Consider the following 72089-nt stretch of genomic DNA (forward strand, 5'->3'; position numbering starts at 1 on the left):
CAGGTAATAAAAACTAGTCAAGTAAAATGAAATTGTTAGAGATGCTTTCAGTTCTAATTCTGAAAGAAAAGTGAGCTCTGACCGCATTGCACTGCCATTTATAATAAACCGTAGTTCGCCATACACCCACAGTGGCGCGTCGAGTTTCCTCTTCGATTCGGGTTCCCATTTGAGATTTGAACGTTACCACCCACCCTACCCCGAGAGGATGGGGGGGAATAACTTTTATTATGTTCTTTAAAAATATTGAACAGGTATTTTTTATTTCTCAATCCAATGATCATTTCTGGAGAATTGTGGAAAATATAATTTTTTGCGATTACAGCGCCATCTATCACGAATAAAAAAAAAGTTTCGGATAAAATTTACGTATTTTGTGGCGTAGAATTCGTATCTGCAATAAAATATGGAGGTTTCCATTTAAGATTTCAAAGTTGCCCCCAACCCCCACCCCCAGGGGGTGGGGTGGGAGATCGAGTTTGATATCATTGGATGTCCTCCTTCGAGACTAACAACTTTCATTAACCACTTTTTTTTATCCAATGCATAGTTCTCCAGATATTTCAATGTCTTCAGATAAATCGTGCACCCTGTATAACAAAGTAATTTATTTCTCAGAATACCAAACAGCTCAGAATACTAAACAGCTCATAGCTTCGTGCAATTTTCTTAGAGACCGCTAATTGAACCATTTACACATTTGAAATAATGTTTTGATATAGCGTCATACATTGTTTTTTAGAGACCACCAATTGAAAATTTTTAATACATTTTGTAAAGCGCAATTTTTCTTATGATTATCACATCGGAAAGCATTCTTCAACTTTTGCAGAGAAGGCATGTCATCATAAGCGTCCATGGTCTTGATGATCACGTTTCTTCTCGCATGGTCGTCTAGAAGGTATAATAGCCATTCCCGCTTCTCATGCCCCTTCACGTACACAAGTTGAGATGCATCGTCTTGAAAATTGAGAAGCCTGCCACATATATCATCCACAGCTGCAGTAATCAATTGTTTAGCTTCACAGTATTTGACGGTTCCATCTCCCCACCGTAACCCATGATGATTATCCGTTACCCAGCAGGCTCTCGATTTTTCCGATCTTGTGAGAAACTCCCATGGCATCGGACTCGTGAAAAGGTAGTGCGAAAGAACAGTCCCGTTCCTCAGTATCGCTGCTTCTTTTACGATAAATCGCTTTCGAACTATGAACCCCTGCAGGTCAACAAACGTCGGTACAGCCTTGATGAAACAACCATTCTTTGACATGTTCGGGAGAGAAATGTCGCTGAGTCCCAGGATGTGAGCAGCATGACGTGGCTCAGGAATGCGAGTAGCATGACATGGCTCAGGAATGCGAGTAGCATGACATGGCTCAGGAATGCGAGTAGCACGATATGACTCAGGAATGCTATAAAAAATACAATGTAAATGTTATATACATTTAAAATTCGGTCGGGAAAGTGCACACAAAGTACCAACCAAATTCACATTGATATTCACTTCCTACGTTCCATTTTGTATGGCCTCTCGAAACACTCGTCGTACTCAGGCATATAATAATTTGTTTGTGCAACGTTGATTTCGACATCAGGCATTTTGTATGGCTCCTCGAAACACTCGTCGCACTCAGGCATGTAATAATTTGTTTGTGTAGCGTTCACTTCGACATCAGACATTTTGATTTACTATGTATGTGGAAACTGCTGCCCTTGTCTTTTTACAGAGCGACTGTCGAACCTTGTCTTTACAGAGCGACTGATGCAACACTAAGCAGCAGCTTCTTTAACGCAGGCAAGTTTCCCTCCGAGTTTCCCCCGCCAATGCTACATCCCCATCCATCGTTTCCTTCAGCAAGCTTACTGGGGTGTTAGATAAAGAAAGATATGCACACCATATCATAGGGCACATCCTGTGAAGAACTTAGTGCTGTATCCTGTAAAGACATGACTATTTTTGGTCAGGATTCTTTTCTAGTGCATACTTTCTCATGTATTATTATTCTTTTCTCGTACATACTTTCTGATGTTAGTTCAGTTTGCGCACTATGTTGGTTAGCGGGCTGTATTCAACTACACGATCGTGCAGGATGAGACAATATGCGGTAGTATTCGTCGGTATATTCTCCTTACATTCAAATTCCATCCGCACATCCACAGTGGCACTCTTGACTAACTTATTTTGACGCGAACAATCGATAACCACGAAAGGACCTAGCCGCCGAAAGTCGGTAATTGCTAACCATACCTCAGCACTGTCGCATCCATAATACGATTTACGAAAACGTCTATACATATCGTAAAGTATGGCGCATTTATTTTTTGCGAAGTCTAAATTATGTTAATTATATTGATAAAAATATTTCTTTATTTGCTTATTATGGTTATTAGACGTTCGATAGACGTTCGATAGATGTTTGATAGACGTTCGATAGATGTTTGATAGACGTTCGTGAGACGTTCGAGAGACGTTGGAGAGATGTTCGAGAGACGTTCGATATGGCGCAGTAAACGAAGGGCCTGGGGTTTGAGTTTGACCTAATTTCGACTTATCTTTTCTTTGACGTATGCGTGACGTCACGATGCACACTCTAAGAACCATCACTAGACGGCTTATAGCAACAGGCGACGGTGGTCTAGGAGCTTTGGAGTATTGAATAGTAACCGCGAGGGCCCGGGTTTCGAGTCTAGCAGCAGCCCCGACAGTTTTTCTCTCGTGACGTCACGAGTCTAGTCCACATCTAGTCCATGGAAGCAAAAAATTCTAGGGAGAGGTTATTAATAAAGGGGGTATTAACGAGAACTATTTAATTAAAAAAAGCGGTTTTGCAAAAAATTTTTAGAAACTGGGTTAGAATCGGCCTTGCTTTTCTACTTGTACCAAACAATTCACAACAAATGTTCAAATTGTTACCCTTGAACAGCCTGGCAATGTACCAATCTGTTATAAACAGCTGAAACCGCATTCCGGAACGTTTCCGGCGGTATTAGTTCTATCTCTCGAGTTATTCTCCCTCTTAAATCATCTAAATCTTGAGGTGGCATAAACTTTACTTTTCAAGTAACCCCACAAAAAAAAGTCAAGTGGGGTCAAGTCCGGAGATCGAGGTAACCACTCAATATGACCCCTTCGCCCTATCCACCTGTCCTGAAAGACCTCATTCAAATATTGACGGACAATGACACCATAATGAGGTGGAGCTCCATCCTGTTGGAAATAAATTTCATCCATATTTCCACCAGCTATGTCTCGAATAGCTGGAACAATTTGTTCGCGAAGCATGACTGTGTATACTTGTGCTGTCAAATTGCCTTCAATGAAGAAAGGGCCAACTGGTCTACCATTAAGAATATCAGCCCATACGTTAACTTTTTGTGGATATTGGGTATGATTGTCTCTTTTCCAGTGAGGATTAACGTCACTCCAGTATCTACAATTGTGTCTATTTACATTTCCAGTCAGTTCAAATGTTGTCTCATCAGAGAAAACAATATTATTAAGTAATAGAGGATCGTCGACAATAATCTCTATCATAAGATCAAAAAATTCGATGCGTCTATCAAAATCGTCTTCGGACAACTCTTGGACCAAATGGAGTTTGTATGGATGCCATTTATTCAATTTCAGAATTTTACTGATAGATGCATGACCGATTTCGTGTTCTTGTGCAACGCGATTGATGGAAATGTGGGACTTTCAACGAAAGACTGTAAAACATCTAATGCCTTATCATTATTTGTTGCTGTTTTATGTCTACCAGATCTTGGACGGCTTTTAACGCTACCAATGTCCTCGAAACGTTCAATAGTACGGATTACAGTACTTTTGGAGATCCTATTATTTTCATTCCGAAAATTTTCATTAAATAATCGCGTTACTGTTTTATACTCTCTTTGTTGATCTCCCCATCCTCGCATCATTAACAGTGTTATTCGATCTCTTTGAAAAAGCTCCGCTATTCTTAATTAGAGCAAAGAAGAATTAATCAGGTAAGTGATAGGAAATTGATCTAAATAATTAAGTAGAGAAAAATATTAATTATTAAGTGTTGGTCTAACTATCGATTTGTTTATTTCAACCAGCACTAGCAAAAAGCTCGTTGAGTAACTGAAAATCTAATAGATCAATTAATAATATTTACGAAAAAATTCTGGGCTATTGGAAACAAAATGAAGATGTTTGGGACAATCAATTGAAGCGCAATGGCTTCTTTTGTTACAGAAACAATTTTTGGAGCTGTTCGTTTTCGTCCATGAGATGACTGCTGCTCGCTAAGAAGAAGACAGCACTGCATCAAAGATTCAAATCAGTGATCCGCATTGTTTGTTCAAGAGCTTGTATTACTATTGGTGCCTACGAGAGTGAGACAATAAAGATCGGCCCCTCCAACGTTTTCGGGCAGATTCTCGTTAACGCCTTCGGACATCACGCATTCGAGCAGCTTCTCGCGATCACCTTCGGGCAGTTTTCCACCATAGCCTACTAGCATAACCGCTTGAAGCCGTACAACTTTGCTATTGGACATTTTTCCAAAATGCATTCTTACTGAAAATATTAGGGGGAGCCGATACTTTTCGATTAATGTATTTTCTTTAAACCAATTGGTCTCATTATTTCGCACACAAAAGTATTAAGGTTATGATTACTGAAAACTAAATAATATTTTACAAGATATTTTACATATTGTGTCAAAAAATTGTTAATTTCAAACCTTTATAACTCAAAAAGTACTTAATGAAAAAATGTTTTATTATAGTGTTTTGGAAAGCTCTCGAGATAAGCTATAAGAATATGCAATAAAATGTTGGGTTCTATTTAAAAAAATAAGGTTGATCTTGAAATGACCTTGAAGGACATGGTCAAGGTCAAAGTCAAGGTCATCATTTTACTTCCCGCTTGAAACTATACAACTTTGCTATTGGACATTTTCTCCAAAATGCATTCTAACTGAAGATATTAGGGGGGTCCGATACTTTTCGATGACCCTGTACAACATTTTACATAGATTAATATGAATTAACAATATTGTGATATTCTGAATTAAGCTTTATGAGAAAGTTTTGAGTACACAGGTTTACAAGGTTTTGTTGTTGGGCAGCTGGGGGTCGTTTCCCAAGTAATTTTCTGCGTAGAATCCGAATCCGAGGTCAGAATTGGCCCGTCGCGTCAGGATTTTGAGATATTTGAGGTTATATAGTCGAAAAATGGCTTTTTGGGCTACTTTTGAGGTTATGTATAGGACGCACAAAACTTTTTAGCTCTTTTCTTCTAATTGCATCATTTAGTACCTATTAATAGGTTTGAGGTCGATCTGAGATCAGATTCGTAATCAGCGACCTCAAAAACCTATATATATAGTTTTTAGTCCAGATTTTCGGGTTTATAGTTCAAAGTTTACAGGTTTAAACGACCCCCAGCTGCCCAACAACAATCATGATCCCATTTTTTGTAGACTTGTGTTATTTGATATCAAAAGTGTGAACATATTGTTACGTCCTGAAGGAGGAACGCAACTTGACGCTTGCTTTCGCAAGCTCCGACGTACTTGCAAGTCTGCGGTATAGATCAAGGGTCGAAATGATCTCTTTATCTGGCGCGGAAGTACGTCGGTGGTCCTTTATTTAGGTCAGGGAACTGAATCCCTTTACCTGGGATAGGACCGTGAGCGGTGGTTGAGGAAAGGGAGGATTTTTATATTAAATAATTATTTGTGACGAGTGGTTGGGTATTACTTACAAATTGTGCATTTATTGATATAAGTATTAATTTTAAGTTGCAAAAATATCGATTATCAGATATAAACATTGTATAATTATATATAAATGTATATATGTGGTTGCGGTTCTAGAGGCTACATTTAATCATTCCGAGGGATATTCGGGTACGAGAAGATCAGGTGTCAGGGAAGCGCGTGGTGAGGGAGAAGATCGACGCGAGGATGCCTCTGAGGGAGAGAGAGAATAAATAGGAATGAGGCCACGGAGTAAGGCCGCATGGAAGCCACGCGTACCCCCTCGTAGAGGTGAGGTTGGAGGGGAAGGTGTCGGGGATGGGCTCCAAAATAAAGGAGAACCTATAGGAGATCGGTCTTCGGTGGGACTCAGGGATGTTGGGGAGTAAGATATAGAAGGAGTTCCGGGGGGAGAATCGGGAAGGAACAACAAATAAGAATGTGCAAATCTTGAAACTTCAGATTCGTTATGGCGAACAATGTAGTCCGGGCGATCTTGTAGTGCGAGTTCTAATGAAGCGACTTCAAAATCTTCGCGGTTTTCGTACTTTTCTGAGGTAGTTAGGTCCGTTTGAATTTGATAACATTGAGCCACTGCAATCGGATTCCACAATTAAGGAGACATGCCAAGGGGAATAGAGTAAGGGAGAAAAAGGAAAGAAAAACGAGAGAGAAGAAAAATAAGAGAAAAGAGCAGGTAGTGAGAAAAAAAACAATAAATGAGAAAACAACAAGAAGAAAGGCTTACTGTTCCCGTATGGTGGTTCCCTTTGGGTGAAGGATAATAGCCTGTTGTCGGCTTCGACTTTGGGTCCAGATATCGTGCGATGATGCCTTAGATTCTGGACAGAGTCCGTATTTTCGGGGTTGGTGTGAAGACTGGTTATCGTTGGTGATGATAATGAGTCAACTGAGCCAATTTATAGAGAACCGAATGAGTAAAAATGTAACTTGGTATATCCATTAGACACTAAGTGATCTACGAGAGGAGCTTCTTTCTTGGCTGCTGGCTCGGTGAGAAGTGGCTGAGACTTTTGACTTTTCTCAAAAAGTCAGCTCGGTTGAGGGAGTGGGGTCTAATTTTTTTTATGCCCAAATATGGTCATAGGACTGCGCTTCGAATGTTTTTAGAGGTTGAGTCAAGAGCGTAAGATAAACCTTTTTTTTTTAGGAGATAGGGAACATGAGGCAATAAGAGGATTTAGATAGTTTACAAAATGTGGCAGCTATCTTAAGAAGGAAATGTCGATATTTTTAAGTAGGATGTCGCGGTATTGTTAACGTAGACTGAGCGCGTGGGAACAAGATCGAAGTTGGTTTGGAGATTGGAATTTTCAAAGATTTTAGGGTCATCGCGTCGTGTGATAACATAATAATAATAAATTCAATTTTCCTTGTTTATAAAAAAGGTCTAGAATGTGCGAAGTCCGCAGGACGTAACAATATATTTCCTCTAGCAAATTATATGCAATTACAAAACTAAATTAAATTACAATTTTTATATCCAACGAACTAAATGTACTTTTCCAGTTATTTCTACATTCTAGCTATTGCTGAGATATGAATATCTCACTTTGTTTCAACTCGCAGTTTCACATAATATAGGCACTACCGTGCCTTTTGATCTGTATATATAGTATCGGATATGATGACACATCAAAGATAATTAAATTATCTTCTACTTCAAAAAAAATTGAAAGTGTACGTATAATTAATAACTTTTGTATCTAATATGATGATTGTTATGTTTAAAATTAATATTCTTGTTAATAATCTTTGTTATCTTGTTATGTGTTAAAATAATATTGGATATAAACTCTGAAACACACTTCCAATCGATTAATTTTTTTATAATGTTGCACGTGTTTGCGCTCGTCGTGTTTTGCCTGCGAACGATCTTAATACTGTAGGCCTACCAATATCCACGAACACTTCACGTACGGATACGTCGGATCGCACAATCAACAGACGCGCAGATAGAAAAGCGATGTAAATGTAAGGAAAAATAGATGAACGTATCACGATTGTATTGTTACCTTTCTGTTGTGCGAATAGAACTTTTTACAATTATTTTATTACTGAATATATGAACAATAACTTTTCTTTTATACAATATATACTTATAATATCTAGTTTATATAATACTAGATAATCCATGTACTCTATATTATTGAAAGAAAGTATATCAATAATGTTTTTATCAATTAATGGTTGAGGACGAGCTTTTTTGACAGCTAACGTAGTGCTCTAATGACCTGTTCATATCATAAGAAACTCTTAGCATTTTACATTATTGAAAGTAAGCAGATTTTATGCCTGCATTGCCTCTGCTTTCAATAATCTGTTTATCAAGTCATGATTGAAAGCAAGCTTCTCTGTCAACGTACTGCTCTAATAACTTCCCAGGTAGACAGACATGTTGGCAATAGCATGCATAAATTATTAAATATATAATAATAATATATAAATTAAATATATAATAATAATAATAATATATAAATTAAATATATATTTTATGATACAATTGAAGCGGGATAACATGTTTTTAATATGCTTGCTGTAAAAAATATTTATTTATTATTCCATACTTTGCAGCAAAATATCAATTTATTTGTATTGCTGATTAATTGCGTCGTCTTGCCGACACAATTGTTGCATGTGCCGCAATTTTTATAGCATCAGATTGCTTCTTTTATCTAAACTTTACAACTTTGTCGGCGCAGATATTCTTTGCCCCTCTTGTTATCGTTGCAAAGAGTACAGGTTTAGTGTAACGCCGCAAGAAGTGCCGGCTTATCCTTCTAATCACTTTACATTCTTAGCGCGGCTTATCTTGTAGTGGAACGAAAGCAACACAGATGATAATTTTTGTTTGACAACAAGCAATTTCAGTCGCAACAATTTTCGTCTTAGCTATTTCTCTTTATTGACCTTCTTGCAAGTGGATAATGTATGAACATTAATATAGGCGAAGTCGAGTCAAACGAAATGTTGTCAAGGCTCATGGACAGCACCTATTTCTAACTGGATTGCCCTCAAGTAATCAACGAATCAATGGGCGGGGGCTGTTATCCGATATGGCTAATCTGAAATAACAGCCATAAATGTTAGCTGTATCGATCATGCGGAGTGTTAATGGCAGTGGTACAGACGGGTGGCCACAGCTAAGAAATATCCGGAATTATTAGTCACAATTTCCACCATCGAAACAAAAGGACGCCGCTTCCCATCACTGCAGTGTCATCGTCGTCGTCGTCCTCGGCGTCGTTCGTGTACCCCGCGCAAATGAGAGTCATCGGTAAGGCCTTACAGTGTAAAAACGGAACGCCGCGTAAAAAGCGCTAATGTTAAGGGCAACGGAGAGAGGTAGGATCCTGTTGCAACCAGAACCTTATGAAACTGATATATCATCATGACATTCCGTCCGAGGGAACGTAAATTTCTACGCTTCTTTATGCTTGGCCGTACGTTTAAAAATCCACTTTGGCCTGACAAACGCAATAATAGAAGTATCCGCGCGCGAGATATTCAATCTTGTTAGGAGGCGTACTTGTACAGTACTCGGCGTACGAGCCAGTACTCGGCACACAAGCGTATCCTTGCGGTCTGCGCTGCGGCTCGCATATTCACTTATAATGTGCGTTTAATTATGCCGCGCGGGACTCGCGAAATACATTTAATGTAGGGAATCAATCTTGCTCGCGCCGCATTCATCTCAATTCCATGCCTGCGCCACATTTTGTCCTCGATTTCAATCAGCGGGACAATTCAAATGAGTCGCTCTAGGCCTAGTCCCACGCGGAACTTAGGATCGATTACAGAATTTAGCACCGCTAAATGGTCGATGTAACTTCCACAAGGAAATCTATCGCAAGCTTTAAATAAAAGTGAGAGATCAGATATATTCGTACATCGGCATCAATCGTCCAATGATCTACTGCCTCGGAATAACAAGGGAACGTGTTCTCTTATCGCACAATATTTCATCGCACGATATTTTCGGCGTAAGCATGTCCTTATTATTTTCGGTCGTGATTTCGTTGGAAAAGTCATCGGTCGCTTGGTACACACGCATGTACATGAGCACAGCAGCAAGCGTGTGCTTGTATATACGTGCAAGACTATCGGAGAAACGTGTTGTACTTGCGAAATCGATCTGTCCAGTTTTCGCTAACGTCTCGTTATGTATATGTGTATTCGCATGAGTCTCGTTTCATGTAACAGCAATAATGTGAAGAAGGTGAAAGGGAAGATGAAACAAAGTACAGCCAGGTAAGGTAGAAGCGAGGAATTCTATCTGTCAGTGGGCCACTTTCGGAACTATAATACTTCGCTTTCCTTTCCGACTTATCGCCCTTATACGTTATCTTTAGCCAAGATTGCAAGCAAAGCACGCAATATAATATTGGCGGTAAAATGAAAACGGTTTATATATTTGTAGATCGCGATATCACCGTGAAAGGACTTTCAAAAATATTACGCAACGTCGACTCGTGTCTCGAAAAATTGCACCGCGTCTGTCATCACAGCGATAAATAAGTTTATTGACCGCTTCATAATTAGCCGCTCTTCATGAAGGCATTTCAGCATGGGTGTGGATCTCTATGGGCGTAGAACGCCTTGGATTTTTTCAAATCGGATTACTAGGAGCAGATTCAATAATATATACAGGGTGTCCCATTTAACCTGACAAATCGTAATATCTGGAAAACTACATGTCGGATCAAAAAAGTGGGTAATGAAATTTGTTCATCTCGAAGGAGGACATCCAATGATATCAAACTCGACCTCCCACCCCACTCCCGGAGGGTAGGGGTGGGGGGCAACTTTGAAATCTTAAATGGAAACCCCCATTTTTATGGGGGTTCCCATTTTTATTCGGATTCTACGCCACAAAATACGTAAGTTTCGTCCGAAACTTATTTTTTTATTCGTGATAGATGGCGCTGTAATCGCAAAAAATTAGATTTTCTGCAATTCTCCAGAAATGATCATTGGATTGAGAAATAAAAAATACCTGTTCAATATTTTTAAAGAACATAATAACAGTTATTCCCCCCATCCCCTCGGGGTAGGGTGGTAACGTTCAAATCTCAAATGAGAACCCACATTTTTCATTGCAGAATTAGATTTTACGTGAAGTATTTATGGAAACAATTTTTTTCATTCGTGATAGATAGCGTTGAATTTTTCCGAGAAACTACTTTTAGCGTTACCCAGGAACAACGACGAGGACGTAGTAGCTTTCTGTTCCCTACGGGGTGCTTGTTTTAAGTGAGTCCCCTCGCCTCTCACCATCGGGGTGATTTTGCATAATTAATTTGTTAGTGGCATCTCTCCATCGTCCGCGCCCATAGAACTTAAGAGACAATCATTATTAGACACTTACCTTTCTAATCAGGAGAGGTGCTTAATCAATTTTTGAAGAGTGTTCCATGCCACTATCATTCTCTTTTGACTTTGCATCATAGATTATGTAACTGTGCAAGAAAAAATTTAAATGATTTTCATTTATGGCGAATGTAGGAGAAATTTTGACGATGCTGTCAATTTGTATGCTGAGCGTTTTCCTGAAAGAGTACGATCACGTTCTTCTTTCGTTAGAGTTGTTACACAGTTTTGTACTAATGGAAGTGTACAACTGAAGAAAAGAATGCGTAGAGCTACTGTTTGTGAAGAAAATAATCAAATACCAGTACTAGCTGCAGTGCTCATAATCCACATGCGAGCGTTCGAAAAATTTCGCACCAATCAGGAATTCCTCGTATGAGTGTTTGGAGAATTATGAAGTTCCATAAATTTCATCCGTATCATGTGTCCTTGCATCAGGAATTAACTGGCGATGACTTTCAAAACAGACTAACGTTTTGTCAATGGGCAGTCGAGAGAATACAAATGAACCCGAACTTTTTTGCTCGTGTGCTATTCTCTGATGAATCAACTTTTACAAACCATGGTCAAGTTAACCGCCATAACATGCATTATTGGAGTGTAGAAAACCCACACCGGATTCGTGAAGTAAATCATCAGCGTCCTTGGTCGGTTAATGTTTGGTGTGGAATAATTGGTGATCAACTTATCGGACCATATTTTATTGACGGCAATTTGAATGGTAACGAATACCGAAACATTCTTGAAGTAGAACTACCAAAGTTGCTCGAAGACTTAAACTTACAAGTGCGACAAAACATGTGGTTTCAACATGATGGTTGTCCAGCACATTATTCGTTAGTAGCACGTGAGGTATTAGATCGGGATTACAATAATTGCTGGATCGGTAAAGGAGGACCGGTGAACTGGCCAGCCAGATCGCCAGATCTTACCTCCCCAGATTTTTTCTTGTAGGGTTACTTAAAAGATGCTGTTTATAAGGAAACACCTACTACTCGCGAAAACATGATGCAAAGAATAAGGGATGCTTGCACCGCAATTACACCAGACATACTTATGAAATGCGTACAAGCATTTGAAGCACGAATCAACAAGTGCATTGAAGTTCAAGGTCATCATTTTGAGCATTTAATTTAATTAAACGTGTCATGCCCCGAGTGAGCCTGACGAATTCACCATAATTAATATACATTAATTATATAGGCGAAAGTGCCATGCGAAGCCGCACTTCCGCCTGCGCCGCACGTGTTGCAAGGTAAGCAGTACACCACCCAACGGAAGTCCAAATAAGGCAGTAGGCAAAGATGCACCGTCTGCATGGACGAAGGTCGCAAATGGCGTGATGTTTCCGCAAAATTTTTAAGATTCCTTCGGCGACGAGTCTATAAATCGACTGCCGTCTCCGAAGGAAGTCAGAGCCTGCCAGACCATCCGGCCGAACGAACCTAACATATATATACCTCTAAGACTACACTTGTAACGCGCTAGCATGGGGTTAAGTCAATAAAGACTCCTTTCTTAAAATAAAACCTAAGTTTTTATTAGAGCAACTCCTCCACCATCACTGTCTCATATCGATCCCACGACAATTCTGGTGGCTGCGGTGGGATTGTTTTAAAAAGAGTGACAGCAAGCCTGCATCTGAAACAAAAAACGAGAATTATTCGTGAAAAATATTTCACGGAAAACAGTGGTAAAGTCAAGGAGGAGAGTGAGTGAATAAAAGGCTCGAAACACACTGAAGGGCGTCACCAACGAGTGCAGCAGTCAGTCAGGACAGCCGTCAGAAAAATCGTATTACGACGACTACCAAAGTGGAGCCAAGGCCGACGGAAAACTTCCGATCCCTAGAGAAGCACCAAGCAGTATCGTCCCCGGAAAAGCTCACCAAGGAGAGGAAAACCCAAGCTGTCAACGCGAATATCAATTACTGAAGAACCGACCAGAGGCAACAACCAGCTGAGCAACGGAGATAGCGACATCGGACCCAAGAGCGATAGCGAGACTGCGACACCGAGGTACCGACCTACCGCAACAGTATCACCGTCCAGACGCCAGCTAGTTAAGCCGTTCGCAGCACAGCACCATGCAACATGCAGTATGCGCTAATGTATGTTAGAAACGAATTGCGATCATAGTATCGCGAAAAATATCGCGAATGTCAGAGGGACGTCTCGAGTCATACGCACATTTAAAAAACAAATCGTGGTTGCATAGTGAATCCGCTTTATACTCTATCAGGCGACTCACGCAGATTCCTACGGTTAAGCTATTGCACCTTGCTGAGTCAGCCGTACAAGATATCGCGGAACACGTTCAGAAAAATCTCGAACATTGTTACTCTTCTGAGGAAGAATTTGATTTACTCAACCGAGCAAATACAGCTACACAAATTGACAAAGCGGAAATTGCGCCCGATACTTCCCTCATAACTATCGACAAGTGCGAGCGAGCGAAAGCGTCCGTAATAAAACATAAGAGAGCGAGGCAAATAATAAGTCGAACACCTAGTAATCCCTCCCTTAGAGGAGACTTCTCGTTATCATCGTACGATAGCGATATTTTCGATCCAAATCAAATATTTAGTGAGGACAAAATGTCTGTCACACTACCACCGGGTACGTCCGCGGAAGTCCTAGGAAACCGGGAAATACAATACGCGATTGACAAGGAGATCGCCCATCTGCGTAGAACTTTGACTACGACACCAATCAACAGGATGCAACCGCCTCGCGAAAAAATCACGCCGCGATTTGAAAACATTCAGTCGAATCAGGACCGACCACTAACAGAAAGTTTAGGAATAGATGCGGATCGACTGTTTGCCTTACTCAAAATAATTATAGAAGGGATAGAGGATATAAAAAACACGTCCGCCACGACAGCGCAACTACTCGCGCAAAGAAACGTCGGAGCAGCTCTCACCGACGCCGCGCCAGTAGAGCCATTCATATACGAACGAGATTCTCCTAACAGACAACAAGAGATAGATAGCGTCGGCCTAGGGAAGGGAGATAGATAGCGTAACCTAGGGAATCACGCCGGGCTGCGCGAAGCTAAGGACTATATCCCCCTTTTCGACGGGTCGAACGAAGAGAAACTAATGGAATTTCTCACTGCGTGTGACTACGCTTTTGAAATTATACACCCTGCAGATTAAACTGCACTAGTACGGGCGATAATTTGCATAAAACTAAAGGGAATCGCTAGTTGAAATAAAAAATCGAGATCCGCGCAACTAGGCCTCGTTAAAACATACATTAGAAGATGTTACGCGAGAAAAGTCTAATACATGATTACAACGCGAGTTCAATTACGCACGACAGCAACCGGGGGAACAAGCGCGTGTCTTCGGTAAACGAATAGAAAAATTAGCGACCGAATTATTTACGGGAACCACCGAAGACAACGAATATTCAGAACACGAAAAAGGCACGATACACCGGTATACTAAACAACAGGCGCTTATAAATTATCAGCTGGGGTTAAACGAGAAGCTTCAAACAATAGTACGCTCTCGTGCCCCCGCGACGTTAGCCGACGCAATAACCGAAGCCGTCGAAGAAGAACGCGTAAAAGGGGCAGGAAATATCCACAGCCGCCCAAATGATATCGCGACCACGCGATACCATCGATACACAGCTAGTATGCCCGCGCGGGAACCGCCCGCCTTGAAGTGTTTAAAGTGCGGAAAGCCGGGACACTGTTACGTCCCGGTCGGCCGCGGCTGCGATACCAGGCTGCAGGTGCTCGGGCCTGGACGCGGGACTAGATCGCAATTTTTGGGTCGAATGAATCGTGTGATTCTCCTCAGGGATATGCGCAATCTGGCGGGCTTGACACGAGATTCCACGGAGTATGAAGCAATTGGCACTTACCCGTTCCTTCAGTCCAATGTAATAATTTGGCACACCTGTGTCATGGAGTTGCGCACGTGCTCACGTAGCTGGTCGAGAGTCGGAGGTTTTCCGTCACAGATACGGTTGGTGTGAGGCGGGGTAGATGCTCCGCAGTAGTGGTGGAGGATCTCTGCACGTAGTCGGCGGTAGAAGGCAGGCCTCGGGTCTCTTGGCGAGAATCCGCGTCGAATGTTCGATAAGCGCGGGATGGTATCACAATCAATTTCACTAACGCGGTATGGCTCGTGAGCGTTAACTTTCGGGTGCTCTGGCACGGGCGGCTGAGGAGATTCGAGAGAGCAAGGGGGCTCAGATGAGCGAGGAGGCTCCTCGTCGGGAGCGGAGTTGTCGGGTTCGATACCTAGGTAAGGGTGGTAAGCTTGTCCGTGTTTTAGCTGGTATTCCAATTTCTTGATGAATTTCTTACGACCTCCCCTGCGTACAGGGCGCATTTGGAATCATTCCCGTGACTCTGTCTAGCGGTATCTGCGAGATCGATTCAGAAATCCCTATGCTGTCAGGCGGTGCGATCAAACCGCAACCTATGCGCCTTCGAGCGACTTAGACGGTGCGATCGAGCTGCAACCTGTGTGTCTACGGGTGGGCGGTGCGATCAAGCCGCAACCTGTACGCCTACGGGTGGGCGGTGCGATCAAGCCACAACCTGTACGCCCCCTATTCTAATGATGCGAATGCTTCAGAGAATCCGCAGCCAGTTTATCAACGACGCGATTCAAATGCGTTAGCAGTCCGGGGTGGGAGGAGATGGGAGAGTGAATTTAAACTTGAATTAACTAACAAGGATATATTTTAACTAAAACGAATACACTAAATTTCCGAGGGAATAGAGTTGTTCTGTTGTAATTGTATTGTCACGATAAGACCCTTGTGGTGGTTCGTTGAAAGTGTAAGAAAATATTCTGAGTTCGAATGTGATGAAATATTCTAAGTTCAACACACGAAAATATTCTAAGTTCAAATATGAGAAAATATTCTAAGTTCGAATATACGAAAATATTCTAAGTTCGAATACACGAAAATATTCTAAGTTCAAATACACGAAAATATTCTAAGTTAGATTTCGGACTTACTACTAGACCCTACAAGGGATGGAGGAGGCACTGCACCAGATCACTGCATGACTGAGACTAAGGCTCGGACGCTCTGCGGTCCTTGAGCTGCGGTTTTCCCGAGTCGCCGAATTTTCCTCTGGAGTGGGGAGGTAGTAGGGGTTTGGAAATTGGGACTTAGGAAATTTCCATGCTGAGGGACTTAGGAAAATTCTGGATTGGGGGACTTAGGAAAATTCTGGATTGAGGGACTTTGAAAAATTCTAGGTTGAGGGACTTAGAAAATTTATAGATCGAAGGACTTAGAAAAATTTATGGGTAGTTCCAAGAGGGAAGAAAAGGAGAGAGGAAAAAAATTTTTGTGTGGTGCTTCCTCTTACAATTGGTGGTGCGGATGTGACACCTCCCCCCTTATTAGAAAATATCGGTCGTTATTGGACCGACGTTTTCTAGAGATATATATATATATACGTACTTATTCTATTTATCGCATTAGCGTCTGGTTTGGCGTATTTCGCTCAGATAGTTGTTCAGTTCGCTGTAGCTTTTTGTTGGGGCACTTGCAACTCGCACTTCACTTTCACCGTTAGCGTCTTGCGCGTTGTTGGCTGCCTCGGTTTTTGGGTGTACTAACACTTCTAGGGCTGTTTCTTCTTCCCTGGACTGCTCGTTCTGCTGGGTCTTCCCGCGTCCTCCGAGGTGAATCAGCAGGTGGGTAAGTGAGCTCCAGATAGCGCCTAGTAGGTGGAGGCTCCATCCGTATATCGAGTGGAGTGCGTAACCTCTTATAATGAAGTCGACTACCAACTTGGCTAGTCGGATCAGGAGTATGATACTCAGGATGCCTGCGCTTGCTGAGCCGAATGTGATGAAGCCTTTCCATAGGCGTGCTCCTGCGCTTTCGGCGATTTTTTCCAGTGATTCTTCGTCCAACATATTATACAGGGAGATGGTTCCAACTGGTACTTTTCTTCCCATGGCTCCTTGTGCTAAGGTGCTGATGATTGTAGGTTTCTCCACTGAGAACATTATGTGGTTCCTGAGTCTGTCTAAATCCTCGGCAGAGTATATTCCGCTGGTCGCCAGGTTGGAGGGGTTTATGTACTTCCAAGTGGGCTTGGTGAGAAGTCGAATTACGGGAGGTGCGATTGATTCTACTGGCCATGGCATTATTTTGTAGCCAAGCCAAGCCTTCTTGATGTTGTACATCGGGGGTAGCAGCTCGTTGCATTCCCCCGGCGTGCCTAATTTGATGAGAATGCGTGAGCGCGGCGTCAGGAAGTATGAGGCGTTGTTGTAGGTTACCGGGAATTCATTGTAGCAACGCTCTGCTTGACGGATTTTGCACATGACTGGCAAGGGAACTGTCAGGGATGTCCCTCACCGATTTGATTCTCCTTGAAATATGTTATAAAACAAACAAATCAAAGAGACACATATTTTTTTATATCGGCCCAATCTCATGTTTAAGGGATGAAACAACCCTTTGAAAAAAAAACGGTCTTTTTCTTTAAGATCAAATATTGTCGAAACTATAAGACATACAAAAAAATTGTTTCAACAACATTTTAATGGTTTGAAGAGTACTTTGAGGTTATGCAAAGAAAAATTTTTTTTATTAAATATTTTTTTATTTAACCACCACCTCCACCCCCCCTTTTTGCAAAATTAAAAATTTTTTTCACCAAAGTAAAGGTTATTTTTTTCCAAATTCAACCATGTATAATAAAGTAACGTTACGAGAAATCATTTTCGAGAATTAATTATTATCGCCTCCGTATATACGCTTATCTATATACGTGACGATAGGCCTATCGTATATACGTGACGATATGCCTATCAGTTCGTCACGTTCGTGGAAACAAAATGTGCACCGCCTAGTATATAAGGCGACCGTGTATCTAACGTGAACGTATAATATTCACAGTCAGTACAGTCTTTATACTCTGTTCTTCTATTATACACTATCTTTATACTCTATCTTCTATTATATTCACATCAGTGGAACTTGCTAAACCACGAGAATACGAGATCTTTCATGTGAGAGGTACGTAAATATTCTACGAGCTACTATCTTTTACATATTTTTCTCGACATAAATATGTTCCTTAATGTCTGGTGTATCGATGAAAAAAAGAAGAATTAAAATCGGTTAATATTTTGTATTGTTTTAGGTAAATGTTGAATATAAAATAGCTTTTACCCAATTGTCGGAAGCACGTAAGAATTTTGAAGTGGTTGAAGTTAGGAGTAAATAGTTTTTATTACAACAGACAGCAAAGTTTAACATCCTTGGAAATGATTATTAATCCGCGTAACGTTGTTAGACTTTTATTGATGTCAATAAATTCAATGTATTTAATAGAAACGCCAGTAACTGAAGCAGAAATAGAATTAAAAGAAAACATACAAAAAGTATTACTGGATAGCATTTTTCATTATAATAGGTTGGAAGTAACGGAAGAAATATATCTCGATTATGAAGAACCTTATAAATTACACAGTCCGGAAATAATTGAAGAAGCAGAATAATTGACGAAGAAGCATGGGGTGAAGATAATTTGAATTCTCAACCTCAATGTTCAAATGTTGACGAAGATTTTGACAATTCTTATAAAAGACGGGCTGTTGAGTATTGGCGGAAGAGAGATAATGAAGAAAATAATAACGATAGAACAAGGAATCGTTCTCTAAAATCAGTGCAACATGCATTTAAAAGAGTTTCATCTCTACGTCAGTTAAGACGGTGAGAAGAACAATTGCAATCAGGTGGAAATCGTGTAGAAAAATTATCTTACATCTCCAAATTTACACATGGTAAATTTACTGCTGCTGTTGAATCAGGGTTCATGGTTCATGATATTGATATAAAAAGATGGGCTTTGCAAGCTCAGGAAGAAATAGGAAATTTACATCCTATATTTAAAGCATCTCCCAGTTGGGTAGCAAGAAAGTCAAAAAGTCCCACCGAATTGTTTCAAGAAAAGTTACGAAGTTTGTCACTAGAAGAACATTGGAAGATTCTGTTGATTTGCAAAAAACAACTGATGATTTCTTGAAAGCAGTAAAGCCTCTTATTGAACAGTTTGGATCTGAAAATATTTATAATTCAGATCAAAGTGGTTTCCAATTGGAAATTCATTCTGGAAGATCATTGTCTAACGAAGGAGAAAAGAAAACAGAACGAGTCGTGCAGTCTATATCATCAACGACACATTCATACACGATACAACCAATAATATCGTGTGATGGCAAATTGTTGTCACCTTTATTTATTGTGTTAAAAGAAATTCATGGTAGATTTGGACCAAGAGTAGAAGAAAACTTGTTTAAACCAATAAATGTTATTGCAAAAACATCGAAATCTGGCAAAATGACATCAGGTATAGATATCCTTTTATAACTATTTCATATTTTATTTAACAATCTAAAAGGCGTCATGAAAAAGCTATTAAATTAACATTTACATTTCTTGCAGATCATTTTAAAATGTGGTTAGAAGAAGCTTATTTTCCAAACATTGGTTCTAATAGCGTTCTTCTTATCGATTCATGGACTGGACATTGCCCTAATATCATTTCGGATTTAACACCTTCGGGAAAACGTATTACTACTATGATAATACCAAAAGGCACTACAGGAAAAATACAACCATTAGATGTGTATGGATTTAGAATTTGGAAAAATTTTGCTAAAAGATTTTCAGATATTGTTTTACTATTGGAAAGCGATATAAATTTGCATGAACGAAATAATATAATAAAGTTGCAATCACTGATACATAATCAGTTGTCATCCCCACGATATCACAACTTGTTTAAATATTCGTGGTTTAAAAGCGGTTATACAGACGAAAGACTAGAAGAGTTTAAAAACCCTGTACAGTTTAGTTTTGACGAAACTTCAACTACATGTGACATCGAAGATTGTAACAATATAGCAGTAATAAGATGTTCGTGGTGTAAAAAGTCACTATGTTTGAAACACTTTTTCCACGAATATCATTATTGTAATGAGTATAATGAGAGCGAATAACTCTAAATATAAATTTATTATGTTCTTTTAATTATTAAATACGTTTATGAATTATTGTGTAAACTACGAAATATAAAAGCATAAATATGTAAAAATATGTACGAAAATATTCGAAAATATATACAAAAACATCAGTCCTTAATCTCTATGAGCCATAAACCCTTCATTGGATGTACGTGTGATTTTTTAGAAATATTTTATTATTATAATTCACAAACGTTTCGGTCATATATTTGGCCATTAATGTGCTGTTCTAAAACAAATAATTCTTCTCTAGTACTCTAAAGTTGTCTTCTTCATATTACATGCGCTTAATATGTAATGTCTTTCCCAGGGAATCGCCAAAAGCCATTATATATTTTCGAATCTTATTAGTAGGTTCAGGAGCCCCACCGCGTTAGGACGAGAGAGTGCGTAAATGAAAAGAAAAGAATGAAAGAAAGAAAAAAAGAAAAGTTGTAAGTTATATAGAAAACTTTAAAAATTTTATTTGAAGCATTTTTTTATATATGTTTTACTGGTTGAACCATAATTACCTGCGCACATAGCACAGATAAGCGTATATACGGAGGCGATAACAATTAATTCTCGAAAATTATTTCTCGTAACGTTACTTTATTATACATGGTTGAATTTGGAAAAAAATAACCTTTACTTTGGTGAAAAAAATTTTTAATTTTGCAAAAAGGAGGGGTGGAGGTGGTGGTTAAATAAAAAAATATTTAATAAAAAAAAATTTTCTTTGCATAACCTCAAAGTACTCTTCAAACCATTAAAATTCTGTTGAAACAATTTTTTTGTATGTCTTATAGTTTCGACAATATTCGATCTCAAAGAAAAAGACCGTTTTTTTCAAAGGGTTGTTTCATCCCTTAAACATGAGATTGGGCCGATATAAAAAAATACGTGTCTCTTTGATTTGTTTGTTTTATAACATATTTCAAAGAGAATCAAATCGGTGAGGGACACCCCTGATAGTTCCCTTGTGGGATACATTTAATTATATATATGACTTCTCCGGCGGTCACTGCTGTGTATCCGTGGCTTTTCATTAGGCGGTGCGCTATTTCGTCCGGTGCGATGCTAGACAAGGACAGTGCGTTTTCTAGAATCTGTTTTTCCAGAGCGCATTTCTGTGTCATGATATCCTTGTAGAGTTTCGTCAGTTGGTTTTTCATGTGACGTCGATGCAGACAAATTTGGAGTTCACGTAAGCGAACATGTCCAGGTTGTCTATTGCGATGTTAGATTTTTCTTTGAAGGTCCGTCCTCTCGAGGTTTCGAGAATAAAGAGTTTTGGGTGCTCCGTGCATGATTTTGTACCCGCAGAGGTTTGACTCTGAGGTTTTGGCGAGGGCGAATGTTGCATCGTTGTTGGTAACTGTATAGATGGTGAGTCCGTCCCCTTGTCCGGGTGAAGGGGATAGTTTATGAGCGAAGCCTTCATAAAGTATATCGTATCGGTCGAAATTGCAGTTGTCCTTGGGTGTGGTTTTCCAGTAGGTGGTGGTCCTATCGGCGTCGAGGCATTCCCGGCTGGTGGCTTTGCAGCGGATTCCTGAAAGTAATATCACTTCGTTGGCCATTATTTTGATGGGGACCAAGAAGTCCCGCAAGGTTATGCGGACGCTTGCCTGGACGATGGCGTTCTCCCATGTTCCGAATGTGTCGGTGTAGACGGATCCTTGGCAGGCACCGTCGTTTTGTAATGACCCGGCGAGAGTCAGACTCCGTGATGTTGTTGAATTTCTTTTTAAGCCGTCGATGAGGACGTCATTTCCCAAAATAATGGTTCCTGTTTCCTGGGTTTTTCTCAGGCTTCCTCGGAGATTTCCCTTATGTAGCTCCGTTTTCTTCCGGGGACGGTGGATACGTGGGACCACATTCCACAACAGTAGATTATGCGGTCGACTTCTAGGCGGCATTGTATGGCCTCAGTGTGAGTGAAGTCGTTGAATTGCATTAGCTGTAGGTAGACCTCTTCCTTCTTAGGTTCGACGTCGTCGACGTGGTATTCGGCAATGTCGGTTAATGAGAGCGATGTAATGTTGAGTTCTCCTCCACAGTCGTGTCCCAGGAGGGAGGTTGCAGGCTCGGTTCCGACGGCAGCGAGGAGGGCGAGAGCTGTCAGGAGGGGCATCTTGGTGCGAGGTGGCGTACTAATGCGTGCTCTTCGTCACGTTCTGCCTTGCGTCCTGGTGTTAGCAGTAGGGGTTGCTGTCCTATGATCGGGGAGGGGGTCCCTTGGCCTTATCTAGACGCAACTTATTGCTATGGACGATTTTCGTCTGATTTTCGCCTATTTTAATGCGCACGTTGTTATTTCGCAGTACTTCTAGTACTTGGTACGGGCCCGAATATTGGTCTCCTAATTTACCTTTGCTGGGTTCCTTTAGTAGATACACGCGATTTCCTACCCTGAAGTTCTGAGGGTTCAGTTTTTGGTCGTAATAACGTTTGCTGCGGGCCTTAGCTCCGTTGAGGTTCTCGCGAGCGAGTTCTTGTGTGGTTTTTAAGCGGTTAAATAACGTAGTTAAATAATCCTTGTACGTTTCACTTACGCTATCCTCGATAGGGGGGTCGCTGGACGGTGTTCGCGCGTTTTTGCCGAAGACAAGTTCGTGCGGTCGATAAGAGGTTCTTTCGTGTACGCTCGAGTTATACGAAAACTTCGCAAGATTAAGAAATTCGTCCCATTCATGCTGTGTGTTTGTGTATTGTTTTAAGTATTCCCACAGGACGTGGTGGCTGCGTTCTATGGATCCGTTTGATTGTGGGTAATACGCGATAGTTTTGCATTGGTTGATCTTAAATTTTCGGGTTACAGCCTTGATGAGGCTGTTGATGAAGTGAGAGCCTTGGTCGGTCAGAACTGCTTTTGGAGCGCCGTATAGGCAGATGAAATTGTTTATGAAAGCGTCGGCTACGTCTAACGCGGAGGCTTGTCTTAGCGCGATAGCGGTGGAGTGTTTGGTTAGGAGGTCTTGTATCGTGAGGATGTAGGAATTGCCGGAGGAGGTGGTGGGGAGTGCTCCCATGATATCCATCGAAATTTTCTCGAACGCTTCCCTTGGGGTGTCCGAGATGACCATGGGTTGCCTTGTTTTCACTCTCACTAGTTTCTTCAATTGGCAATTTCTGCAGTTGCGAATGAACTCTTGTATTTCCTCCTTCAGGTTTGGCCACTGGTATTTTTCTTTAATGCGTAGATACGTCTTCGTCACTCCTTTGTGCCCTCCGAGCGTGCTAGAGTGACATTCTTCTAAGATCCTTCTCCTTTCCCCTGGGGGCAGTACATGGATTTTGTTGGTACATAGGAGGATTTTGATCGGATCGCCCTCGGATGTTTGTCGCAGTAAGTCGCGGACGGTATCGGAAGGTACGTCTTTCAAGTCGCCTTTGCATAATGACACGGAATTAAGTTGGAGCTCTTGACAGACATCTCGTAGAGACTGTATGACTTCGCGAAAGATCTCCAAATCTAACTGTGTAGTTTTGCGTTCTTTGATCACCAGGGATATGATTTTTGGTTCGTTTTCTGTCGTCACGCTCGCTCTTCCCAATGTTTGGCTACGTAACGCTGGTAGTAAGTCGTGTTCATGGAGTAGTCTGGCTCCTTTATTGCAGGGGTCGCCCTTTTGGGTGATGAATACGGCCTTATGATCTTTTCGCGACAGGAAGTTATCTTTGATTTCGGTTACGTTTTCGTTACGAAGTGCGTATGGTTCGTTTACTTGGTCGAATATCTCGGTTTCCGAGCTGGGCATGCTGTCTGTTGTACTGCTGTCGTCGATATCGGTTTCTGAGTCGTCGTAGTCGTGTGTGTCGGGTGGTTGATCTTGCGAATTCCCTTTTTGTTGTTGCCGGTTAGGTTGCGGGGAAAAGATGGATTCGTCGGAACTGGGGGTATTTCGGCAGGGTATTTCGGCGGGGTTCCTAGACAAAGCGTCTGCGTTAGCATTAACTCTACCCGCTTTGTATGTGACTTCGTACTCGTATTCAAGAAGTTTTAACCGCCAGCGGACTAGTCTCGAGCTCGGATCTTTCACAAAATGCAGCCACACTAGTGGCCTATGATCCGTGACCAGTTTAAATTTGTGACCGTAGAGATAAGGACGGAAATGCTGTATGTAGTACACTATGGCTAAGAGTTCTTTCTCGATTGTCGGATAATTTTGTTCTGCTGTGTTTAGGAGTCGAGAGGCGTACGCAATAGGGAGGTCTTTGCCTATCTGTCCCTGACTGATTATACTGCCTATCGCATATCCGGATGCGTCCGTAGTGACGACGAACGGTTTGGTAAAGTCCGGGTATTGTAAGATCGGCTCCGTGCATAGCGAGTTGCGGAGCGAGACAAATGCGTGTTCTTGTGGCTCGTCCCACGTGAATTTGGCGTCTTTCTTCAACAGGGATGTTAGTGGTCTAGCAATTTTGAGGAAATTTTGTATGAAGCGCCGGTAGTAACCGGCTAGGCCCAAGAATTGTTTTGTTTTTCGCGTTTCTTGGCCGTAGGAAATCTTTAACCGCGGTAATTTTCTTAGAGTCGGGCTTCACCCCGTTTTCCCCTATCACGTGTCCGAGATAAGATACCTCCTTTCGCAGGAACTCGCATTTGTCTGGTTGCAGGTGAAGGTTCGCGGTGCGTAGGCGTTGTGCTAGCTTCGCAAATTTGGATGAGTGCTCTTCGAGTGAGTTCGCGTATATAACAATGTCGTCAAGGTAGACGAACTGTTCGGTTCCTTGCAGGCCGGTCAGAACTTGATCCATGAGGCGTTGAAAGGTGGCTGGCGCGTTTTTCAGGCCGAATGGCATTCTATTGAATTGGTAATGCCAATGGGGCGTGGAAAAAGCTGTTTTTGGCACGTCGTCCTCATACATCGCGATCTGATGGAAGCCCGAAGCGAGGTCGAATATACTGAAGTATTTCGCGCTGCCGAGTTGATTGAGTATTTCGGCTATGGTGGGGAGCGGGTACGCGTTTCCCACGGTTTTTTCGCTCTATAGTCTATCACCATTCGCCAACGCTTGTTGCCTTGGGTGTCGGCCTTTTTGGGCACAATCCACAAGGGGGAGTTATATGGTGAGTTTGAGGGTTTAATAACCTCATTTTTTAGCAAGTCTTGAATTTGTTTATCGATTTCCTTCTTATGGATTGGCGGATATCTGTACTGCTTGGTGTTAATTGGAATGTCGTCGGTGGTAGTTATTCGGTGTTTGGTCGCTGAGGTATATTGTAATTGTTCGTCGGGTAGGTGGAATAAGTCGCTGAATTCGTTCAATAGTTCTTTTACGTGTTTTACTTCGGGCTCGTTCAAATGGTCAAGGCGCAGTAGGTTTAGGAGCCTCGCGTGTCGAGTGTCTTTGTTTATGTGCGTCATCGGCCGTTGCGCTTAGGAGCACGTGTTGCGTATCGCGAGGCTTGCCTGGAAGGCCTAAGTGTTCCGGCACGTTCGTTCGGGAGACAAAGGTCTGTTTTGTCTCTTGGTGACGCGCAGGCATGCCGGGCCCTAGAGTAGGCGTGCGTGCGCAATGAGTTTCTTTATCTCCGGCCGGGGAGCCCCCGAGTTCCGGCTGACGCGGGGTCAGGGGGTCTCTGGTTAATATCTCTATCTCTTCTAACTCGACCATAGGAATAAGGAGTTTGCATTCCGTTTTTCCGGCATTTACGATTCCTACGTACGCTAATCGGTTTCGGTTTGACACAACGGCGTCTCCTAGGAACACGTCGTCGCGAATTATAATTCGAGGGACATACCCTTCCCTAGGGCTCGGGTTTAGGATTTTAAGCAGCAAAACACCGCGCGTTCTCGCCGGTACGGTAACCGACGTATTGTTAGAAAGAGGAATGGGCACTCCTTGCCACGTGAGAATTTGGTTTTTGAAATCGATGGACCCTGCGTCTTTCAGGAAGGCGGATCCTAGGATTCCTTCCTGTGCGATTGGGAAATCGTCGTTAACGTCGTTAATTACATGGAGTTTAATAGGGAAACCCATGTATTTAATGGTAGTAGACCCCAGAGTGGGGATGCTTCCCGCGGTGATTCCTTTTAAGAGTAGCGTGTCGTTGAGGTTTATTTCGTTATTTCGGGTTAGTGTTCCCCTTTTTATTAAATTTGGCGCGGCCCCGGTGTCGATCATGAAGGTCATCGCGTCCGTTAGACCATCGGCTTTCATTGCAACTGTGGGGGCGTATGAAAATTCGCGGGGGTTTAGGATCGCGATTCTTGTTGAGGTGAATCTTCCGCCGTTATATTGGGTATCGGACGAGTGAGTGTCTGGGAGCTTCCCGCTCGGGGTGCGTCCGTATTCCCTGAGGGGCGTGCGGCGTTTCTCTGGTCCCGCCGCGAATTATTGTATTGGCGTTTGCGACATTTTTCGATCTCGTGTCCAATGTTCTTACAATAGCGGCACCATTTTGTGTTCATCATCGAGCTTCGCGGTCGCGGCGGGGGTGGCGAAAATCGCGGGACTGGGGGTATTCGGTTCTGCCAGGTATGAGGGCCCCTGGAATCAGCGTAGTCCCTGGTGGGATTGCTCCTAGGGTTGCGCGAGAGTTGATCCGTTGTGATTCGTGTTAGGACGATACCCGGACTCGCGTTTGATCGGAGTCGAATGAGCAATCGGTCTGTCGATTATACGTACGTCGTTGGGTCGCGGTCGTACTTTATTCCGGCGCGCGGCGTCTTCTCGTTCCTTGACGAGTGTGCCCCGCATTGCGAGAGATTTCGCGAACGCGAATGCCTCGAATGGTTTACGGTAGTGCTCGAGTCTTAACAAGTAGCGATATTGTCGCGGCAGTCCATCACAGAACGCGTAAGCGGTTGCTTCGTCGACCTGTCTGATTAATTTTTCATCTAACACCCCTCTTTCCATGCGTTTGCATTCGAGCACAGACGCGCGGAGTTCCTTTATTCGGATGACATAGTCTGTCATATCCTCGCTGGGATCTTTGAACGCGGTATAGAGTTCGCCTTTACAATGATAGATTGACTTACTGGAGCCAAAGGTGGCTCTTAACGCGTCGAGGAGCTGCGTGACCGAATCGCACGGTTCATCCTCTATTGCGGCGTAGGCCTTGACTTGCAGTCGGTTAACGAGGAGGCGTGCGAGGTTTCGTTCGGCGGACGGGGGAATGATGTCCCTAGCACGTCTACAGGCTCGCGCGAATTGCGCGTAGCTCACATTGTATCCGTCGTAGTGTGGTACTGATTCGAGCGCGTCCTTGAACGCGCGTATAACGTTATACGGGGGATCTCGAGGGAGTAGTCATGTTGGAGACTATGGGGCACACTAGTAGCGTCGAAGTAGGGGGCGATAGGGGGTGACGGTCCGTCCTTCGGAGGCTCCTGCTGGAGTGAGGCTATGTCACGTAACATCTCTTCGCCAATGGGGCCTTACGGTCAGCCGTACGGTCATGCGATGTCTCTCTGCGCGACATTTCTGATTCGCGGTCGTTGAGGGCAGCTTCTCTCTGTTCTATGCGTCGTCGGGCAAGCTCGCGTTCCCTACGCACCGCGTCGGATTCTCTTTGTACTTGTAGCTCCTTTTCCCGGATGTGCTGAGACAATAATTCTGCTTCTTCCTTACTATAGATCTCGTCCGGATTGTCAGGTTTATCGGTCTTTTTACTACGAGTCGCCATTGGGGCGGGTGACTTCGTTCAATCGCGATTCAGTAAAGGTGATCCAGTGGGCTTGCCTAGTTAATCGCGGAGTTCGCGTCGTGAGCCCTTTTCGAATCCCACCGCTGTCACCAATTTTATGTTACGTCCCGGTCGGCCGCGGCAGCGATACTAGACTGCAGGTGCTCGGGCCTGGACGCGGGACTAGATCGCAATTTTTTGGTCGAACGAATCGTGTGATTCTCCCCAGGGATACGCGCGATCTAGCAGGCTCGACACGAGATTCCACGGAGTATGAAGCAATTGGCACTTACCCGTTCCTTCAGTCCAATATAATAATTTGGAACACCTGTGCCATGGAGTTGCGCACGTGCTCACGTAGCTGGTCGAGAGTCGGAAGTTTTCCGTCACAGGTACGGTTGGTGTGAGGCGGGGTAGATGCTTCGTAGTAGTGGTGGAGGATCTCTGCACGCAGTCGACGGTAGAAGGCAGTCCTCGGATCTCTTGGCGAGAATCCGCGTCGAATGTTCGGTAAGCGCGGGATGGTATCACAATCGATTTCACTAACGCGGTATGACTCGTGAGCGTTGGCTTTCGGGTGCTCTGGCACGGGTAGCTGAGGAGATTCGGGAGAGCAAGGGGGCTCAGTTGAGCGAGGAGGCTCCTCGTCGGGAGCGGAGTTGTCAGATTCGATACCTAGGTAAAGGTGGTAAGCTCGTCCGTGTTTTAGTTGGTATTTCAATTTCTTGATAAATTTCTTATGACCTCCCCTGCGTACAGGGCGCATTTGGAATCATTCCCGTGACTCTGGCTAGCGGTATCTGCGAAGTCGATTCGGAAGTCCCTATGCTGTCAGGCGGTGCGATCAAGCCGCAACCTATGCGCCTTCGAGCGACTAGTAGACGGTGCGATCGAGCCGCAACCTGTGCGTCTACGGGTGGGCGGTGCGATCAAGCCGCAACCTGTACGCCCCCTATTCTAATGATGCGAATGCTTCAGAGAAGTCCGCAGCCAGTTTATCATCGAGGCGATTCCAATGTGTTAGCTGTCCGGGATAGGAGGAGATGGGAGAGTGAATTTAAACTTGAATTAACTAACAAGGATATATTTTAACTAAAACGAATACACTAAATTTCCGAGGGAATAGAGTTGTTTTGTTGTAATTATATTGTCGCGGTGAAACCTTTGTGGTGGTTCGTTAAAAGTATGAGAAAATATTCTGAGTTCGAATGTGGTGAAATATTCTAAGTTCAACACACGAAAATATTCTAAGTTCAAATATGAGAAAATATTCTAAGTTCGAATATACGAAAATATTCTAAGTTCGAATACACGAAAATATTCTAAGTTCAAATACACGAAAATATTCTAAGTTAGATTTCGGACTTACTACTAGACCCTAAAAGGGATGGAGGAGGCACTGCACCAGATCACTGCATGACTGAGACTAAGGCTCGGACGCTCTGCGGTCCTTGAGCTGCGGTTTTCCCGAGTCGCCGAATTTTCCTCTGGAGTGGGGAGGTAGTGGGGGTTTGGAAATTGGGACTTAGAAAATTTCCATGCTGAGGGACTTAGGAAAATTCTGGATTGGGGGACTTAGGAAAATTCTGGATTGAGGGACTTTGAAAAATTCTAGGTTGAGGGACTTAGAAAATTTATGAATCGAAGGACTTAGAAAAATTTATGGGTCCAAGAGGGAAGAAAAGGAGAGAGGAAAAAAATTTTTGTGTGGTGCTTCCTCTTACAATTGGTGGTGCGGATGTAACAACACACCAGGCGAGAATGCCGGAGCAGCCGATATGGGACTCGATTCTCACTGTCCAAACCGAAGGGCAACGCGCGCGTTAACAATGAAATTAAACATTGCACCCACTGCGACAAAACGGGACATAACCGTGAGGAATGCCGAAACCTCTACGGGAGAACGACAATTCTGGTGGCAGCGATGGGATTCTTAGGGATAAAGAAGATACAAACGACGGCATATCACCCGCAAAGTAATGGTGCGCTCGAACGATCTCATTGAACGTTAGCTGAATACCTGCGTCATTACATAAACGCAGATCAAACGAATTGGCACGAATGGATTCCCTACGCAATGTTCACATATAATACGACGCCGCACACAAGTACGGGATTCACCCCCTACGAATTAGTCTACGGACACCGCGCAAGGATACCGTCTACGCTCCTATCACCGCCTAAACCCACCTACACTATCAACGATTACGCGCTGGAAATAAAAGAGCGCTTACGAGCAACAAACAGAATCGCCAAAGAGAACCTCAAGGAAGAAAAAGAAAAAGTAAAAAGGTACTACGATAGGAAGACAAAACTAAATGAGTTCCGTGTAGGAGACAAAGTCCTACTCCACGATGAAACCGTACGACGGGGGCGCTCCAAAAAGTTAGACGCGATGTGGCTCGGATCATACGAAGTCCTAGCGAAAAATTTCGACGTCAACTATACCATTAAAAAGGGACGATCTACCCTACGGACGCACGCAAATAGACTTAAACTATTTATAGAAAATTAAAAAAAAAAACTTACCAGTCAGAAGATCGCGACGGCGACCCTGGTGGAGTGCGTGGCACAAAAACAGGGAGGTGCCGGGGCTACATGAGCACCGCTACCCCCGATGCCACTGGCCGTACTTCCAGTTCAGGGGCCCAAAAAACCGTGACCCGCCGACAACCAGACCAGGCACCGACCTCCACAACGATGCCTACTAACTCCTATACACACACAGTATATACATATATATATATCCCCAAGAAAGGGAAAAAACTAAACTTACACAAAAAAAAGAGAAAGAAACAACCACCCACAAACATACGTACTTGATTACTCGACATTATGACACAGACTGAAGTCACGGTCCATATATAAGACGCAAAGAAGAAACTTCTGCAAAGCACCTTCAGCAAAAAAACATTCGTTGCAGATTTCTCACACTCGGGGTACGAGCTACCTGGGGGCAGGAAGATAAACCAATAAATACGGTAAGAGAGTATACACACGCACCCGGGATATACTTTGACAAGATAGGACACCTACATCAAGTAGCATCCACATGGAAGACAGTGATCAAATTTGACACCAAGGCGATAGACCAAAGGTGCGAAGAAGTAATCAAATATGTAGACGTAGTAAAAAAGCGCTGTGAGACGCTATGAGGCGCTGTGAGCGCCATGACATAGATCAGCCTACACACAACATGTGCAGCAATCTAGGAGAATTAGCTGAAAAACAAATACAAAAAATAAAAAACACCGCGCAATTAATAAGCGAGGTGTACATAGGGAAAACGAATAAGCAACGAGGATTAATTGATGGCATAGGATCCATAACTAAAAGCTTATTCGGAATAATGGACGCGGAAGACGAAAAAATAATAAAGAAACAATTAAACCTTTTAAGTAATAACCAAGGGATACTAGAACACGCTCTTGCGAATCAGCTTAGCATTCTAAATAAAACGATAGGACACATTAAGAAAACAGAAGACGCCGTGGAATACGACACAAAACTAATGTGGAACAGCATTAACCAGATACAAGATAGGGAAGGAAGATATTATAACAGGGACGTAATAGACGAACATTTCACGGTAATTGACGCAATATTAAACGATATAATGCGCGACCAAAACGATGTAATTACTTACGTAAATGCTGTGAGTAACAGAATATTACCGCTCCAGATAACGCCCATCGGAGAAATATTAAAGCAACTGCGAATTACCACGTCGCATCTACCACAGGATGTGCGTTTGCTAGTAGCTCCAGAGTTAGCAAATTGGCTGCAAATTAGCAAATATCTAACAATTAACGCGTATCATGACATTGAAAGTATTTTCACCATTCTCATATTATCGTTAATAACGTACTCGACATACGATATTATAAACATAATCCCCATACCGACCCATGTCCAAGAAGACATGTTCGCGATAACCACGATTTCGCACACAAAAATAGCCATCAACGTAGAGAATCACACTTACCTAGTGTTAGACAAAGACGAGTTAAACGCGTGTATAAAACTAAACAATCATTACACTTATGTACAAAATAAACCCACCTATCGCATAGACACGGAAACACCGTGTGAAATACAAATGTTCGCTGCACCTCAGACTACAACATCGTGCCCAATAAAATACTTACGTACAACGCACCCTATCATAATAGCATTGGAAAATACCAATGCATGGTTAATCGCCACACACAAAAAACAAATAATAGAGGCACGTTGTAAAAATCGAACGGATTCCACAAGTAGAATCTCAAAAGTAGATTTAATTCAATCTCACGTATCGTGTACGTTTACAATAGATAGCGTCACCATACAAACAAAAGAGCGCATTGAAGCACGAGTAATTCAAATCTACGCGCCAAATTTCAATTTAACCCTCCCTGCAGTCAACGAGACTAAGACAATAAATCATAATAAAATATCCCGCCTAAAAAATAAAAAAGTGTAAAAATAAAAAAGCTCTGGATAAAATAAAAATACCAGCGCAACCCGAACCTCAATTACTATCGACATCAAAAATTTGTCAAGAAATCGCAAGTAAAGTAAGTAAAAAACAATAACAAATATATTATAAAATGGTACTCTGACAAAATAATTACATTAGCGGGTTAGACATAAAAGGTTAGAAATAAAACACGATTATATTATAATTGTACACGGGATATAAACATATTGTAATAGCGTTCAAAAGAGAAAACGCCGTTCCAGGAGAACGCCGTTTTCTTTTCCCAAGGAGGGGAGGATGTCATGCCCCGAGTGAGCCTGACGAATTAACCATAATTAATATACATTAATTATATAGACGAAAGTGCCATGCGAAGCCGCACTTCCGCCTGCGCCGCACGTGTTACAAGCTAAGCATCACGCCACCCAACGGAAGTCCAAATAAGGCAATAGGCAAAGACGCACCGTCTGCATGGACGAAGGTCGCAAGTGGCGTGATGTTTCCGCAAAATTTGCAAGATTCCTTCGGCGACGAGTCTATAAATCGACTGCCGTCTCCGAAGGAAGTCAGAGCCTGCCAGACCATCCGGCCGAACGAACCTAACGTATATCTATCTCTAAGACTACATTTGTAACGCGCTAGCACGGGATTAAGTCAATAAAGACTCCTTTCTTAAAATAAAAACTAAGTTTTTATTAGAGCAACTCCTCCGCCACCACTGTCTCATATCGATCCCACGACAAATGGTGGAAGGTGAAGGGGCTCACCTGAATCAAGCACCCCGATGGTGAGAAGCGAGGGGACTCACCTAAAACAGGCACCCCGAAGGAAACAGAAAGCTACTACGTCCTCGTCGTTGTTCCTGGGTAACGCTAAAAGTAGTTTCTCGGAAAAATTCAACGCTATCTGTCACGAATGAAAAAAATTGTTTCCATAAAAACTTCACGTAAAATCTAATTCTGCAATGAAAAATGTGGGTTCTCATTTGAGATTTGAACGTTACCACCCACCCTACCCCGAGGGAATGGGGGGAATAACTGTTATTATGTTTTATGATTATGATAAACGGTTTCTTCTCGATACTAAAATTTGTCCTCCAGCGTTAAAAAGACGTTCTACTGGCGCTGAAGGGGGTAGGATTGTGTTGTACGTTTTAAATACAATATCTCGAGAATAATATCGTAATTGTACAAAGATTTTAAATCCTTAGATTTAAAGTATTCTAAGTATTTTAATCTAAGTATTTTAATAACTGCATGATACACACTGCGGATAAAGTATTTCCATTTATGGTTGAATTAGTTTCGGTAGTATGCTGACTTTTTAATATTTTGGAAAAGTCATCTTCGTCAAAATCTATAATATTATTATTCGTATCTTTGTCTTTAAGTCTATGTATTTTTTCCATCTGTGACAAGAATAGTGATTTAACAGCCTCAATTTCTTCATCTACTAACCATCTCAACTTAAACTTTGGCAATGAAATAGTTGTGAATATACAGGGTGTCCGAAAAATCGCCTACTCCACTTCGGGAGGTGATTCGGGACCCAAAAACAAGCAAAAAAGTTCATACAAACATAGGTCCGGAAATGAGTCGTTTCCGAGTTATAGCCACTTTTATGTTCAAAAATGAAGAACAGTTTCGGATGAAATCGGAGTACCAAAATCAACGATATGGAACGTTTTATCAAGAAATACAATGTATCCATATCACGTGCAACGAGTTCAAGGACTTTCTGTTGCAGATTATGGCCCCCGTTTGCAATTTTGCCAATAGGTTGTAAACAGAATAGATGAAAATCCGAATTTTTGTGAAAATATTCTATTTACTGATGAAGCTGGCTTTGATCGAAATGGAATTTTTAACTATCACAATCTTCATGTATGGGCTTTAGAAAATCCTAAAGCAATTGATCAAAGAAAGCATCAACAACAATTTAGTTGCACCATATGGGCGGGTATTATTGGTAACGAACTTATAGGGCCATATTTCTTTGAAGAAACATTAAATGGTCAGAATTATGTACGATTTCTTGGAGAAGAGTTAGGCCACCTTCTTGAAAACGTCCCTTTTATAATACGACAAAACATGTGGTTCATGCATGATGGTGCACTTGCGTATTTTAGCCGTGTTGCCAGAGATCATTTGAATCGAAATTATAGTCAGAGATGGATAGGGCGTGGAGGTCCGGTTGCCTAGCCCCCAAGATCACCAGACATGAATCCACTTGATTTTTATCTATGGGGTCATGTAAAATCAATTGTTTATAGAAATGCACCCAATAATATTGCTGACTTAAGACAAAGAATAATTCATGGATTTGAAGAAATAAGGAAGGATCCAAATTTTCAAAGTGTTCGGAATTCCTTCGATAGAAGAATAAGGGCCTGCATTCGTGCTGAAGGTGGTCATTTTGAACACCTTATTTAATTCGATTTAAATATATATGTTCATGTTTACTTTAAAAATAATGTAATCGTATTTACAAATATTGAAAAATTGAAAAAACTAAAAAAATTATAATTAAAGAAAAATTAAAAATAAAAATTTAAAAATAAAAATTGAAAATTAAAAATTAAATAAAAATAACAAATAAAAATTAAAAAATAAAAATTTTTAATTTAAGAAATAATTAAGAAAGAAAGAAATAATTAAGATGCCAAGCAGATTCTAAATTACGATTTTTAAACATAAAAGTGGCTATAACTCGGAAACGGCTCATTTCTGGACCTATGTTTGTATGAACCTTTTTGCTTGTTTTTGAGTCCCAAATCACCTCCCGAAGTGGAGTAGACGATTTTTCGGACACCCTGTATATGGTTTAGAAGAATCACTTTTTAAATTTAATATGTTACCAAATATTTTTTAAGTACCAGAGAGGATAGCATTCTTTAATGGTTCACAATACACTAAGGATGTCAAAGAATTTGTTTTATCTGAAACAATGTGGGCAAGACATATCCTAGATAACAATTTTCTTCACCTTGAAGTAAGTCTATGTTCTTGGCCAAAGGTTCCATTACATGCCTGTATTCTTCCAAAAATTCTAATTCCAGTGACTTCAACTTTGGTTTTTGCAGAGACTCACAAATTCGTAACAAATATTCTTTAACATGAAGAATTCTTGTTACGGAATCATATAAGGAATTCCACCTAGTTGGGCATGGAGCTATTAATTTGTACTTACAAATATTTTCCACTACATCTGAAGCATTTGTCGATCTATGACAAATATTCCACAATGCAGTTAACTTTGCAAACGTTGAATTATAAATTTTTTTATAATCTGTGACTTTCATAGCCTCTTCAATATCTACTGTAGCAATTAAGTTTAACGTATGTGAGCAACAACGAAAATGTGGTGGTAAATTAATTATAAACTCATCATCATCACTGTCTACATCAGTAGACAAATGAAGAGTTTTAAAATCAGGAATATTGCGTGTTGAAATAACGCATTGATCATCATCATTAATAAAATCAATATCTTCTGTATTACAATTCTCAGGGATAGAATAAACTTTGAACGACTTTGCAAAATTAGTGGCATTATCAGTTATTGTGCCAATTAATTTCTTCCCAACCCAGTGAAATGCCTTATGTATCTCAGCGAGAAAACGTCCAATTTCTGCATAAGTATGAGAAAACTTAATTCTTTTACTAGCTAATACAGCAGAATATCGACTTAAATCAGTGTTTATATAATGGCACGTTAATTCCATATAACTTTTCTGATTACTGCTCCATATATCTGCTGTAGTATGCAGGGTGGACGATTATAAGTTGCCAACCCGAAATGTGAAGGTAGATTGGGTTAAGACAAACATAAAATTCCCATATCGTTTTGCGAAATTCGCAATAATTATCGAGTTATCAATGACAGAAATCTGAAGAATAGGAGCACGTCGACATAGATGATTGGAGAAGCGTTGCAGCTACTCAGGCCACAGCGTGGCCCACTCGACCAAACAACTGTTGGCGGCGTGCGGCGAGACGTAGTTCCGGCGAGATAAAACAACGATAGCAGGCGCATTGTCTTTTCCCTCGCCGCGCACCGGCAACAGTTGCTGAATCAACTGGGCTGCGCTGCGGCCTAAGCAGCTGCAACGCTTCTCCAATCATCTATGCCGGCGCGCTACCACTCCTCAGATTTCTGTCATTAATAACTCGATAATTATTGCGAATCTCGCAAAACGGTATGGGACTTTTGTTTGTCTTAACCCAATCTACCTTCACATTTCGGGTTGGCAACTTATAATCGCCCACCCTGTATATGCACTACAGCAGATATATGGAGCAGTAATCAAAAAAGTTATATGGAAGTAACGTGCCATTATATAAACACTGATTTAAGTCGATGTTCTGCTGTATTAGCTAGTAAAAGAATTAAGTTTTCTCATACTTATCCCCTCGCCTCTCACCATCGGGGTGCTTGTTTCTGTGTGTCCCCTCGCCTCTCACCATCGGGGTGCTTGTTTTAGGTGAATCCCCTCGCCTCTCACCATCGGGGTGCTTGATTCAGGTGAGCCCCTTCACCTTCCACCATTTGTCGTGGGATCGATATGAGACAGTGGTGGCGGAGGAGTTGCTCTAATAAAAACTTAGTTTTTATTTTAAGAAAGGAGTCTTTATTGACTTAACCCCGTGCTAGCGCGTTACAAATGTAGTCTTAGAGATAGATATACGTTAGGTTCGTTCGGCCGGATGGTCTGGCAGGCTCTGACTTCCTTCGGAGACGGCAGTCGATTTATAGACTCGTCGCCGAAGGAATCTTGCAAATTTTGCGGAAACATCACGCCACTTGCGACCTTCGTCCATGCAGACGGTGCGTCTTTGCCTATTGCCTTATTTGGACTTCCGTTGGGTGGCGTGATGCTTAGCTTGCAACACGTGCGGCGCAGGCGGAAGTGCGGCTTCGCATGGCACTTTGGCCTATATAATTAATGTAAATTGATTATGGTTAATTCGTCAAGCCCACTCGGGGCATGACAATATACTATATGTACGAAATATTTTAATTAAACGGCGAAAGCATCAGAAAGAAATTATATTACAACATTTGTTGAATTTAACACCACCAAATCATTTGCTTGACCTCGGACCTGTATTACAATTTTCACGACATAAATCAATTTTACAATCAAGTTAAGATGTTCAATTTTTATATTGGTATTATTGTCATATTTATACTGCGTCCGTTTACACGTCTTCCTTACGTCGATGTAGAAACTCTAAGCCTCTTCACCAGATGACTTTGAGTTACTACATCAATGTAATAACTTCGTCATAAAGGAGTGTTTACACAGCATCTAACATCAGTAGTTATAACATCGATGTTATAACTTTGGCGTAAATTGGGCTGTGTAAACGTAGTCATAGTCTACGAAATAGTATACAAAAATGCACTTCCGGTTTTTGCCTATACTCGGATTCACGAGAGAACAACCTCGCTTCGCGCAGCTTTGGGCAGAATGGGGGAGACTATTCAGTGCCGTGTGTATGTGCCAACAAATTATTACAGGTTAGGGTTCTGCGCGCGAGCCTCCTCTGCCGGTTGTAGCAGGCATTGACAATTTGGCGTGGAAGGAGCAAAGTTGGACGGGATCTGCGCGTACCGGACGAAAAGTTGTGTCGTTCTTACCGTGTGATCCGGGTATAAATGGGTAGAGAGAGGTCTATTGGCCAGACATCATTTTAGAAGATATAGATGATATGCAGCCAGTGAAATAAATTTGTCTCTTGCTGAAAAGTAACAATTATATATAAAGTCACCAAAATTGTATCTGTGTCTAAAATGACAAATTTAGATACAGATACGAGATAAAATGTATTGGGTGAGTGCAAAAGTTCGTGCGGAGTTTCAATAGATGGAGTTATAAGTGTCGTAAAGTGTTGTCATTAATACTTCCATCTACATATTATATAACGTTGGAAAGGTGACGTCTTCAGCTGTTATTAAAAAAAAAATCATTTGTTTTCATACAAACTGCTTCGAGAAATATCACTTTAAAAATGAGTATCGATAAGGTGCATTTACGGCATGTTATGCTTTACGAGTTTCGGAAGGGAATAAACGTTGCCGCAGCCGTAAAAAACGTTCAGGATGTTTATCAGGATGAAGCACCAGCTAAACGAACTGTGGAAAAATGGTTTGCTAAATTTCGGCGCGGAGAATTTAACCTTAAAGACGAGCCACGCTCTGGTCGACCTTCTGACATTGATGACGATGTTTTGCGTACTTTAGTGCTCAATAATCCGCGAATTTCAACAGAAGAAGTTGCTACAGCACTAAACGTTGACCAATCAACCGCTTTTCGGCGTTTAAAAAAGATGGGATTCGATTTGAAGCTCGATATATGGGTGCCCCATTTGCTGACCGAGAAGAACAAAATCAAGCGAATTTCTGCAGCCGTTTCTTTACTCGGGCGGCTCAATAACGAGTCGTTTTTGGGTCGACTAGTGACGGGCGATGAGAAATGGGTCCTCTACAACAATGTTCAGCGCAAACGGACATGGAAACAATCAGGTGAGCATGGTGACGCAATGGCAAAGGCCAGTTTGCACCCGATGAAGGTGATGCTCTCTGTTTGGTGGGATTGCAAGGGCATAATCTATTTCGAGCTTCTCCCCGCTGGCGAAACGATTGATTCGGACAAGTACTGTCGCCAATTAACCAATCTGAATCGAGAAATAAAAGAGAAACGTCCGATTTTGTCAAATCGCAAGGGAGTCGTCTTTCATCACGACAACGCCAGACCACACGTTTCGAAAAAGACGCTGCGCAAACTGAAGAGCCTGAAATGGGATGTCTTAACGCATTCACCGTATTCTCCTAATATCGCACCATCTGACTATCACTTGTTCCGGTCATTGCAAAATTATTTAAATGGAAAAAGCTTTGACTCTTTGGAGGCCTTAAAAAACGGCGTCTCTTCGTTCTTCCAATCTAAACCGCGCAGTTTTTATGATCGAGGCATCCGTATGCTGCCAGAACGTTGGGAAAAGATTATAGAAAACGATGGAGAATATATCATTGATTGAATAAAGATTTTTGTTTGCCTAATCACTGTGTAACTTTTACTCACAAACTCCGCACGAACTTTTGCACTCACCCAATAGTTAGAGATACAGATACTGAAATGAAAAATGTAACTAGTTATAGATATAGATACACAATGTTACGTCCTAGAGGAGGAATGCAACCTTTCGTTCGCGAGTAAGGCGAACCTCGTTCGTACACGCGTGTCAGTGAACGGGTCAGGGACTCGACGGGTCCCTTTACTCGGGCACCGACGTACGACGAGTAGTCCGTTTTTCGGTCAGGGACGCGAATCCCTTTACCGGGGATAGGACCATAAGTTGACTGTTGGAAGGGTGGGTGTGATTTTGAAATAAATTGGAAAAGAAAGAATGAAATATAAACAGATTTATTAAAATGAGTAAGATAACAAAATGATATATGGCGCGGCTTAAAATATAACAATAAAATGGTATTACGGCGCGGTTTATGACAATTTAATTGAATAATGGTGTGTGTATATATGTATGTGTGTGTGTGTGGGATAGAAGAAGAAGGAATGGAAAGAGAAAGAATAGGAATAAGAAGTTAATCAGGTGAAGGGGAACGGGAGTGGTATGGCGAATTTAAAGGAGTGGATAGTTCGGAAAAAGAGACAGGAGAATAAGATATTGGAGGGGTGGAAGGAGTGGATGCACGTGGGGGAGAAGAGGTAGGAATATCAGGGGATAAATATTGAGAAAATAAAAAAGAAGGTAGGATTGTCGGGTCTGGATGGAAATCTATGTCTAATCCGATGCTAATTATGTTTCTGATATACTGCAATTGTTGGTCAAAATTATATGGGTCTGTTATTTCATCAAAGAGGTGGAGAACCCGATGGATGGTTACTAGCAAATGATAGTAATGGCCCACTAAAACCGTAGTTCCACAAGGGTGGAATTAGTAAGAATGGAGGTAAGGAGAGTAGAATAGTAAATAAAACTACTTACTGCTGATTCACGCAAGGAAAGGGGTGGTTGAAATTATCTGCGTGGGGTCCCAATTTCGGGTTATCCACTCCCAGCTGGTAGCTGCTTCTCTCTTTTTTTTTTTGGAAGGTTAGCGAGACCCCACTAAGGATAGTATTCGTGGAACACTGTGCACTTGCCACACTTGAGTCTCTGAATTGAGTCTAGACCTGATTCCGAATCTGACTATGATTTTTTCTGTTTTCGTTTGTTCTTCTGTCTTTCTGAATAGTGTCGCGGAGGCGGATTACCGCGGTTTTTATATCAATGATCGGAGGCAGAAGCTATCAGGGTGGGTAGAGAGATGACCCTTTTAGGGAGGGGTGAAGCCCTAAGGAGAACCCAATGAAGTTAAAGATTTTGTTACTAATTTTTATTATTGGTCCTGGTTGACAGTAGTGGGAAAAAGTCTTAGCCATTAGCGAAGTTAAAAGACATCGTGGGAGGAGACAGTTAGTTTTTGGAGATATGAATATGGAAGAACTAAAGGGTGGAGCGTGGGTGTCCCATAGTTTTAGGTGGATATGATATGATTGGCTGAATGAATTAGGCGCGACAAGCGTGAAGGTGGTAGATTCTTGAGATAGAGAAATGTATACAAGCGGCCGGCTGGAAAAATCAAAATGCCATAAATCAAAGCCTGAGATAAGAGTTTATAACCATCGGTGAAGTAGGCTTTATTGGTTAACTGATAGAGCACATATGGTTTTGGATTGGGAAGATGTGAGTTTCAAGTTTTAGAGCAGGAATGCTCTGAGTTGCTTTGTTTTACTGAAGGTTTGTTAGCGCGGAGTTTCCAATTTTTATAGCTAGGACGACGGACACACTTGGCGAACACTACCCAGATATAAACTTTAAACGAAGACGTAGATTTTTACAACAGGGCACTGTTTCCTGTTATGGAATTTTCCCGAATCGCCTTTTATTTGGCGCGACGGCTGTTCGCCAGATGGGTCTGTTTCCTAATTTATATTTATATATGTATATATTCCTATTATAGTTATATTAGGAGAATATAAATCCGCGAGAAGAAAGAATTTTTGCTAATTAAATCTACAGGACGTAACAACAATAAATATCTAGATGCAATTAGATACATGTAACTAGATACATTACAACACTGAAAATACATAAGAATATACTTGTCCAGTTTTAGGTACCGACCACTTTTTTTTGTGGGACTGTGTTATCTTTAAAATGATTCGTCGTATGAAAAGAATGATTAGGTCATATTGAGAATTGTTAACATATTTTGCATTCACACAAGTTTTGCGCATACAAATGTAGATCGTGTTTTGGAAACTATGCTTAGGACGTATTGGAATCTTATATTTAAGACCATTGTAAAATGTCAACGGCAGAGGCATTGCTGCCATACATTCTCGGCGAGATTACGGGAAATACACAGCCCTCCGGTCAAGCCTACCTTGCCAGACTTATCGTTCACATATTGATCAGCGATGCGGATGCTCTAGACGATAAAGGAACGTTTCCGAAAGGATCCGACATTCTGTCAACTCAACGATGATTTCTTGTCAGAATATGAGGCTCTGGGTAACATGTCGGCTTCCCAGTCGGAGTCAGGGGTGCACTTGGACTGTATCCTGCTATATCATGGCATGCTCAAGCAGTCCGGCATGTCCACCAAGCTGCGAGTCGTCTTCAACGGCTCAGAAGACATGTGAGGGGCATTCGTTCAACGATTGCCTTTTGATCGGACCAAGCCTTCTCCCGCGCCTGGCGGATCTCTTAATGCGCTGACGACATCATCGCTACGTCTTCGTAACTGACGTGGAGAAAATGTACCGTCAGATTTTGGTCGAGGAGGACCACGATCTTCAGAGGATCCTGTAGCGGGAAAGGTTTAGGCGTATCGTCTGAACATCGTCACCTATGACCTAGCTTGCGCGCCGTTATTGGCCATCTAGACGCTGCGGAGATTGGCTGACAACGAAGAACCCAGGTTTCCTCTAGGAGCGGTCATGTGGGACGACGTCTACTTCGCTGACATTCCCACTGGGGCTTTTACAATACGCGAGGCCTTGGAGGTGCGCCGCCAGCTGAAGGAGATATGCACGGCGGGCGGATTTCAGATACTAAAATTGGCAGTTAACCACGAGCAGCTGATTGCAGATGTTCTGGCGGACCAGTGGGCGATGCATGGTGTTCGAGCCTAGCGAGTTACAAGGAGTCACTCTACTTTGGGCTTAGAGTGGAGGCCGAGCGACATCTTTTCCTTCGTGATTCCTTGGGGATGCCGAGCTCAGCCGTTCACCTCTGGACAGACTCAACGGTCACCCTCTGCTGGCTTCAGGATCATCCAGGCAGATGGACCACCTTCATGGCAAATCGAGTGGCAGAGATCTAAAGGCTTCTCCCTGATGTCCGCTGGCATCATGTGCCTAGACGAGAAAATTCGACTGACTGCGCTTCGAGGGAGATGTCTCCTAGCACATTGCTCGGCCATGAGCTGTGGTAACAGGGTACTATCTTCCTGTGATTTCTGGCAGTTGGCCTCCTCACGATTCCGTCGATGTATGCTAGGAGGTGCCAGAGACGCGCAAGAGCACGCTACAGATGGGAACGACGGAGGAGGAAGGCTAGTTGCTAACTGGACATTCGAGCTTGAGCCGACTGCTGCGGGTCACGGCTTGAATGTGGCGTTGGAGCCCGTGTCATCGCTGTCTTACTTCGGAGAACTCGGTCTCCCTCGCGCCGACCGAATTGTGGCAAGCGAAGGTCATCTAGATCACCTATGCACAGGCGGTAGCGTACGCGTAGGAGCTAAGGTTCACAAGGACCAAGCAGCCGCTGTCGGGCCGGAACACGCTCCTGAAGCTGGCCCCCTTCCTCGATGAGGATAGACTTTTGCAAGTGGGCAGGTGATTCAAGCATGTCATGCTTCATTACGACGAACGGCATTCAATTCTGCCAACAGGATCGCATCTCACGAAGCTGGTCGTCAATGTATGTGATCTTCGCGCATTTCACGGCGGCGTGCAGCTCACATTGGGACTTGTCCGCCAAAAATTTTGATTGCCAAGAGGATGACTGCTAGTGAAACAACACATCCATCGTTGCTTCTTGTATACGATAGTAGCGGCATCGCCTTAGTCACTTATGAGCAGCTTGCGGAAGGCGCGAGTGTCATCTTGCCGGTCTTTTTTGCGGTCGAGAATGGATTACGCGAACCCGATCCATTTGACAAACTCGGGTGAGAATGGTGCTCATGGCGGCATCCGAGTTGACGAGACCGATCGTGAAAATTGTACCGCTTCCCGTGACCTGTTCAGTAACTGTTCAGTACCGAAATAAAAAAATTCGGCTCTTCTCATTCATTTCCGAACGGTCGGAATAGTTGGAAAGATATCGTGTAGTCGGGCTTTATTCGTTGCATTTTCTTTTTTGAATATCACTTTTCTTTCTTTTATTTTTCTCGACGGTTTTATCTTGTTTTTTACTTTATTGTTTGCGTCAGCTTTTGCATCGTGTCATTCGCCGCGTTAAGACCGTATCACACTAGCGACTCGCTGCTGCGACTGCGATTGCGATTGCGATTTCTTGTTTTCCAATCACACTTGCGATGGCGATCGCGGCTGCGGCTAAATACTGTTAACATACTTATACGTACAATCCCAGAGAAGGGGTTTACATTCTACGAGATCTACTAAATAATAGTCTATCTCTTTATTAAATTGTTTCGACATTTAAAAAAATATATAACACAAAATAATACTAGATATAACCTTATCCTAATGATCACTGACTTCTACATACTATTAAATAAATGTGATTATGACGAGTGGGTCACGTGATTATACGGAGTTCTGTGATTGGTTGCGACTGCAGCTGCGACTCGAAAAATGGACAGCCATCCAAACGATAGTCGCAAGTCGCAGCCGCTAGTCGCTGCTTTCTGATTGGTCGAAGAAGAATCGCAATCGCAATCGCAGCCGCAGCCGCAGTCGCGAGTCGCTAGTATGATACGGCTATTATACGCACTTGCGTTCGGTTTGGTTTTTTTCTTATAGCGTTTTTGCTTATAGCGTTCATCTATTACATCTATTACTTATGAGGGAGTTTTTGCAATACTATCTCTCAGATACAGTAAACGTAAATCGTGAACGTTATTTGCTCAGAAATAACGTTGGTATGTACGCGACTAATAGCAGTTACGATCAACGTTTACCGTACCTGAAAGACGGTATTGCAAAAACTCCCTATTTTGTGTTTGTTTACTATATTTACGAGCGTCATGCGCCGATTCATTGATCTTATGTCTGTACGAGGCGGCGTACGTAAGTGTGTGTGAGGTCTCCGAGCAGCTCAGTCTCCTATAAGGGTGCACCTGCGTCACCTCGGTCGCCTTCATGACGACGACCCCTTTATTCGACCTTGTACAATCAGGCGGACGGAATGTTCTGTAGGACGAAGGTTTTTCGATGAAAGTATTTTATTCTAATGTTAATTTTGAAAGCGTTAGCACTGTGGCTCCGTCTCAGAGACAGTGTCATCTAGCCTTAAATCAGCTGCTCGAAGATAAAGCGCAAGTTGACGTGTACACAAACATGCCGGCAGACACGGAACTGCTGTGCGTGATTAAGCGTGATCACGCACGCACGTGCATTGATTACGCTTTGTGATCATAGACATCTATGTTATTATTAGACTGCTAACTAGGATAAAATATATAGTTCCGAAAGCTATATACTAAACTCATGTGCATGCGTTCTGTAGGTGGTAAAATACTGATATCCAATTGGTTGAAATGAGAAAATAATATATGTACACATATGTAACGTTTTATACACATAAATATGATGAATACCGTCCATATTACAACTTTATCATTTACATTACGCATATGCAAACGTTTACTCACACTATATAATACATAATTTTCGGCATCTAAAATTATCTCTAGAAACACGGGAGTTAGCAGTTTGTATAATATAGATGTCTATGTTTATGATTAGTTTTTTTTTAATCGTGTAAAGATATTGAGCGAAGAAACGGTCAATGTATGATGTATGTATTATATTCCTATATATTATATTTTTGTATATATTATATGTTGAAATATGATCAAATATTTTATATGAAATATGATCTAAATAAAAGTAAAAATCAATAAAGTGTTACATAAATTTAAATTAATAATACCTTCCTCTTTTTATTTTGATACGAACGTTAATTATCGTAGCGTATGGCATACATGCGATAAAAAATGATGCGGTCTAAAATTAATAAAAAATATTCGATTCACGCGACTATTAATTCAAGCTTTTATTGTTGAGACAGCGAGTCGAATAAATTTAGAAGTTCACATAATTCAACATGTTCGAGATTCGAACAGGCCAGCGAAAAACCATTTCAAACAAAAAAAAAGTGCTCCAAAACAGTCGAAGATAAAGAAAGGCATGATCACGCATCGCGCTCCAAACTCAAGCAACAAAGGATTTTGATGATAATAAAGTATATCTCGCGTTTTCACGCCTTTTATTTTGAAAACTTATAAGAATGTCCATCGTCGCTGATGGGCAACCGTCTTGTTCTCGTTCTAGTTAGCTCTAGCAGTTCATATCTCGTGCTGTCTAGCTATTCTTACAGTCTCACACTCCAAGATACAAGAATAAAGCCTCGGAAGGCCAATTACATTTTCATCGAAGTCATTTTCATTCGGGCGATCTACGTCGTCGGTATAGTCGCTTCAAACCCAAAAGCCTCACGCCTCTAATATACTGACCTCTTAAAATACTTCCATCGGTCCTCGCGTTCGATTCTGAGCGGAGCATGATTTTATTACGAACTCGCCGAAAAACACAAGCGCGAACATTTTGGTTCTTCGAGTCGGATCGAGTTATCGGTGGAGAACGGCTGAGTGACCTCAGCGATTGGAATAATCATGGATCAGATGACGAGGCAACTGCGTCTACAACGCACAATAGAACGTTCACTGAAGAAGTTAAAAAAGCTTGACCGTTGTGAAAATCAGGTCTCGCATGGCCATTCTGAAGGAAAGCTGGGCGCAATTCCAGGCTGATCACGACAAAGAACTAGAATTTTCAATAGCAATAAAACTTTTAGCACCAGTCCAAGAAAGTGTGTGTGCTAAATAAAATGTTATACAGGTAGTGAGTATATTGGAGATCATTCTTTGCACTGAGTTGCCGCCTATATACATTTAATTCTTTTATCTTATAAAGAGTATTATCAAAATGAGTATTATTCATATATTTTATTTCTTATTATTTACTATTCCTTATTCATTGTTATATACTCGAAGTATTATTATTTATTTCATAAAATAGTGAAAAATATTTAAAATATAGATTTATATACAGTGGCAGTGTCTGTGTGTGTGTGCGTGTGTGCGTGTGCGCGCGTGTGTGTGCGTGTGTGTGCGTGCGCGTGCGTGCGTGTGCGTGCGTGTGCGTGCGTGTGCGTGCGTGTGCATGCGTGTGCGTGCGTGTGCGTGCGTGTGTGTGCGTGTGCGTGCGTGTGCGTGCGTGTGTGTGCGTGTGCGTGCGCGCGCGCGCGCGCGTGTGTGTGTGTGTGTGTGTGTGTGTGTGTGTGTGTGTGTGTGTGTTCACCAGCAGTAAATTGTTTTACAAGAAGAGAAATGTTATTCTTTCTGTCTGAAATTAAAGATGTGGCATATACAGAAAAATAATTTAAAAATATTAGAATATATAATTTACAAAAATCATATATAGAAACGTAAACAGTAAGGCTAAAGCAGTAAGAAAATTGACCATTCTTAGGCTTAGTTTACAATAGATGATTTAAACTTTAAGAAATTAACCAATTACAGTCGAATATTCTCCTTAATTTCGATTGTGATTTGTCAGTTTCTTAATGCTTAAGGTTTAAAGTGCTTATTTAATGTGTTGAGAATTGTCTCATTTATTTAAGGCTAGAAATTACAACTTAAATTGATACTTTAAGCCCTAAGTTTTAAGAAATTGATCAATCACAGACAATGTTAAGAAGAATATTCGACTACAATTGATCAATTTTTTAAAACTTAAATCATCTACTGTAGGTGAGACCGTAATTTATTATTTTTTTTAATCTTACTGCCTACATATTCTATATGCCACAACCCTAAAGCCAGAGAAGAGAAATAACGTTTCTACTCTTTGAATATTCTTATTTAATACTCTTATTTTCTTATTCTCTTATTTTCTTATTCTTTTATATTATTTATTACTCTTTAATATTCTTATTTAATATTCTGAATATTCTTATTTAAAATCCACATGGTACTCATAAAGTATTTACGAAGTGCTTCATCATTCTGCAATTTTTGAATAAATTGTATATATCTTTCTATAGTTGTTAATGGTAATTCAGATAAAAGATCCACAGATATTTCATCATTTCTTTCGTGTATATTTTTCTCTTAGAATAATGAGTATTTCTTCAATTTTCGTTTTATTTTTAACTGCTTCGTGTCTTATTTTTGTTCTGAATTGATGAAAGCTTTCATGTAAAGTAGTAATTTTCTCATATAAATTCAATCTAGAACAAAAAGAGTTATTCACATTTTATTATTTACTATTTATTTCATTATTCATACTTTATTATAACTATTATTAGATTTATATATTTTTTAAATTTCGTTATACATAATTTAAAAATACTAGAACATATAATTTGTAAAAATCATATACAGATTTTAGTTTTTCTATTAAATTCGTTCAAAGAAAAATATTACTTACTCAAAGTCACCACACATATATTTTCTTCTACATTTGCTTCGACATTTTGGGACATACTATTAAATCTATATTAAACAATAAAAGAGGAATCAAATTTTATTTAATTTGTTCATTAAAATGAAATTGTGTTTGCGACTTCGCTCAATAGTGAGCGAAGATATGCGAATGCCGGAACACCCTTATCAGAAGGATCGGAGTCAAGGATGGTAGTAGACTCAGGTCTCGTACGGCCTGTTCGGGTCGTAAATCTGTGCCGAAAACCTGTGAAACACTCGTAACAGATACGTCCACGGGCGTTAGAATGAAACGACCTCCATCGGTTCGAATGGTCTGCCCTTCCGGACGAAAAGGCCTGCAATCTGCCACGTTCCACAGTGGTGAATTTCAATGAAATTATGGCCAAAACTTAAAAAATGAAAGTAGACTTTAAGAATTGAAATGTATGCCAACTTTAAGTTGAATAAACAAAGAAGATAAATTAATGATTTTAATGTCCCTAAAGCGCCACACTGATTGTCAACTGCGCTTCGAAACGGAGAGTTGTGGCATTTGCGTTTAGAAGCGTCAAATTTGAAATAAGTTTCCGTATCGTATTGAAGCACTGAATATATTATTTATAGTCCAATTCAATATGGATTCAGTAGCTGGAGGTTTGTAGAATGTATTCAATATTATTATATAATGAAAAAATATAAGTTAACGTTTTAAAAGCTACAGACATGAGCTGCTGCATAGGTTAATAATAGTTTTTATTAACTTACGGAAAAAGTATTCAATTCTACGATATTCAGTCAAGTTCTTGCTATAGTGTTATAGCTTTATATGTCTAATATTTGAATATAAAAAAAATTCTGTGAATATTTGCGAACAGTTAAATACACAACATTTAAAGAGAACAAAAATTTTGCAGAAAGGCAGTTATGGAAAATGTTTTTCACCAGCTTTTAATATCATTAGATTCATATATTTCTAGTTTAAGGAAACTTCCTAAAAAAAAGTTGAGTATTTTGTCTGAAGACGTAATCGCTCTTCTTACAGAACCAAAAATTGTAATATCTAATGAAAGACAAGACATAAGTGATGAAGATGATGATCGTATGATGTTTGGTTATTAAAAATGTTTAAATATTTTTTTTATATAATTTTATTAATATTTAAGTATTTTCTCTTAAGCTTATTTAAAAAAAACCTTCAGTTTTTATTTACGCAATTTATGAATTATATAACTATTTCCAATAATTGAACTGTTTATATTATCTTTTATTATCTTTAAATATAAATTTGTTGCTTATCCTTATCATTTTTGTCTATTTTCCTACATTTGTACAACTCTAAGAGATTTTGACCAGAATTTTGCTGATATTCACCACTGTGCGTTCCTGAGAAGTGTGGAAATGCACGTGAACGCGCTGTATTTGTGTCACGCGAGAGGCGACTCAGACCGCGTTCCGAAATTCACTGCCAGTACTGGCAGTACTGCGAATGCCGTTCCAAAATGCGCGGTAGTTAACTTCCAACGCACTTTCGTGTTCATATGACGTCATAGATTTTTCAGCTACGTTCTGAAATTCATTGCCAATACTGAAGCTCTATAGTTCACGTTACGTATATTATAACATTTCAATACTGGCGGTAAATTTTATAACACAGCCTTTTCCGTCACTTCCTGCTTTCGTTACTGCAGCTCGCGAGGTGAGGCATTCGCAGTAGAAACATGGCGGCATCCGTGGAACATTTGCGTCTTCTGGACGCAGAAGATAATGAAGAATATACAATTATAGTAAGTTTAGAAGATACAGAAAAAGCACGAAACGGTATGAATACAATTGATAATAATGTGATTAAATTTATTATTTAAGCAAACCTCTAGTAAACACTTAATAAAACTACAAAGCCTAATAAGCTACATCAATAATATTTCTTTAATAATACTTTGATGGAAATTGCTCTGATTTATTTATAGACATGAATTTTGCGACAATATTATTACAAGAAACAAAGAAGCAACAAGATAATAAGCAAACAAGCAGCAATAACATGGAATTGTCCAATACGTCATCACTTATACATTATGGTAATATTACTATATTTATCAATATGACTTCTAAATTTATATAAAATATAATTTATATAAATTATATAAATATTATATTAATTATATAAATTTATATAAAAATATAAATAATAAATTATAAATTTATTATAAAAATATATGATCAGTTCATATGAAACGAATTTATGTATTTTAGCAAGTACAAATAGCAATGAAAGTAACAGTTGTGAACCAACAGAAGGTAATTATGAATATTTTTAGTGTGAACTTTAATGAATTACTGAATTATTTAAATATTATATTTTTTTAAATTATTATAGGTATGCATATATGGATGAAACCCTGTTACTATTATATCTATACAGCAAATATAAAGATAAATTCAATAGCGGAAAAGGTACTGTCAAGCAGTACTGGAATAAAATAGCACAAAGTATGCAAAAAGAAAAATACAATGTGTCAGGCTTGAAATGTTCTACAAAATTCCAATCCTTGAAAAGGACGTTCAAAACTGTGATAGATCACAATAAAAAAAGTGGGAACAATCGAAAAGAATGGGAATATCAAAAGGTATAATATATAATCTTATTTTATATAAACATATATATAAACATTTATATAAATATATGTATAAATATGTATGTACATGTATAAATATATAAATATGCATTGATATACATAATTTATAGTACAGAAAATATGTATTTCATTTCAGAATATGGAGGAATTATTTTCAAATAAACCATGGGTACAACCTTTTAGTATAGCTGGATCACACATTGAAGACGATGTAAAAGAAGAAAAAGAAAATATATTAGAAAGATGTAAGTAAAATAAAATTTATGTAGATGTAAAATGATAATTTGTAGATATACATTCTAAATATATTTATTTATAGGTACAAAAAAGAGGAAATTAAGTATGCTAGTAGAGGAATATATAGGAAAATTTTCATCACAAACCACCTAAAACAAAGTTATATATACATATATGTTTATAACATTTGTTTACAATAGGGTTTACAATTTCAAAATCGAATCAATAATATTTAATTGTTTACAATAGAGTTTATGATTTCAAAAAAGAATCATTAATATTTAACTGCTATAAATTATATTAATGACTTATTTGCAGTTGTATCGAATGAAATCCTTTTCGGTTCACATACGATTCACTATTATCTCTTGGTGCAATAATTTTGACATGTGTTCCGTCAATTGCACCTATCACTCCTGGAAATCCATACTTCTGTTCTATTGTATTCATTGTTCTTTCTGTTTCTTCTATAGTTGGCCAAGAAATAAATGTTACTACTCTTGCATATAAATAATTAACAACTTTATGTATACTTCTCCATGCTGTGGCTTTTCCTACATTGAATCTATCTGAAACACATCTGAAGTATCTGTTTGTTAATCTGTTGTGACGTGGCGGCTGTGGGGACGCCCATCACAAGGAAAACACCCCCCCGGTCCGTAAGTGAGAATCGCGGAAGGGGGGGAGCCGAGTTACCCCCTCCCAAGTAATTAGCCCTAAGAATTAGGAGCGTGCAGGTGCGACGGTCTCGCGCCCCGAAAATTTTGTGCCCATGGACCTCCCGAGCCGGCCACCCGGACAGGAAGACCAGGGAGGATGCCGAGGACGTCGCTCACCGCCCCGCGCGGCCAGCTCAGGTGAACGCGCTCTTTTCTCGTCTCGTCGCCGAAAGTTTACTGTTATTCCGCAATGATTACCGCTGCCGTGTATTATTTCGCAGGCTAACACGACAACACGGATGAGACATCAATCCCCCCCCCGTCGAACACGTTCTCGACGCATGGGTCGCTAGCCAGAGACAACGGCTAGACGGACAAAGAGCCACGCTCGCGAAACGCCGTGAGCGAGAGAGAGAGAGAGAGCGAGATGCCGAGAGAGAGCGAGCGAGACCAAGAATCCGTTCCGCGGATGTCAACAGAATTCGCGGAAGGATTCCCGGACGAAAAAGAAAGGAATAACAGAAGAAAAACGTGAGACGGGAAGATCCGTTTTTCTCTCTCGGCGATGAGATGAGTTTTTCGCCTCGAAGAGAGATTCAGATTCGTTTTTGGGCGAAGACTGTTAAGACGTACCGCTCGTGAGAGAAAGAGAGAGATTAGTGTACCGTTCGTGAGAGGAAAGGATTGGTTTGCCGCGCGCAAGACTCCCGAGATCGAAGGAGAGTACCGGAGAGCTCCCGAGGGTCCTGCAAAGCAGAGGAGGGCCGTGACGGACCGCGGCCAAGGCCGCGGGGGAGCCGAGCTGCCGCTGGACGCGCGACCGGGCTGACCGACCCGTCGACTATCGAGGACCACGCCGCCGGGAGGTGTCCGTACTTGTAAGACCGTCCGCCTGCTTGTTTTTGGGGTGTTCCGTACATTTGCGTGTATTGTTAGGACCCGGGTTTTGTTGCGCCGAGTGGTAGCGAACTCGCGAGTAATCGGGCGGAGAGAACCGATACCGTCCCGCGAAGATACCGACTTCCGACAATAATAAAGCGAATTTCAATAGAAGTCGCGCCGTTCAAGTTCTTTATCGCCTTCTCGTTTTCCCGATTTCCGACGAACCCCTCCCGTCCGCCGACTCAAATTAACCTCGAGCTACCGGTCCCGCCGGATTCACGTGTCTCGGCCTTGGGGGAGGTGTACCGTTTCGTGTTGGTGAACGGTGCAGCCCGCTGCACCTGGCGCCCAACTCGTTGGTGCAAGTGCGGCCGACCGAGGCGCGTGGACCGACGGCCGTTTGCCGACGGCGAGCGAAGGCCGCGTCGCACTGTTTGTTAAATCTCAAATAAAAGTGACAATTATAAATGTATAATTCATTTGTATATTACTTATGCAATTTATTACCTATAGGAGTTTAGTGTGGCCATCATCCAAATAGCAATTAATAATTGTTTTTTAGGAGTTATGGTATTTCTACCTAAATCATTTTTCTACATAAATCTGGTTTTATTAATTCGAGCAAATATGTAAAAGTATTTTGTTTCATCCTATATGGACAAATAATACTTAAATATTTCTTGCATATTAATGATAGAATTAATTTCAAAACAATAATTTCTTCAATGTTGTAACAATATAAAGAATCAATGTAGAAAAATCAACATTGGAAAAATATTTATACTTTAACTTTTAACATTGCAACGTTTTAGTAATGTTGTTTAAATTTTTTGTACTATGTAAGATATTGAGAGTATAATAAGATATTCTTTGAATCTATGAAAATTGAACATAGAAAGTATCGATTTGTCGTAGAATTTGTTGCTCAATCGCGGGACGGTGCCAAAAGTTAATAATTAGAAATCAGAAAAGAGAGAAGTTTATTTTCCAAAAATATCTTAATATTTTTTATTTACTTACCGAAGATGCATTTGAAATTCTTTGTCTGTATATAATGGAACTACTTCAAGATAATTTTGACACCGCGCACGTTTAGTTAAGCATTTTTCATTTATTAAACTTATTAATAATATACCGTCTTCACTGTCCGAAGAATCACTATCCGAAGATTCTATTAAATACTTTGTTAATTCTAATACAGCCTGCATTGCATTCATATTTATTTTAATATTTTAAATTTTATTTTAATAAAATATTGCGGATACCGTTTTGTTATTACTACAGTATATTGTACTCCGTTCTTTTCATTTGTACTGCTAACTAATGCATAAGTTAGAAACAAATATATTTTTTCTTACTTTAATTTATTGCAGCAGTTCAGGAGTGCAGCTAAAAAGAACAGATCACTGAAAACATTATCATCAATTACGGAACACTTATGTCAGCGTGCTGTGATGACATCACGGTCGCACAATACTGGCAGTGAATTTCGGAACGCAGCCTCAATTACTTCGGGGCAACTAACCAAGGCCTTGAAGGTGCTTGGACAGAGAACTCAGAGTTCTCGAAGAAGCGGACCACGAACGCACCAAGATCCAAGATGGATACTTGGCAAGAAAGAGTTCGCAAAATTTCCAAGGAGACGGCGACGCCGTTCCTAACAGCCGAGGTCTTCGACGGACGGTCGGAAAGAGAGTTACTTACTGGTTCCACACGGAGGCGATGAAGTTCGCTCCTGAATCGTGGCCATGAGGCGAACTCAAAGCTAAAGTCGATTCTCACCATAAAGCCTCAACCCAGCAGGGTATATTGACACTGCAGTCATCAACTCAGCAGAGTGCGTTGGTTTGAATCTTGACTACGCGCGAAAAGTGCTCTAGGAACGCCTAGAAAGAACGTCGGTAAAAAAACGTGCACTAAAAGTCGCGCAAACCAAACACCACAGAATGCCACAATCCGCACTGGTCCATATGAAGACACCGCGCCGGCCGTTGCGCTGGGTGATATACCCGGCCGGCGGATTTTTGCCCGCGGGTTACGGAGTCGGGTGGCGCGCCTCGTAGCAGCCACGGCTGGAACTATTCGCCGAGCGAGACCGCTGCGCCGACTTCGAGTAAGCCGGCGCCGGGAACCCATGCCGCCCGCCATGCAGGACAGGAGGGCTCCGCTCGCGTCTTTAGGACAGCACACTCATTCCTGAACAAATTGTGTGCCATACATACACCATAATAAAAAAAAGTTATACCTGTATTAAAATCTTCTTCATTTTCATTATTACTAATTTGTGTTTCTTTATAGATAAAATCATTATCTTTTTCTATTGCTTTGTCTCCATTATCTTCATATGGAAAAACATCTATCGAAAATAGATGCTCTTTTAAGGGGATCCTGGAGCGGCGACCGAACTCCAACGCGATTGCGCCCTCATCTGAGCGGAACTAATAATGTAGGTAATACCGACACTTACAGTTTCGTTTTCGACATTTATCGACATGTACGAGGGCGGTCCGATAAGTACTTAGCCTCACCGCCCGATGGCGCCACTATCGCAAGAGAAATTTACTATCGTGTAGTATATTCTCGTAGACGGCTACTGTCGAAATTTCAGCCGAATCGGACCCGTAATTTTGTTTCGACCGCGTGTGGAAGCGGGCGTGTCCGCGGATTTTAGAAAAATGGAAAAAGAGCAATATCGGTCGGTGATTCGATTCTTGTTTTTGGAAGGGAAATCGCGCAGCGAAATCAAAGAGCCCTTGGATGCTGTGTACGGTGACTTTTCTCCTTCGATGGCGACCGTCAAAAATTGGTTTAACGAGTTTCAACGTGGTCGCACGTCGGTTTTTGATGAGCCACACCCAGGTGCCCCGAAAACGGCTACCACGGAGGATAACATGACAAAAATCCACGATCTCGTATTGGCAGACCGCCGATTGAAGGTGCGCGAGATAGCTGAGACAGTAGGCATCTCAAAAGACCGCGTGGGTCATATCCTGCATGAAATTTTGGGCATGAGAAAGCTGTCGGCGCGATGGGTGCCGCGTTTGCTCACTCCGGACAACAACCGTGAGACCACTTCAGAGCAGTGTTTGACGCTGTTTAAGCGCAATCCGAAGGAGTTTCTGCGTCGTTTCGTGACCATCGACGAAATATGGATCCACTGGTACACACCAGAGACCAAGGAACAGTCGAAACAGTGGACTTCACCCGGCGAACGTGCTCCGAAGAAGGCGAAGACTGTTCTATCGGCCGGAAAGGTGATGGCCACCGTTTTCTGGGATTCACAAGGTGTGATCTACATCGACTACCTGGAGAAGGGCAAAACGGTCACAGGGCTGTACTATGCCGAATTATTGGGCCGATTCGACGCTGAATTGCAGAAAAAATGGCCCCATTTGGCGAAGAAAAAAGTGCTCTTCCACCATGACAACGCACCGGCTCATACCTCCGCCCTCGCCACGGTCAAATTGGTCGAATTGGGCTACGAACTGCTGCCCCATCCACCGTATTCTCCAGATTTGGCCCCGTGCGACTTCTTTTTGTTTCCAAACTTGAAAAAGTCACTCGCCGGGCAGAAATTTGAGTCGAATGAGGAGGTCATCGCCGCCACGGAGGCCTACTTTGCAGACCTCGAGAGAACGTATTTTTCAGACGGGTTAAAGAAGTTGGAGCATCGCTGGGTCAAGTGTATCGAGCTAAAAGGAGACTATGTTGAGAAATAAATCGCCACTTTTCCAAAATTTTCGTTTTTCTTTTGTAGGCTAAGTACTTATCAGACCACCCTCGTACATATAGACACGTTCCCATGTATATTGCGAAAATATACATTGGGTGCGTTCACACATTCAACAGTTGCGCAACTGTAGAGTAATTCGTCAATGTTATTGGTCTGAATGTAAGGACCAATAGTCACTAATCGCTCACTGAGCGGTTTTCTCCGTTGAACGCACCCATTATGAAAACATATAGTATACAAAATATATATTATAGTTCTTCAATATTCGCAATGCATATCGAAATATAGTCTATATATAAAGCAATCATTTAGAACACGCATAAAAATAGCAGTGAGAAATAGAAAGCCTTTTGCATTGTATTCTATGTGTTGAGACATAAGATATCTTGAAGTTTTAGTGTTTTATCGTTCTGTACAAATATATAAACGATATTACAGCACATAAGTATCTATTTTTGTCACACACATATTTAGAATACAATTCCATAATATGGGATAATAATCACACTGTTTTCGCTGTTTCTTTCGGTGCATTATCAGAGAAATTTGCATGTATTTAACATGCAAATAATATATTTACAAAACTTGCTTTATGTAAATTATACGTATAATTTATACGTATTCGTTCTTCGGCACGATTCATTTTTCGAATCGATATAAGTGAAAGGCTACTATAATAAAAAGTATGGCAGGCAAACTCTTAACTATATTACACAAATATTTATATATTTGTATAATTTAATGATACATATAAATTTACAAATATTTATAAAATATACCAGTATTATATAAAAGAGAATATGGAATGGGCTCCTCCATCGCCCATTCCCGTGAGAACGCAACCAATATATTTTTTGTCGTCTCCCCGATTTTTGTAAACATTGCATTAAGGCATCTTTTCTCTCGAAGATATTTATTCGAGGTTTTTTTTAAGAATAATTTTTTCTCGCCTTGGAAAAGGCAACAGTCTATTGCCTTCTATAATTTTGTAAAAGTGTTGTCTCATGCATAATACATCCTTGGAGTATTTTTCATCGCAAGGATTTCCGCCTAATGTTATAGTTGTAGCGAAAGCTGCAGCATAAATTCCACAAGACGTGGTTGTGTATCAACATTTTCAAAAATGATGTTACTTTCGCTTATTTGCGGATAACGGCGATGAATATAATTTTTCTCTTTAGCTACCAACTTATCGTACATACAGTTAGGTAAACTGTCGTACACGCGAAGTTTGGTACCATCGAGGAAAATGCATCGCCAATGATCACTGCAATTACCTTCAATGATCTGTAAGCTCTTATTGTTCTGACTAGCTACGATTATATGAGGTAATTCTAAATATAGCACACTTTATGTTTCAAATGCAGAAATTTCTCTTACGACGCGTAAAAATCGATCCAACGATTCGTCGTTTAACTTGCTGCATCTAGGCAAGACATTTTCTTTCACGAAAGAAATAGGAGTAATCATGTTACCCAGAATTTTTTTATGTCTCACCACATCATCTGTTGTTAGATCTCGTTTGTCATTTGAGTAACTAACAATGACACAATCGTCATCTTGCTCCAAATCTAGAGAAGCAGTAGTTTGCAAAACATTTTATTTTAATCGTTTGCTCTTTTGGATGCTTACTCTTTCTATATCTCGTCGGTTAGTTTTTCGACTAATAAATTTTTGCATGCTTGTTCTTTAGCTTCCATTATATATCTTGGATCTCTAATTGGCATTTGGCTATTATGGCGGTTGTCCAAGATTTTCGGAAGCATGCATTCATTATAGAAGCGTGTCAAATAGGGCAGCATTTTATTCTTCCAACAAGCAACGTCTTTGTTAATACGTAACGTTTTAAAACCTTTTGGCGTCCATATAACAAAAATGCAGTAATCTCGCTGCGTTATATTCAATGCCCTTGAACCTGATAAAAATATCGGTGATTCCGATTCATTTCATCAGGATTTTTTCTATCAAAAATGCCTCTCAATTGAGGCAATGTCTTTATAGCCTCGTCTGCTGTTAAATGCTCAGCTGACAAAGGACATTTGATTTCGACGAGACCATCTTTTTCAATGAGTCCGTCAGGAGAAGCACCTAAGCATGGATTTTCATCATCAATGAATAATCCGCAAATTTTTATTTCTTTATTCAGCTTTGCGCTCAATTCTTTCCTTGCGTTCTCTTCGTTTTCACGACCATATTTCATGGCTACGGTGTCGATAAACGGAGGAAACAAAATATTTTTTACAGTCCCTGCGCAAGACGTTGTTGGTCTCATGCGGCACACGGTTCCAAAATTGGATGCCGGAAACATTTCGCGTCTCAATGAATGCCATAATTCGAATTCATTTTGACCTCTCATATTACATTCAACTTTCTCTCTGCCTCTACTATTTTCGAATAACTTTTCCAAATGATTTTTTCGAAATTGCTCGTATACTTAAAATGGAAGATCTGGTTTTTGCGATTGCGGGCCGTAATAACGATCTGCTCCCGACACGCGTTTTATTTTTTTATCTTCCATCCACTAGTCGAGATTCTCTGTTTTTCACAACTTTTATTTGTCATCCTTTTTCCAATTTCTGGACAACGGGAGGGACACTTTTGCACATGTCTTTATGCACGCGTTAGAACTTGTTGCGTATATACTGCTCCTGCAATTCTGACATTGTAAGAGCCTCGTTCATCAAAATGAATGCGCTTTCCACCGATGTCTTCGCAGATTATCGAATTGAACGATTCTGCACGATTATTTGTTACATTGCATAACAAGCTATCGGAATGAGCGCTTATAAATCTGAAAGCATCTTCTATTTTCGCTTACAGACCGTGCAACTTAAAAAATGGTACATCATTTTTCTCCATTTCGTCGCAGTCATCTGTGCATGTACGACCGCGTTCTTTACATCGTTTATGCTCACCATAAATATGGCTAGGAATATTTAAAATATCTTTTTGTAATTCCATAACCTTGTAATAATGAGGTCGCCCTTCTTCATTTGGTATAGCGACTGCTTTTCTCAATTCTCTTCGCATATTTACAATGTTGTTTTCTACAACATTTCGTATTTGCGCAAAGCCACGTTTTCTCTGCATTTTCGGCTGAGTCGTTTGTGATACGATTCTCAGCTCCCTGTACAGATTACGAAGCAGGTGATTTATGCATTCCACTTCCTTTACCATCACCTTTTGCTCGCGATATGGATTATTATTTATATTTGTTAGCTGATTATTCGCGTTATCATGCGTAACATCGTAACGCTTTCGTCGGACGTTTTTTTCGAGTTGCTTATACAGGGTGTCTCATAACTAACCTGGCAGAGCTCGTGGAGATATAGAGCGGGTTCAGACAAATATAAAAGTCCCATACCGTTTTGTGAGATTCGCAATAATTATCGAGTTATTAATGACAGAAATTAGAGGAATGAGCACGCACCGAAACGTTATGGGAGGAGCATCTAGCCGCTCAGGCTAGAGAGCACTGCCCAGTCGACAAAGGAACTGTTGCCGGCGCGCGGCGAGGGGAAGGACAACGCGCCAATGTTTATGTCTTTACCTCGCCGCTCTTACATCCCGCCGCACCGCGTCTATGCTCGCGCCGAAATGGCCGCTGAATATTCGCGATTACAATTACGAGATTATTTTATGAGGTACCACAGACAGCTCATATTGAATTATAAAGTTCAAGGTTCAAAAGTTCTTTGATCAAGGAAAACATCGAAAAGGAGAAAGCGATAGAGAGCGATGAGATCTACAGAAATTCTCATTGTTTTCTATCGCAATCTATCGTTTTGCTGCATCGGATCCGAAAGAAATGATATCGCGTAAAGACAGAGTACGATGAACACTTTTCATCGTACTCTATTGTACTCTATCGTTAGGAGAATATTTAATTGTTAGAGTATGATATCGTTAGATATTGTTAGAGTATGAATTCGCGTAGAGACTCATCGTGTCCTATCGTTTTATTCAAGTCTACACGGAAAATATGTTTGGTTGAATGAACCAATTTTCTGACGAAATGAGAGAGAGAGAGAGAGAGAGAGAACGATTAAGAAATTTCGATTGAAAATAGCACAATTTTGTTTAAGTTAACCATAAACCTTGATGAATTAGACTCAGTGTTAATATTTTCAGTTAATATTTCTCTGTATCGTTCATATTTCATTTACAAGCTGTATCATGGACCAAACATTTTTATCATATATCGTGCATAAATTGTTGTCTTATATCGTAATTCTTGTCAGTGGTATATTAACGACAGAAGAAACTGGAAATTCTGTATCGTACAATTGCGAAAAGAGGACCATCGTTGTCAATGGTGCACCAACGATACTCGGCATAAAATTGATTCCTAGGTATAATCGCGATACAACGCAAATCCGAGTGTGTTATTTTGACACGCATAAATGTATGATTGATTGACGCTTTCTTTACACGTTTCTTGTCGTTGAATCGTGCAAAAAAAACATTTTATAGTTAAATATTTCACGCATCTCCCTAATTTTTTAATAAGATACCAAAGGAGAACATAAAGAATCAATCGTTAATTCACAATTCCTAAAGTAAGAAATGACACGAAACGACAAGAAAATCCGATGCGATAAATAATAAACTTCCGAAAGGGCAATTATTTTATTTATTTTATGAAAATAAATAAAATTTGGGGTGATTTTGCATAATTAATTTGTTAGTGGCATCTCTCCATCGTCCGCGCCCATAGAACTTAAGAGACGATCATTATTAGACACTTACCTTTCTAATCAGGAGAGGTGCTTAATCAATTTTTGAAGAGTGTTCCATGTCACTATCATTCTCTTCTGACTTTGCATCATGGATTATGTAACTGTGCAAGAAAAAATTTAAATGATTTTCATTTATGGAATGTAGGAGAAATTTTGACGATGCTGTCAATTTGTATGCTGAGCGTTTTCCTGAAAGAGTACGATCACGTTCTTCTTTCGTTAGAGTTGTTACACAGTTTTGTACTAATAGAAGTGTACAACTGAAGAAAAGAACGCGTAGAGCTACTGTTTGTGAAGAAAATAATCAAATATCAGTACTAGCTGCAGTGCTCATAATCCACATGCGAGCGTTCGAAAAATTTCGCACCCATCAGGAATTCCTCGTATGAGTGTTTGGAGAATTATGAAGTTCCATAAATTTCATCCGTATCATGTGTCCTTGCATCAGGAATTAACTGGCGATGACTTTCAAAACAGACTAACGTTTTGTCAATGGGCAGTCGAGAGAATATAAATGAGCCCGAACTTTTTTGCTCGTGTGCTATTCTCTGATGAATCAAACTTTTACAAACTATAGTCAAGTTAACCGCCATAACATGCATTATTGGAGTGTAGAAAACCCACACTGGATTCGTAAAGTAAATCATCAGCGTCCTTGGTCGGTTAATGTTTGGTGTGGAATAATTGGTGATAAACTTGTCGGACCATATTTTATTGACGAATATCGAAATATTCTTGAAGTAGAACTACCAAAATTGCTCGAAGACTTAAGCTTACAAGTGCGACAAAACATGTGGTTTCAACATGATGGTTGTCCAGTACATTATTCGTTAGTAGCACGTGAGGTATTAGATCGGGATTACAATAATCGCTGGATCGGTAGAGGAGGAACTGGCCAGCCAGATCGTCAGACTTTACCTCCCCAGATTTTTTCTTGTAGGGTTACTTAAAAGATACCGTTTATAAGGAAACACCTACTACTCGCGAAAACATGATGCAACGAATAAGGGATGCTTGCGCCGCAATTATACCAGACATACTTGTGAAATGCGTACAGGCATTTGAAGCACGAATCAACAAATGCATTGAAGTTCAACGTCATCATTTTGAGCATTTAATTTAATTAAATGGTGGAAGGGGCTCACCTGAATCAAGCATCCCGATGGTGAAAGGCGAGGGGACTCACCTAAAACAAGCACCCCGATGGTGAGAGGCGAGGAGACTCACCTAAAACAAGCACCCCGAAGGAAACAGAAAGCTACTACGTCCTCGTCATTGTTCCTGGGTAACGCTAAAAGTAGTTTCTCGGAAAAATTCAACGCTATCTACTGCAACGATGAAAAAATTGTTTCCATAAAAACTTCACGTAAAATCTAATTCTGCAATGAAAAATGTGGGTCCTCATTTGAGATTTGAACGTTACCACCTACCCTACCCCGAGGGTATGGGGGGAATAACTGTTATTATGTTTTTTAAAAATATTTTTAAAAATATTGAACAGGTATTTTTTTATTTTTCAATCCAATGATCATTTCTGGAGAATTGCAGAAAATCTAATTTTTTACGATTACAGCGCCATCTATCACGAATAAAAAAGAAAGTTTCGAACGAAACTTACGTATTTTGTGGCGTAGAATCCGAATCTACAATAAAAGATGGGGGTTCCATTTAAGATTTCAAAGTTGCCCCCCACCCCCACCCCCCGGGAGTGGAGTGGGAGATCGAGTTTGATATCATTGGATGTCCCCCTTCGAGACGAACAAATTTCATTACCCACTTTTTTTTATCCGACATGTAGTTTTCCAGATATTACGATTTGTCAGGTTAAATGGGACAGCCTGTATATACACAAGAGCGTTACCTTTAAACAAAGATTATATTATTATCTTGCAACTTAAATCGTGTAAAAAGAAAGATAGGCTTTAACTATAAACTTAACTCCTATTCCGATTGTTGAAATATTGTTTTGAGATCTTTATACGTTACTTAAAGAACGCATCATCATTTTCTCGTTTTTCACATTATCAAGATCATAACATAATTCCAATGTACCCACATCGAAAACTTTCAAATGCTTACTATTGCTGGAATTATAACGAAACAATTTGAATAATTCATATGATAATATTGTGTCTCTAGAATTATTTAAAATGAAATGAAAATATAAAACGCGACTCTTTGCCCCTTCTTCTTGTCATTGGTTATTTATGGTATTTTCTAAAACATTATTGCAAATACATCTGCATTGCACGAAGTCTTCGGTATATAGACCTTGTGTATTGCATTGCAAACCCGAATGTGTTATTTTGACACGTTGTGACGTGGCAGCCGGGGAGGCGCCCGTCACAGTGCGACCCTCGGTCCTTACGCGAGGTTTGCGGGGGGGGGGGGGAAAGCATATCGCGCGAGAATTTCGGGGGGAAAGGAGCCGCCTTGCCCCCCGTATTAATTAATATTAGTGATAGGAGCGCGCAGGTGGAACGGTCCCGCGTCCCCGAGCTCTGTGCCCCTGGACCTCCTGTGCCTATCAAGACCGGAGGACCCAGAGGAAAGAAGAGGACGCCACCCATCGACCAGACCGCCACCTCAGGTGAATACGCCCCCTTCTAACTAATATTACCGATTCCCGTATCGCCTTAAAAGATTCTCGCTGCCGTTCCCGTGTCCACAGGCCCGCAGGAATATCCGGCGAAGCTGTCGTCGCTCCCGTGCTCGGAGCGTGATCGCCGACTAAACAAGGCCGGCCTAGGCGAAGAGACCGCGGGAGCGCGAGCGAGAAGGAGAACGCGCAAGAGTGAGACCGAGCCCCCGCGGATCGAAAACAAAGATCTGCGGAAAGATTCCCGGATTGGGAGATCCAACGAGGAACGGGGAGAGACGGGTAGCTCGACACAACAAAGAAGAACGACTAGACACTTCTTTTGGGAAATAATAAAAGAGCGAACTCCCGTTTCGCTTCTTCTTCTTATCTCTTCCTTCGTGAGTTGACTTCCGAGTACTGCGGAGTGATTATCGCCTAAGACAGAAGTGTCGTTTACCGTTAGCGAGAGAAAAAGGATACCGTTTACCGGGCGTGAAAGGAAGAGTTTGGTGGACCGCAGAAGTTTGGTGGAGTTCCACGCGCCCAGGGGGTTGCAGGGGGTAGCGGAATTGCGGAGGAGCGAGAAGAGGAAGGAGGTCGGAGGATCACGCCGCCGGGAGGTTCCCGAATTTGTAAGACCGTCCACCTGAGTTATTATTTCGGTGTCCCGTGTGTCCCGTGTCTCGACTCATTTGTCGGCGTAGAGCCAGGCTCGAATTCGCGAGAGCACACAGCGGAGTTTACCGTATCGAGGGGTCGGACCGTTCCGATTCCCGAAAGAATAAAAAATGAGATCAGCAAAACGCGCATTACTATTCTTATGTTTTCCCGACTGCGTCCCGGATTCCCGATCGAACCCTCCCGTCTACCGACTTAAAATACCGAGGGGCTACCGGTCCCGTCGAATTCGCGTGTCTCGGCCCTTTGGCGGTGTTCCGTTTCGTGTTGGTGATCGGTGCAGCCCGCTGCACCTGGAGCCCAACCACTTTTGGTGCGAGTGTGAACGGCCGAGACGCGTGGACCGACAGCCGTTTGCTGACGGCGAGCGAAAATCACGTCGCAACGTATAAGCTGAAGCTTTCTTCACGCGTTTCTTGTCGTCTGAAATCACATCATTTGATGCATTTCGATATCACTTAACGCGTTTAAACGAGTTAAATGACGTGATTTAAGACGACAAGATACGCGTAAAGAAAGCTTCAGCTTATACTACATGGGCTGAAAAGTCTTTGGCCTGACATATAGATGGCGTCACAAACTAAAAATCCTTATATTTCCTATAGAGTACCAACCTTAACTTAGATGCTGTAAAAATTTCATGATATTTCGTTGACTCGTGTACAAGTTATAGCTTTCGAAGTGACGTTACCTCTGAATTTATCTTTACCATGGAAAAAAGTGAATTTCGTGTTTTGATTAAACATTGCTTCCTGATGGGAAAAAACACTGTTGAAGCAAAGGCATGGCTTGATAAATGTTACGGCACATCTGCCCCACCGAATTCAACCATCAAATATTGGTTTGCTGAGTTTCGTCGTAACCGTACGAGCACAAATGATGCACCACGTTCAGGAAGGCCAAATGAGGCAGTTACTCCAGAAAACATCCAGAAAATCAGTGAAATCGTGTTGAATGACCGCAAAATGAAATTGAGTGAGCTAGCTAACATCATAGGCATCTCAAAGGAACGCGTTGGTCATATCATTCATGAATATTTACACATGAAAAAGCTTTGCGCGCGTTGGGTGCCGCGTTTTTTGACAATTGAGCAAAAAGCGGAACGTGTTCGACTTTCAAAGCAAAATCTGGCCCTGTTTAACCGCAATAAGAAGGAGTTTTTGCGTCGATTTGTCACAATGGATGAAACATGGATCCATCACTACATATCGCAGTCCAATCGGCAGTCAGCGGAGGGGTTATTGCCTGGTGAAAGCCATCCGAAGCGCCCGAAGACACAACAGTCAGCCGGCAAGGTTTTGGCCAGTATTTTTTGGGATGCGCATAACATAATATTCATTGATTATTTTGAACATGGTAAAACTATCAATAAAGAATATTACTGTACATTACTGGATTGATTGGACGACGAGGTCAAGGTCAAACGGCCACATTTGGCAAAGAAAAAAATTTTGTTTCACCAAGACAATGCTCCAGCTCACTCGGCTCGCAATACGACCGATAAATTAAAGAAATTGCGCTATGAATTGGTCCCGCATCCCCCGTATTCTCCAGACCTGGCCCCCAGCAACTATTTCCTTTTTCCCCGACTGAAGCAGTGGCTCGCTGATAAAAGATTTTACTCGAATGAGGAGGTCAAGTTGGAAACAAATGCCTATTTTGAGGGACTTGACACCGAGCACTATAAGACCGGCATCGAAATGTTAGCGGACCGTTACACTAAGTGTATTACTCTAAATGGAGATTATGTCGAGGAATAAAACACTTTTTTCATTAAAAAAATCGTTTTTTCATTGTTAAGCCAAAGACTTTTCAGCCCATGTAGTACACGTCAAAATAACACACTCGGGTTTGCAGTGTATACGTTGTTATTTGGTTACATGGAAGACTTTTATCCAAACTATACGAGTAAATTTGCGGGTATTGTATTAAAAGATATCTACAAATAATAGTTTGACAATCTTTTAATATTTATGTATAATATAAATACATGAAAAAAAGTCACATGGATAAAATCATGAATAAGATGAAAGTAAGATGGAAGTAAGATGGAACGTCACTAAATACTGTAATATATTTTCTATTATCAGAAATAACCGCGCTCCTTGCAAAATAATCGATGATATCAATTTAAAATACAGGACATAGCGCAAGCAGGAACTTATTTATCGTAATTGATAAACATCTCCCATGAAGACGACATCGTTTGCAATTTATTCCCGATTGCTGCAAATTGCTTTTGCCACCTCATTAACGATCCTACGTTTCAAGATAAAAGTGTCGGGTCTATCAGTGGAAGAAACGCAGCGTAATCCCCGAATTACGCAAGAGACATTTTGAGAATAAAAGTTAAAAAAAAAAATATGTAGAACTTGAATATCAATTGTAATTCTTAGTTATGAAAATAATTATATTTGGCCACCAAATTTTTCTTGCGACTTAAGGTCGAAGAGGATACGTCGCTCTATCCTTCAGAATCCTTCAGAACGTTGTATGCCGAGTAGGATATTTTGATGATCTGAAAAAATGGTCATTAAAACACCATGTAAATCGACAAACAAATGTTTGTGAACAAAATGTGTGTCCCTACGTTATTTCAAGTATATGCTCATCTCTTTGTTAACAATATTATAATGTAATCTCCATTAACCTTCATGAACGATTCGTTGGATAAGGCGATCATATAACCGCTGGTTATCCTGATGGATTTCTTGGAACGCGTGGCAATCAGCAAGAGAGATTTCATCAAGTCGACGGGAAACATCCCCCAGTCCATCTCGTAAACGGCGGTACCGACCTCAGTGCTCTGAGCATGTAGGAATAAGTGCCAAAGATTACAAGGCGAACTTGATGAATTCTAAACTAGAAGTGGGCGCGAGAAATACACTTCAACACAGGTATAATAACTTTGGGTTTGGAATTATTAATTTTGAAGTGTCCGACCTTGAGTGTTACTTCGTTACCGAACCAGCAATACAAATAGATCTGCATTAGCATGCAACCCAGATAAGATAAGCTCCACACAAATTCAAAGCTCAACAGATTCTTCGTGGACATCTTGTAGATACTCAGACAGAGCACCATCGAGCTCACGACGAACTGCACAAAGATCATCAGCGCAAACACCGCGTTTATACGTTCTGCGAGTCTACGTAAAATGTAAAATTATTCGTTTTACGCTCAAATAACTTTTTTCTCTTGATCTCACCTATATACATAGCGATGATGACGAACAAACTCGCGAATTATCCGTCGTTCTTGCGCCTTCGGATTTCCCTTTGTGGTGCAATTACGCCACTTTTGGGACTCTCTTCTCAATGTATCCGGCAACATACGAGCGCGATGGCAAAGTATGTCCAGCTGGGCGCAACTCTGTAGCATGAAACCGGAGATAAGTGTCTCGTGAGCGACGCTGGCGTTCGCGCAGACTATCAAACTGATGGTCTGGTACAGCACGGTGGCCCAGAAGACAGTCGTCGATGTGATATCGTAGGGCATCCAGTCAGACAGCGGTAGAGTGCGAGTGTTGGCGAAATACCGGAATTGAGCGACTGTAGCGAAAAAGACAGCCGACTCGTTCAATATCTCGCAGTAGATAGTGATCGTCCTGAGAAGATATTCTTGGTTCTACAAATTGGTAGTGGTATACGTTTAGAAAGCTCTGCAAAAAGGGTCGATTTTTTGCCCGTTTTTCGGTCCTCGATTTTGGAATCGAATTTTATGCCAAAAGATAGTTCATGATAAGATATTAATTACAGAAAAGTTTAACGTTGAGCATACGATTGGTTTCAAAGATGTAAAAGGTCAAAGTGGTCACTACCTACTAAGAAAGTATGACACTAATAACAGTAGTATAACTAGGCCGGTTCTAACCCAAATTGTAAAAATGTTTTTCAACATCCGCTTTTTATTAATTAAATATTTTAATTAATAACCCCCTCTTTATTAGTACTACCCTCATTATTGATACACCACCCCCCTTTATTAATACCTCCTCCTTCCTAGAATTTTATGATTCTATAGGCAAGATGGCGGCTGTGACGTCACGCATATGTCAGGGAAAAACGTGCCGGGATGATTGCTAGACTCGAACCCGGACCGTCACACGGTTATTACCCCATGCTCCAACCTCCTAGACCACCGTCGCCTGTTGCTAGTAGACGTCTAGTGAAAGTTCTTATAATATGTATGATGATATCACGCATACGTCAAAAGAAAAAAATAAGTCGAAACTAGGCCAGACTCGAACCCCGGACCCTTCGTTTATTGTACCATATTGAACGTCTCTCGAACATCTATCGAATGTCTATCGAACGTCTCTCGAACGTCTAATAAGCATCATACCGAAACTAAAGAACTGTATTTTTTTATCAAACACAATTATCATATAAAATCCTAAGAGGTGAAAAGGGATAAGCGTATTGGAAGAAACATCTGTACATTTGAAATAATATTTTATTAAGCGTCATACAATTCTCTCCAAGACCACCAATTGAAAATGTTTAGTACATTCTGTAAGGCACAATTTTTCATATGATTATTACATCGAAAAGTATTATTTAATTTTTGATTAGATTACGTTTATTATCGTCGCCGTCGTATGTGCAATCTAATAGTAATCTCTTCTCCTCGAAAATCGAGCGATTGTCCTTCTTGATCGATGACACGCATCGTTAAATCTGTAATGCTCTGTGCGATGATTGGAAGGTAAATGACATGTGCCGGCATTTCTGATATTTTATATCCTGGTGGCACCTTAAGCGAGAATTCATATATTGTATGTACACGCATACTGTTGCTATACGCACCACTGACAACGCTGCATTCTATACGAATGATATTAACGCTGATAATCTTAATTGGTGCGTCCGATTCGTACCATTCTTGCGGCTTTAATATATGACTCGATGAGAATCCTAAAAGCGAGCCAATGTTGTTTGGTTTGCTAAAATTTATTCTATAAGCACATTTTATTTCGCTCTTCATCGTATTATTATTGGCACGAATTATTATAAGATATTCATTCTCGTCATTTTTATATCGATTATTTTTTGAACGTACTGTTTTTTGAGAATGTGAAATTACACATTTTAAATATTCATATAAGGCACGCAATTCGTACGATCCTTCAAGAATCGTAATTTCTTCATCGTTAGCACCATAGTAAAATTTATTATTCGACGAATTTACGTTTGGTATCGTATTGTATGCTTCGAAATCCGTTAAACCGAGCTCGTAATCACCGTCGTTCAAATCTAGAGCGGAAAAGTAGCTCACCGTAAGCATGCTATTGTTGCCAGTCAACGTAAGCGTTAGCGATATGTTCGCAAACTGCTGAACGAATACTGACTGCTGTTAGTGGAATGTCATCATTTAAATCCATATCGATCTTCTACCGTTTGGAGAAACTGTAAGCACAATTGTCCGCAAATGCTCTGGCTGTAATGTTGATAAGACGTGCGATTGTACACAATTTTCACTACATCCCTCTCAAGATATCGAATCAATTCTTTGGGTGTCGAAGATTACCAAATTATCAAAATATACTGCGCGATTTCCCCTTTTCACATACGCCACTCAGTGAGTACCTGGTCCCTCTGTGTTGTCTAAATTTACAATACCACTCTCGTTTTGACGTACTCCATCTATCGGTAAGGATCACGCATGAAAATACCTCGAAAGAAAGATATACGCATACGCCTCGCTAGTCTTTTCAACTGTACGTTAGTCATTGCACCCATGGGTAATTTTAGACTCTCTTTGACGTTTTTTTTTCTGTAGCGCCTCGCCCACGTTTGTACGGAGCAAAATAGATTCCGCGATCTTCCATAGCGCGATGATGACATTTTAATTCTTCCAGTTGACGTTGCGCGGCTTTGCCATCATTCACCGTTTTTGCGACACCCGCCGCTCCATCGACTAGTGAACCGAGAACTCCCAGTAATGGTGGAACTTGTAAAATACCACACCGTTTTGCTATTGCAAGTGCTCGTTTTCGGATTGTTTCTTGGACGGCTTCTTTTCTTTATGCCCATGCCGATTTTCGTTTTGGCTTTCATGGCAGCCCAAACGACTGCAACAACAGCTCTCTCGCCTAGAGTTGAATATTTCGAAGTTATGCATTTCCGTGCTTTCACAGCGAAAATCTCATCCGCCACGTGCCGATCAGCGAGATTGTTGCTACGCGAATAGGCTATATCATACTCACGACACGCCGCGTCCAATGAATTAATGCCTTCATCGCCTCTGGCCAATCATTTTACCAAGCGAGTTCCAGGACCACAAAATTGATATTCGGGAATGTGTAGTTCGATAGGAAGCACATTTATCACGCGATTCAACAGACCGCTGCCGACTTTGACTTTTGTCGATGACATTCACTACAGTCCCTGATCAGCGGTGGCGGACCATCGATATGCGTTCGCTACTACGGACGATTGTAATGTTCCAAACACCGACGATACTACTGAACCTCTGGATAGACTCTTAAATATTCAGGGAGTCTGTCCCACAAATCGTCAATATACTTTGCAAATTCGCGTAACAGAACAATCTTCGGTATGTATTTCAACTGTTCGGAGGTTAGCTCTCAAATATCACGAATATCTGTTAGAAGAAGCAACATTTTCTAAACTGAGTGTTTTCAAGATCGACACGCCTATGTATACCATATAGTTCAATCGCAACGATCCGTTAACGAAATCAATTTTGCAACTCACGGGGAAACATGTGGTTCGTGAAGCAACCGATGTCGATACGTGTGACAAATTTCAACAATAGAACGCAATCAATGCTTGAGCAAGAGATGCGCAGGCATGGAAACATGCTTCCGAACACCATACCGCATCATATGCGGTCCCTCAAATTGTGGCAAGAAGAACGTTCTTATCAGCTTGTTGGAAAGTCGGCACGTCTATGTTTCGAGAATTTGTACGTGTACTCGAAATCGTTGCAACAACCTAAATATCGGTACTTGAAAAATTTGCTGACACTGATAGATGAAATTGGATACTTTACATTCTCCAATAACAGCAACGTGATTCCAACAACCGAAGCGCTTAAAAATTCCATTTTTATCTTTGATGACGTGGCTTGTGACAAGCAAGATACGATAAGAGAATATTTTGCCATTCGTCATTCGAACGTTAACTGTTTCTATCTCTGTCAAATGTATACAAAAATACCCAAGCATCTTATACGGGACAACACAAATCTTCTGATTCTCTTTAAACAGGATGGTACCAACTTGAAACATGTGTACAACGATCATGTGAACACTGACATGTCATATGAGGATTTCAGTGCATTGTGTTACAAATGTTGGCAGCATAAATATGGTTTCACAGTGATTGATAAGGACAGTTCAATGACCAACGGACAATACAGGAAAAGATTTAATGACTTTGCCATGCTGTGTGATGCACAATCGTCGTTGTAACCTCAATGTAGCCTCAATGTAACCTCAATGTGGTAACATCTTCGATGTCCACGAGGCAACCATATCAATGATGAATAGTAGTGTGAAGATCAAGGATCGTGAAAAAGTATCGAAAGAGATTGCGAAAACGAGCGAATCGATCCGCAAGAAGTATCGCGCTTTGAAAACCGGTAGAATGGTGGAAAATGCCGCATTGGAGAGGCACTTTAAACCTATTATTGAACCTCTCAAGCAAATCGGGAAGCAGTGCTAATGTGGAAAGTAACGTTGATGTTAAAACTGAGACACCATTGATGAGTACAAATGTCGAAACAAAGAGTGTAATATTAAAACCCGAAAAAAAAGATAAAGCGGAAGGCAAAACTTTCACCAGTCGCATTGACTCCACCAAAACGGAAACTATTAAACGATCCTCCGATAATTCCTACATCGACGGGAGCTCTACAATATGAGCAACTACATGGAATGTCACATGAATCTTCACCGATCGACAATCTACTCATTAATGATAATGATGAGAATGTT

At 40.9% G+C, this 72089-nt stretch overlaps 2 protein-coding genes across 2 annotated transcripts in view; one reads left to right on the plus strand and one right to left on the minus strand.

The window, feature by feature from the left end:
• Positions 1-17924: 17924 nt before the first annotated feature.
• On the plus strand, positions 17925-20154 carry LOC112589848 (uncharacterized). The gene is made up of 6 exons (XM_025304615.1): positions 17925-17934; positions 18095-18139; positions 18458-18539; positions 18614-18838; positions 19021-19475; positions 19571-20154. Exons 1-6 carry the CDS (start codon positions 17925-17927, stop codon positions 20125-20127), a joined length of 1374 nt encoding a protein of 457 aa, XP_025160400.1. The 3' UTR covers positions 20128-20154.
• Positions 20155-66136: 45982 nt separating this feature from the next.
• The window catches only part of LOC105189659 (odorant receptor Or1), an 18701-nt gene continuing 12748 nt past the window's right edge, over positions 66137-72089 (minus strand). The window contains exons 2-5 of the mRNA XM_019844415.2: positions 67335-67733; positions 67070-67274; positions 66777-66932; positions 66137-66644 (exon numbers count right to left, since the gene is read on the minus strand). Coding sequence (XP_019699974.1) covers positions 66591-66644; positions 66777-66932; positions 67070-67274; positions 67335-67733 — 814 coding nt within the window. The 3' untranslated portion in view covers positions 66137-66590. The remainder of the gene's footprint in view (positions 66645-66776; positions 66933-67069; positions 67275-67334; positions 67734-72089) is intronic.

The sequence above is a fragment of the Harpegnathos saltator genome, unplaced genomic scaffold (assembly GCF_003227715.2).
Source record: "Harpegnathos saltator strain DR-91 unplaced genomic scaffold, Hsal_v8.6 scaffold63, whole genome shotgun sequence".
NCBI lineage: Eukaryota > Metazoa > Arthropoda > Insecta > Hymenoptera > Formicidae > Harpegnathos > Harpegnathos saltator.

What these genes read in the sequence shown, in the direction of transcription:
- LOC112589848 (XM_025304615.1), top strand. An exon ending in TCTCTACGTCAGTTAAGACG is followed by an intron (nt 18,839 to 19,020) that starts GTGAGAAGAACA and finishes CTATATTTAAAG; the next exon opens with CATCTCCCAGTTGGGTAGCA. An exon ending in ATCTGGCAAAATGACATCAG is followed by an intron (nt 19,476 to 19,570) that starts GTATAGATATCC and finishes CATTTCTTGCAG; the next exon opens with ATCATTTTAAAATGTGGTTA.